We start from the raw sequence: 60,948 nt of genomic DNA, 5'->3' as shown, positions 1-60,948 counted from the left end.
AAGGCCGTAGTGGGTTAATAGCATCCTGGCAGTGAGATATTTGAAACAGAAACAGAACTAAACCATATGAAACAAATAAAAAACATGAGTCTAGAGCGAGCACGTATAGAACAGCCAAAGACTCTGGACGCCGAAGCGTCAAGTAGTGAGCCCAAAGACCTAGCGGTAGGTCATGAACCAACGCCCCACCTCCGCAAGGAAGAGGAGCGGGTCGGCTCCGGGGGGAGAACATTAGAAAAAACATAAACCCCAAAACAGAAAAAAATGGAGATAGGAACCGAGCGACGCAACGGACCCAGTAAAACCCACATGGGTGACGGCGGAGACTAACGAGAGCGACAGCCTAGGGCATGAAACTGGGTTGACAAAAAGGCCGAACCACAAATGTCAAAGAATACCATAAAAGTAATAAACAAATAAACAAAAAGGCGACAGGGCATGACCCGAACAACCCCCTGTACCAAAGGGCAAAGGCCACACATACGTAAACAACATTATAATCTGTGCAGGCCGCGAGACAAAAGGTAGGGAGACAGAGGTCCTACCGGGAGAGGGGGATAGGCATACAATGCAGCGTAACACAGTGGAGAAACGGGGTGACGCGTGTCCACCTCAATGAGAGGCACTAAAGGGGTGATTCAGGGGGACTCCCCAGATAGGTAGCAGCCGAACACTCCCCAACCCAACCAAAACCTGTCCGTAGGGCAGCAGGGGTCGGCACACACAGTCCATAAGCGGACTCACAAGACGTCGGTCCGGGGAGAGATCCACGGAAGTCCTAGTGACCTCGATATGGCAGCCGACGATCAGTTCAGTCAACAAGGGTGTCCAGATGTTGTGTGTCGTCTCTACCGCGTTGCCTCTTCTTACGCTGCGGTCTTGGTGACCAGGCCTTGGCTGGATCCGACAAACTCGAGGGTGGGTGGAAGGAGTAATCCCACGCAGGGATGTCACAATGTGGGAGGCCCAAGGCCTCGGTGAAAGGCCGTACGTCGTCCGGCTGCCGGATGATATGTGTGGCAGATCCCCTCCGAACCAAAAGAGCGAACGGGAACCCCCACTGATAGGGGATGTTCGCCTCACGGAGAGCCCTAGTGACCGGCTGGAGCATCCTGCGGTTCTGTAGAGTCACGGGTGACAGATCCTGAAACACTGAAATAGGGCAGGAGTCCCAAGTAAAGGTAGGTCGAGAACGAAAGGCCCGCATAATGTCTTCTTTGAGGGGATAGTCCTGGAGGCGACAGATGACATCCCTCGGAGGCAGAGATCCAGAAGGTTTCTGCCGTAAAGCCCTATGCACCCTGTCAAAGCGAACAGGGGTTTCAGCATCCCTGGTGAGAACCTTATTGAATATGGCTGTAAGCGTGGTCGATAAATCTTCATGCGTGATCGTTTCCGGCAGACCTCTGATCCTAAGATTGTTGCGTCTGCTTCTGTTATCAAGGTCATCTAGTTTCCTCGTTAGTTGCTGAATAATAGACGACTGTTCCCGCAGTTGTGAGGTGAGGGAGTCGACCGTGGCAAAAACACGAGGTTGTTCCTCTTCCAGAACCGCTACGCGTTCGCCAACATGGCGTATGTCTGCCTGTATGGCCGTTAAGCTTGATCGGATTCCTTTAGTGGCCCGATCGACGATATCTGCTATATCTTGCTTGGTGGGGAGAGAGTCGATCTTTACTCGCCAGGAATCCACCTTAGGGTCGGGTGAGGACTGCTTGGGATCCGGGACGGACTCCTCGGCTACATCACTGTCCAAGCTAGCCGCGGAAGATGGCGGCCTAGCGCAGGAGTCCCGAGAGTCTTGGTCAGGCGGAGGGTGAAAGAACGTCCGCAACGAGGTAATTGACCCCTTTTCTTTAGATCCCGATGGTCTTGGGGTGCCAGGAACCTTGCCATGCTTTCCCATGATGGGTTAAGATGCTTAACCGAAGCTAAGTTTTGTCCGCGTGCGTCGGAGCTCTGATCCTAAGCGTCCATGCTGTTTGCTGGTCAGCCACGCCCCTCCAAATGCTAGTATTTTAACTCTTTCCATGCACCATATCTACCACCAGTCTTTGTCAAACTTTGTGGTAGTCATTTTTTTGCATTTGGTTTTCCACACACATTTTACTTCAGGTATGAATTAAAAAGTTCTCATATATATCACAAAACACCCCAATATGTGTTCAGCAACATCTCCTGAGTACAGTGATACCTCACATGAATGATTTTGCCTGGCCGTTTGGGGGCAAAAGGACCACATTTGGGGCATGCGCATTTTTCAATGTTGAACTTTGGCATTTGGGGATCCACTGCCCATGCCCTATTTGGTACATCTTTGAACCGGGCCATTTCAGTGTGCCAAACAAAACCATATATTTTTCAAAACTAGACACCACAGGGTATTTTAAATGCTGGTATTTTAACTCTTTGCATGCACACATTTTACCACCAGCATGTTTCCAAAGTTTGCAGTAGTATTTGTGTGTGTATTTTTCCCACACACACCTACTTTATGTATGAATTTACAGCTCCTGGTATATGCCGCTGTCACACGACACCCCATAATGTGTTCAGCAACATCTCCTGAGTGCAGTGATATCCCACATGCATGGGTGTGTCATTTTTATGGGAACTAAAAGGCCACATTTGGTACATGTGCATTTTTCTAATTGGAAATTAGGTGTGTGGCCATCCTTCCCCCGGTGTTAATTGGGACGTTGTTGAACCCGGCCAATTCAATTTACCCCATCAAATCATACCTTTTTTAAAAGTAGACACCCCACGGGCATTTAATATGCCAGTATTTTAACTCTTTCCATGCGAGAATTGTTTTAAGCTAATATGCTAATTTTAGGACTTGCTCACAAAAATATATTTTTTATATATATATTTTTTTTTTTGTCTTAAAAAAATTAACATTTTTTTTCAACTTGGAGGTTCCCCTGATAGTGACATCAGTGGGAAATGATTTTTACATTTTACTAGTTTTTTACTATTTTTTTTCTAATTATTATTAATTTTATTTTTTAATTTATTTTTACTAATCACACTGTGATTAGAAAGCTGGGTTCCATTGACTTGCATGGTGAATGCAGTACCTGTATTCAACCTGCAAGTGGAGCCAAAGTTCTCTAGATGGTCTGGACCATCTAGCGAACTTTTAAAATTTGTTGGTTCCTGTTACAGACCATCTTGCTTGATGGCGAAGATCATCGGCAGCTGCGGCTGTGACCGCTCTCCGGAGCGGTCACAGCCCATCGAAAGGTAAGTGTTTGGTGTCGCTGGATGCCTCCTGATCGAGGCATTCCAGCGACACCATTTAAGTTCCTGGCACGTCAATTGTCGTAAAGCACATGCTTTTCCGTGTCGTGCCAGGACCGGCAATTGTCGTTAAGGGGTTAAAAAAAAAAAATTATAAACAAAAAAAGCCTGTAGACTACAGGAACCCTCTAATAGACTGGCTATGTCTGCTCTTCAGTCTTTGCAAGATACCCATTCCCTTTTCTAAAAAGCTTTCCACATTTTTGGAAATTTACAAAAGGTACACCCACATTACCGTACATAAGAGCCACTTGGTTACAAACAATTATTTCAACTGTATTTAACAATTGATGCAGACTCCTTTAAAATCAGTTTATTAGCAAAGGTCAACCTGTTCTTCTAGACAGTTTAATTTATAATGAACACTTAAACACAACACCATGAATTAAGTTTATATCCAAGCTAAAATTGATTAGTGGGGGGCACCCTGGCCTTTTGTAGAGCACTTGCATTAACCAAATCAGAGCATAAAATAGGTCCTGCTACAGCGCAATCTTCCTGGCATCAAGGAAAAATAAAAGGTCATTCACATGACCTTGGAGACAATTCCTTTACTGAAAATCTTACAAACATGCAAAGGAAGAAAGGAACAGATGCTGGTGCTTTCCAAAAAGAGGTCTGTCTTGCAAAAGCTATCCCTTGTTATATAGCTGCAGGCTTGGGGAGGGAAGCCATAGAAAGGTAAAGCAGACCGCCTCATGACTACTCCTATGCATTTTTATATATGCTCTTTACCATGCAATACCTAAATATTACCACAATTTGTAACTGAGAAATAAGTTGAACATTTATTCATTGGTTTTAATATTACACAAATATACTTTACAGAGTAAGGGTGAAGTATAAGCACTGATAAAGAAGAGTGTGTAAACCAAGAACTTGGATGCTACCTTTCATTTAGAAAGCACGCACACATCACAGATTTATTATTTTAAAAGTCACACAAGATTACAATGGTAAAGTTCAGTTTCAGGATCTGAATCTTAACAAAAAAAAAAAACAGGACACAACATGCAGCAAAAAACACCCTGCTGCTAGTTTGATAAGCTGCTAAATTGTCTATTATAAAACAGAGCAGTGCAACTAGTTATTTGGAACGATTCTTACAGTGTTACAATGAGAACAGGTAAATCATTTCACTTTTCTTCACACCACTGATTCTCCTTGCGTACCTAAAATATATAAATAAAGTGTTATAAAGTAAAAAAGTCCCCATAACCCTCAGCAATAAAAATGTGGCAAAATAAATCCTCTACATAGCAAATAGCTGAGGCAGGGGTGTAGGGAAAGGGGTAAATACTTCCACAGCAACCACACAGAGGAATCGGTTATCATACACTTTAAATTAAGTTTCATGGCTGGAGTGTTCATTGAATGCTCAAAGAATATGCTTTTCATGGGTCCTTGAATGTTTTTTTGTAATAGAGATTATTGCTTACCTGCGCCTCCTCCTCTTCAGTGAAGTCATTTTTGATGTTGAATGTCTTTCTGATTTCTTCTGGAGTTTTGCCTTTAATCATGTTTGCTACCGTCTTGCACGTGACATCCAGCAATCCTTTGATATCCAAGTAATTTGCAGCCTGGAATAAAAAGATATTTGCATTATGAGAGAGGTTAATAGAAAGAGAAAAACCAGTGGCTTCATAGGACACCGTTATAACATAATAACATTGAACCAGATATGGTACTAGAATAGGATTGAAAGAGTTCTTACTAGAATAAGTTCAAACAGTGTTCCTTGGTCTACTTTGAGAAACTCTTGGTCCCAAACAGGAATATCATCTGTCCGTTTCTCTTTATTCTCATCATCCTCGGGAGGAGGTGGATCATCTTTGTGATGGGTACACCACTGAATAACCTAAAGCACATCATTTCCAACTTAGAACACAGTTTAAAAGGAGAAAACATTCAATAAAATAAAAAAAAAAATAAAAAAAGGGGTCAAGTATGAATGAGCTGCTCAACCTACTCTACTGAACAGCATTTTTATCTATATGGAACATTGAGCACAATTCCCACTATTGAATGTTCAAACCTGTCTGAGAGAACTGATAATTTTTTGCTTCACTCAAAAAGGAAAATGTATAACATTTTAGGGAATATCCAATTCATCCCTAAAAACGTTTGTTTATCTACCCCAGACATTTTGTCATGAAATGTCATAATTAAACCTAAAATCACATTTTCTCCAAACATACCAGGCATCATGTGCTCAACAGTTCTGGAGAGATGCAATTGGAGAGATTAGTAGCTAAACAACTTCTCCCCAATACAATTTGTGAATGGCATTTATAGAAGATACGATTGCAATTGAGGGGAGTCCAGGAGCCAAGAAGAAAGATTTTCTAAGCATTTTACATACTGTCGCACACAACACACCCTCAGTAAATAAGGAGTTTAGCCAAAAGCTAGGAGAGGTTACTTACTTTTTTGAGAATTGCGGCATTTACATTTGGAAGGGGAACAGGGTCATCATCACCTTCATCATCCATGCCAAGATCTGGGGGGGGAAAAAAAAAATCTCATAATGCCAGGCCTAAATACAGAAGGAATGTAAACAAAGTAGGCCATTACCAGGGATAATTTAATTGAGCACTACAAGACCTTTATGGAAAGATATATGTATGTGCGTGCACACACACACACACACACTATAAGGGATAAAATACATAAATAAATGACACCTTTATTTGCATTCCTTCCCCAAAATAGACAAAAGGTATATTGTGGTGAATTAGTATAGTTTAGAAAAAAGAAAAAAAAAAAAAAAAGGCTTCAGTCCATCAAGTTCAACATTTCACACATACCTATCTCTAAAGTTAATCCAAAAGAAAGCAAAAAATGTTTAGTCCTACTTGAGGCAATTACCAGTTGTGCCACAACAGGGGTAGAAAATCCTTCTTAGAAACTGTTGAGATATATATAATTTATTTAAAATATGTCCATAAAACCAAGGTTCTAGACATTTTAACATACCTTCTAACATTGTTTTGATGGTTACAGACTGCTTTGCAATTTCAACATCGACTTCAAAAATCTCACCATCAGAGCTCTGCAGTTTTATTGAAGGCATCTGCAAAATAAAACAATGTTAACTGCAACATACTCAAGAATGGTTGGAGACTCATGTCATCACTATGTCCAAGTTTGAAATTATCTGCCATCAGTGTTTTTCTCTCTAGCTGCAAAAACCTCAAACCTTATTCAGTATTCTTGTTTAACATCCAGAAGAGCTTCATGCTTATCCCGGGCATGTTTTCATTTTGTCAGTGTATGAACCTCTGCCACACCTGCTTGAAGCCTGCTCCACTTATCTACCACAATCTCAGTACAGAGGGGAAAAAAATAAATAAATAAATAAATAAAGCACTGCACTACAGCAGGGAACGCCTCTGCTAGAACTATTAACGCTGCCCATCTTACACTGCGTCTTGAATTACAGCCAAGCATGACGCAACACACATTCTCAGTGTGCTGGACAACAGCACTGCAGTCTACCTTTTAACTGGAAACACCTACTCTGTCAGAAAAACATGATACTGTAGACAATTCTCTTAATACAAGTAGTAAAGTAATACTTGCCCTACAAGCTACACATTAATAAAACATGGCCAAATGATGAGTGACTAGTTTCAGTAGAACATGAAACGTCCACAAGATAGTGGGATAGGCAAAATGTCACACGCTATACAGTTTTCAGATTTGGAGTTGTACTCCTTTAATACAACTCATAGTAATCTGGGCCTAAATACCTGCTACTAGCATTGAACACCAGTCACCATGATCAGCTTTGAAGCAGATACAGAATAGCAAGTCAGAAGTACAGTTGGTTATAAATAAATACAAATTTAAAAAAATTAATGGACAATCTGTCATACGGAACAGTTACTTATTAAATACAACAGTGAATAGCAACAAAAAGCTCCTACAAATGGTGCTAAAGCAGCCATACGCTAGCTTTACACTTATTCCCCCTATACAATACTAAAAGCCTAACAAATGCTAATGAGCATAGACCTTCAAATCCATGTATGTTCTGCACAAGTCTGCACTGAATCCTAGAGCAGTCAACACCCGCTGCACCAACTTTCCAAGAAATGGAGTCTTACAATTCTAGGCTAAAGCAATACTGCATAAACACACAAATGTATCTGGTCACTTCTGGGTCAGGTAGTAGGCAGCAGCGTACGTGTGTGCTATGTAGGTAAAGCTGTATTAACCACAAATGGAATCCCTTTCATAAAACAAACGGAATTTTCTTACCTTATGAGGTCATTTAACCGTTTTAAGCAGGGTTACCGAGCAACCAAAGGCAGACTGTTGACAGACATGTTTGGTGGGAGACCATCCAGTAGACTATTACTAGACATAAAACTACATAAAAACAAACTAGTCTACTTATCCGTTATTTTCCAACACAGTTTCTCACCGTAAAAACCTTTGCCCCAATCATCCTTAGGTCAGCTTTCTCATACTTTAAAATGTAGCAGTTTACCACCATTTAACACCTTGAAAAGCAGTATTCGTAACCTGTTATTTTGGACTATTTTTTTTTTTAAAAACAAGACCACACTTTAGGCAAAGGGGGCTTTCTGGCAAACTAGTTACCACGGCTATGTAAGACAACATGATGGGCAGTCCTCAACACTGCAATAATGGCGGGGCTTACACTTATTTAAAAATAGGCACATGAGATGGACTAAATGGGTCTCAACTGCAGTACTAATTTTCTACATTGGAAAAACAACAATCACTGAGAATGCACTAATTTGGACAGAAATTACATAAACACACGCACAAATTCCCTGCTAAAAAGGCTGGGGACATTTCCATATGTAACGTAGACAGAAAACACCCCGTTTGTACTTGTCACCCAAGGACAAGAGGGTAAACCAAGCTTTGCATTTTTATAGAGGGGCTTATAACGTGCTTCCCCGCTAAAGATTTTCCCTTTAACCCCACGTCAACACATCCCTTCCTTCTAAAAGCAGTGATTTTCTTGGCATGTAGCTTTTATTCAGATGTTTCATTAGCAGGTTACATTTGTGACACACAAAATCAGCTATTTAGACGACTATTAGAATTGTGCTGGCATGTGTTACTTCAATTTGCCATCTTATCGCTTGTCCTTTTATTGGCATGTAGCAATTCAAAGACACAGCAGAAAGAGTAATACCAGCCTCCCGACATGCGACAAGAACTGCATTTACTCAATAAGCCTGTGCTAAGGGAAAGCCTACAACACAAGGAGCCAAATTATATACACACACACATACACAATGCCCCCCCCCCCCCCCCCAAAAAAGCATTTATAGAGTATTGCAGTGATAACTTTTTTTGTTTTCATGGCTACTGGACTAATACAGCCATTTACACAAATTATAAGATCAAGGTTACAAAAAAAAAAAAACACAACACATTCTACCAAAACAAAAGCAGCCCCCAAGGATTATAAATTAAGCACCAGTAATAGATGAGATCTTATTTTACATTGCAGTCAGTAACATACAGTCGTAGAACTCAATATGTGAAAGCCTGGGCTATCTGGCTTCCTTCTCCATGGGAGCCTAGATACCGAGATCATGGCTTCCGGGCTCATAGAAGGTCCGTCCATGTCCGTTTACAGGTTATCCAACTACAAAAATCAACCGATACGAATAGACGTTTCACGTACGGCCAGATTTCGAAATCGATACGATCGTCTCTTAACGCTCCAAACGGGACGATAAACACTAGTACGCAGAGAGCTCGGGCCTTTTACGATAGTCCGAGGCCTAAGTGCCGCAGGTGGGTACATCGGGGAATAAAACCAACACAGCCACTAATTAAGCCAGGTTTGAGACGGTAACGGAAATCCAAACGTGGAAAATCAACCATAGCACACAACTCACCGTGCCTAAAAGGTTCGCGAAACGGAAAAACAGGCCTCAAGTTCTGCGGCTTCTACCGCTCAGAGTACTCCTCCCACCGCGGCGCTGCGTCACTTAAGAGGGGAGGGTGGATGGGGAAAGTTGGTAACGCTAAGAAGAGTGCTATACGTCGTAATGCTCTAGCCAATCGAAAAGAGCCTACGGTTATACCCTGCATTGATTGGCGCCGAGATTTGACCCAACCAAGCGAGAGCAAGGCTCACCGCCTGCTAACAATAGCCAATTAGGGAGTAATAACTGCTGCGCAGCGCTAGAGCAGCGGCTATCCCGCTTAGCAACAAGGAGTGGTAACGGCAAGAGGGATTCGCCACGGGATGAATGTGCATTGTCATTTTGTATTTGGCTCTCGCAGACTTGCAGTTACTTCCTGTATACAATGCAGTTGCCATGCTATTAAAACAAAAGTATGTGCCTGTCAACCGTCATGAGCTACTGAGACTAGTGAAGTAAATGCTTCCTGTTTTCGAAACAAGGATATATATATATATATAGATATAGCACCCATTTTTAGCACGTCTTTATTCAACTGTGATTTTCCGATAACTTATGAATTGTATCACCACATAATATATATATAAATATATATTTGTCTCAGGACAAGTATGGCTTTCCTTTAAAATTGTAGTTATATAGATTGTAGTTACATATAAACCATAATATATATATATATATATATATATATATATATATATATATACCGTATTTCCTCGATTATAAGACGACCCCCAAATCTAAATATTAATTTAGGTTGAAAAAGAAAAAGCCTGAATATAAGACGACCCTATAGGAAAAAAAGTTTTACCAGTAAATGTTAATTCATCTAAACTATTTTTGAGAAAAATATTTTGGTTTTATTTCCTTCTATTTTCCAACCTGCCCCCAGTTATGCACATCTGCCCCAGAAATGCCTTATACTCCCTATATGCCACTGTGCCCCATGATATGCCTTTTAACCCTCTAAATGCCACTGTGCCCCATGATATGCCTTTTAACCCTATATGCCACTGTGCCCCATGATATGCCTTTTGACCCCCTATGTGCCACTCTGCCTCCAGAAATGCCTTATACCCCTATATGCCACTCTGGCATTTAGAGGGTTAAAAGGCATATTATGGGGAAGAGTGGCATATAGGGAGGTTTAAGGCATTCAGGAGGCAGAGTGGCGTATAGAGGGTTAAAAAGGCATTTCTGGAGGCAGAGTGGCATTAAGGGGGTTAAAAGGCATTTCACAGAGCACTCTGCCTCCAGAAATGCCTTATGCCCCCCATTTATAACTCCCCCCCAAACTTACCGGTGCTTGTGATTTCCCTGTCATGTAGCCGGGGCAGCGTGTAGATCCCACGCACTTCCGCTGCAGCCGGAAAGAGGCGTGGCTAGCAGCGGGGGTTGTCTGCGTCCATCGTGCAGACCTTCCCCGACTGTCAGAGATCATTTTATGTCAGAGAGTGTTTTATTTGAGCGACAGTAAAGGGTCCCATATGTCAATTTAGCCCCATAATGTCACCTACCTGTGTAGAAGGGGGAGACCCCCGCTTATAACTCACAGCAGCAGCCGCTTTGAAGAAGGGGAAGACGCCCGCTTCTACAATACAGCAGTCTCAGTGTTACATAGTTACATAGGCTGAAAAAAGACATGCGTCCATCAAGTTCAGCCTTTCCTATATCTGTTAATTTGTTGCTGTTGATCCAAAAGAAGGCAAAAAACCCCAGTTTGGCTCTTTCCAATTTTGCACTAACCAGGGAAAAAATTCCTTCTTCACCCCAAAACGGCAGTCAGATTTCTCCTTGGATCAATAAGCTGTTTCCCCATAATTAAAGATTATATCCCCTGAATATTATGTTTTTACAAGTATTCATCCAGTTGCAGTTTAAACGTCTGTACAGACTCCAATAAAACTACCTCTGCAGGCAGAGAATTCCACATCCTTATTTTCTTTACGGTAAAAAACCCTTTCCTCTGCCTTAGACTAAATCTTCTTTCTTCCAGTCTAAACGCATGATCACATGTCCTATGCATAGTCCTGTTTATGAACAGATTTCCACACAATGGTTTGTATTGGCCCCGAATATATTTATATCATGTTATCATATCCCCTCTGAGGCGCCGTTTTTCTAAACTAAACAGATTTAAATTTGTTAACCTTTCTTCATAACTATAGTGCTCCATCCCTTTTATTAATTTTGTAGCCCACCTCTGCACCCTTTCTAGTGCTATGATATCCTTCTTTAGAATAGGTGCCCAAAATTGCACAGCATATTCTAGGTGCAGCCTTACCGTTGATTTATACAGAGACAAAATTATATTTTTATCCCGCGAATTGATGCCCCTTTTTATACACAACAATATCTTACTGGCCTTAGCAACTGCTGACTGACATTGCACATTGTTGCCTAGTTTGTTGTCTATAACAATTCCCAAATCCTTCTAATTTGTCGTGACCCCTAATTCACTACCGTTTAGGGTGTAGGTTGCTTATGCATTCCCTACCCCGAAGTGCATAACTTTACATTTATCTACATTGAATTTCATCTGCCATTTGTGTGCCCAGTCCCCCAGTCTCTCTTGATCCCTCTGCAGCACTGTAATATCCTGCTCGCACTGTATTACTTTACCTAATTTAGTGTCATCCGCAAACACCGAAATATGACTTTGAACGCCTATTGCCAGTTCATTTATAAATTTGTTGAATAAAATTGGTCCCAGAACAGAACCCTGAGGGACACCATTTATCACTTACGACCAGCTTGAAGATGTACCATTTATAACAACTCTCTGTTCTCTATCTCTAAACCAATGTTCTACCCAGGAACAAGAATTCGCATCTAGACCAATCTCCTTCAGTTTGAATACTAACCTATTGTGTGGAACCGTGTCAAACGCCTTAGCAAAATCCAAGTAGATTACATCCACTGCAACACCCTGATCGACACTTCTACTTACTTCTTCGTAGAATGCAATTAAATTAGTTTGACAGGACCTATGTTTCATAAAACCATGCTGATTTTTGCTAATAATACTGTTCTTCCCAATTAATTCTCGAATATTATCCCTAAACAGCCCTTGAAATACTTTCCCAGCACAGAAGTTAAGCTCACAGGTCTATAATTTCCGGTAACAGAGTTTGAACCCTTTTTGAATATAGGGACCACATCTGCCTTCCTCCAATCCTCTGGTACAATTCCTGAAAGAAAAGAATCCCGAAAGATTAGAAACAGAGGTTCACTAATTTCCTGACTCATCTCCTTAAGTATTTGTAGGTGAATACCGTGTATATTACACTGGTGAAAACCAGTGTATATTAGTGTATATTGTTTTTTTCAGCACAAGTAGAGCTTCCTGCGACTGATCACGTCGCTTTTTGGACCGGATGTTCCTGGACCCTGGGCGCCCTCTCGGCACCCCCGAGTTCACCGACGCTCCCTCGGGATCACCCCGAAAACGACGGTTGAATGCTGTATGGGGCTCGGTGGCCTAAGTGTGGCGCCGGACTGTCTGGGCAAGGCGGGGTTATGTGGACATGGTTTATGGCCTTTATCTTGTGTTGGACTGTATATAAGCCCGTGTGTTTCCCAAGTAAAGAGTCCCTGTTTTACTTCACTACAAGTCCTGTCTTGTTATTGAGGTAAGCCTCGGCGCTACCCTTACCAGGGCGGTAGGGCGCTGTATAGCTATACTTCGGTATACTACAGTGCCGCCGAGGTTCCTGAAAAGCTGTGTCTTCTGCTATGATCACTTATTGTCCTTTTCAGGACGATAGCCCCACTGTGTAGCTCAGCTTCGGTCAGCCACAGTGGTAAGGCAGCACCCTCTCTACACGCTGGTTTTGTCTGACGGTGAAGGAGTTAATCGCTGGCATCCCGGTGGCCATGGGGCAGAGGAAGCAACGTTCAGAGGGCGTACCCAGCCGGGGTACAGGTCGGTCCCGTCACAGTGGGGTGTGCCACTTTCTATGAAGTGGTTATGTGATTTTTCCTTTAAGTAGATCTCCCAACAGACCAGAGGTGTGCATAGCCCACATTCATTTTTTATTGAGTGAAAATATGGTTCAACCTGCCCAAAATGCACAATATGCAGTACTATTAATATGCAGAGTGTATAATAAAATTGTAAAATTAAAAATAAAAGTAATCACTTTTAAGTGACAGGTTTAGGCCACTTGAGGTGAGGTCAAAAGGTAAGTAATGCATCTGAGTATTGTGCACCACAGACAAAAAAAATATATTCTTGTTTTTTTTGGGTTCAGTGCTTTTCACAGATCAATCAGCTGTAGCTTTTGTTTCAGGAGTAATATTTATGTTTTTACTGGAATTTCTGGTCACTGTACCATCTGACCTCTGTAAGGCTTATTTATATTTTATACAACTGTCTTTGATCTTCCTCATACCAAGTATTTATGTTAAAGACAAAGGGAAATTCATTTAAAACACAAGAGCATGTAACACTTTACACACAATGTAAAATCTCTACTTCAGCTCCCTAAGGAAGTTATTGACAACCCACTCCTAAATTTCTACTAAAAAAGGCATGGAAGCAATTTAGACTTAAAGTGGGCCTAAACTGGCAGTGGTTGATTTTTCTTTTAAGGATAAGGTAACCCCACTTCTAAATGCCATTGCTTACATGTCGTTCCAAACCTGCAATACTTTATTCCAAAGTATTTTTATTAGTGTTTTCAGCAACATCACAGGCGCATGAAAAAAATTGTAATACAACATATCTTTCAGGGAGAGAAAAAATACTAGGCATAGTGAAATATGTATTGTCACCATTTTCTCAGTTAACAATTTGTCCCCTCCTTGTCCCCTCTCAAAGCTGCCCCGTTACGCAGATTATTATCGCTCTCTACTTCGTTCAAAGCCCAGTGAGCTGCGTATTCAAACTTTTCTTCTTGACTGCATTGTAGGTGACTTCCAGTCTGTTTTTGCTGCTATGAGGATGCTCATAACTAGTTTTTTTACCGCTTTTGCCGTTCCCTTTGGTAACATATGTAGAAGGGCTATTTTGGGGTATGGTAGCACTGGTGTTGTAAGCGTATTATAAGTTCAGATAAACACCTCGAGCCAGAATGGGCGAATCTTATGACAGCCCCACCAAACATGGAACATCATACGGCCAAATCCCTGGTGGCGACCATGTGCCGCATATAGAACAATTTCCTGTTCAGCTGTCAGTGAGATAAGCAATGTCACACTTCAGATAAAAAAACAAACAATGTAATACTCCTTTCATATAGGAGACCCACCAGAGACACCACATTCACTTCACATGGACAAATTAATATCTGTGGTAAACGATTTTAGGGTGCTAGCAAGCATATGGGCTCTTATAAAATGCGGACTCAAGGTGGCAAGCGGTTTGGTGTCCCAAATATTAAACGTGAGTCCATGAGATTTTTTAAAGCAACATAGCAGCTGGCAAATGTACGGGTACAGAAGATCATTTTCTTGTTCCACCCACAAGGGGGACGGGTCTGAAAGTGCCTCCTTAGGAGCTTGTGCGAGTCTGGCTACGTTATGGCAATATAGGATATTAGGTGCTCTCATGCCTCCTATACATTTTTCTGCAAAAATCTGGGTATGTAGTGTCAAAAAATTTTTGATAGGCCATTAAGTATTCTCTCAGAACTACAAATTGTATGGCTCTGAAAAAATACCTTAATCTTGGTAGGCCCATCTTTTTCAGTGAGGTGATTCAGCCCCACCAAAGTATCTCAAATTCATCCCATTTCTGAAAATCTTTAATAGTATTGCCCCATAATCTTTGTTTACGATATTTTACTAAGTTTTGTGTGTTTTTTGAGAGATACCTAAATCTAGAATAGCTACATACATTGATCTTTTATAGCCTCAACTTCACGGAGAGGCATCCCAATTACCATCGGTTGTGTTTTAGTATTATTTTGTAGTGTGATACTTAGCCATAATCAGTAACCAAGTATTGTAAAGGTTGCAGAGCTTCTATAGTGGTGGATATTGCTAAGAGAATGTCATCCTCAAAAAGTCAAATTTTAGGTTTGTTTTACCTCTTCTGATGTAGAATTAACTAAAAAAAATTGGTTATGGTAGTCAGTTCTACAAGTAAAATTGTATCACTAAGCAATGTGTCATTTAGCTGCCAGCCACCCCTCCCTCTAACCGACAACAGCACAGGTGAGCCTACTTGCACCAGTGCATGATCCAACCAGCTAATGTCCTGGACGGTAATCTTTTTTACAAAATAAAATCTATCCTGGAGTAACTGTTATATGCCACCAATAACAGCATCCTATCTTTTTCAGTAACATGTAAGATTCGCCAGACATCATACAAGTCGTATTGGTTTAACAGCGAATTGTGTACTAGGTCTGTTTCCTAATTGTTAGTTTGATGTGATTGTGAATTGCATATGTAGTGGATATTCGCTGATTCCAATATTGAATCAACCTAGCTGGTCTTTTTTGGGGGTGGTGGAACTGTAATTTCTTGCGTGATAGATATTCCCCAGCTTTGTAGCTTTTCCAAACCATCAGTCGGACAGCGTAAAGACTTTATGCTGCTGGTGATGTTAATTAGGAGCTTGGTAGGGAAGTAGTAAGGATTGGTTCGAAGCTCCTTCTTTTAGTCCATGTGAGAGCAGATAGGTCAGCAAAAAGAACAAGGGATTTAAGTTACTTAGGAACATTGGTCTTGTTTCTCATTGCCCCCATTATGCCCTCTTTTGTTCTGAAGTAACGAAGGCCTTCTATGATGTTTCTCGTGACAGTAGAAGGGAAGTATTTTGATTTCGGCAGGTGGTGAAATGAGTGTCACTGCTCCCATATCGTGGGGGAAAGTATGACAGGAGGCAACTTTTAAGGTCTGATGTTGTGGTTGCCTTATCCATCACTTGCACATAACTTTTTAAGAAACTCATCAGGTAGGTTGTTTCTGCAGCCTCTGTTGCATCTCACTCTTCATGTATTCTCAGACGGACTTCATAATTGGTTCTGTGGAGCAGGGCTCTGTGGAGGCCATACTATCGCTTCCAGGACTCCTTGTTCGTCTTAATGCTAACGATAGTTCTTAATGATTTTGGCTGTATGTTTGGGTTGTTGTCAAGGTGCAGCAAATTTGGGGCCAATCAGATGCCTCAGCATCGAGGAGACTTAATTCCAATCAAACCCCCAGCTCCATTTGCAGAAATGCAGCCCCAAATTTGCAAGGAACCACCACCACGCTTCACTGTTCACCAGGTTTCCTGAGTGCAAACACTCATTCTAGTACCGCTCTCCAGGTATACAGCAGCTAGATATTACAAATTTTGACTCGGCCGTCCAGAGCACCTGCTGCCAATTTTCTGCACCCATTTGTGTTTTAATGTTGCTTAAGCATAAAACAATATGCCTACTAAACCCCTGGCAAATGTACCTAGAACTGATGCTGTTCTGAAGGCAAAGGATGGCAACACAAAACACGGACCGTGTTTAGATTTTTCTTCTGTTCACAAAATCATTACCCACAGCATGAACTAGTAAAATAGAACGAGGGACAAACCTGCTTAAAGACCATCAGGATACAACTTATCCCACTTAAGGCCCCGCCAACAAATACGGAGCCGGTCAGATGGAAAACCAAGATTCCTGCCACAGACCTGAAATACAGTCCGATGAGCAGCTCAACACTTTCTATTTTGTTAAATGATAAAAATAAAAACTTGACAGTTCTATTTTGAAGGGTTTCTTACTTTACTGCATTTTTCTCACACCCGCCTGAAACATTTGCCCAATACTGCGCCGATATCAGAGCAATATAAACAGGGATTCTCTTGTATATATCTGTGGACTCCAGTACTGCCATGGGGTCACTGGGATTCCTGTAATAGTTATTTACTTTGTGCATTTTTATGGAATGTTTCATCCATTTTTTTTATAGCAGGCTAGAAACTTGATAGCCAACAGCTTACCAACACAGCCCAGCATGGTTTCTCACAGCTGCTACAAACCAAGGGCAGTAACCAGAGATAACAGTCCCTTCCAATGTGCTGCCAGCAGCTATCGCCATTGAATACTACAAGGCAATGCAGACTGGAAGATCAGGCATTCGAACAGCATTGGTGCCAACAGATAGCAGTTACACCAAATCGGCAGTCCATGAGCAAGGTCAGCCTGGCTACAGAAAACTCTAGACATAGAAACAAACCCTAAGGGTCATTTTGACACCTTTTTGTGGAGGTATTAGTACACACACAAGTATGTTACCAGGTTAAGTAGTAGGCTTTTATGCCTGTCCCTAAAAGGTTTAATTTGGTAGACATTTAACCCAATGTTTAGAAAGGAACCACTTGATTGATGAATTAAGAATATTAGCACATTTCCAAGTTCTAGAGTGTTTCTAAAGGTTACATTTAGTTAGAATTTAATATTGGTGCACAGTAGGTGGAACAATTTACCTGCAGACTCCTAACATGGAACAACCTTCTCAATGACAACCACAGACTCCATAATTCAGGTACACTAACCTGAATACAATATTGTGTTCTGTAAAATTATATTTGACAACCAAATCAGGGTTTGATTATAAATTATGTGCAAGCAACAAGCTGTTTCTCCATGAAAGCAAAAGCCAGAGACTAGTGCCCCTGTGCTCCTTTGAGAATGTTCTGAAACCTAAATGTATCCTATTTAATTTGGTGAACATGACGCAATTTCTTTACACGTGAAATTTTCTACCATTCACGAAATCATGAAAACAAAAACGGTAAATAGAGCACCTTTGCTACAGCCAACTTCTGCAGCAGCCTTAGAAATCTAAACCATTTAGAAATGACTGTTTTATTGGTTTTCTGGAATACAAACCACTTGTCATTGTTAGTTTCCAAAGTAAAAGTAAATTAAAAGTTTCACATTTAAGGACTTGGTTCACAAGTTTATTAAGAAAGAAAAAAAAAAAATACACCACAGCACTTTGCTGTAGTAATGTCTCACGGGAAAACAAGCTAGACTTGAACAGACGGAAGGAGAAGTAATGGGGCAAAACAAATGTGTAGATGAAAACCAAAACAATTTAAATTAAACTGTATTCCCTGAAATACACATTTCTGAAGTCACGAGGCAGCCTTGATACTTATTAAAAAGGTCCTTTAATCCCTTCACAACCAAGAAGACTACAAACGGCTGTTCGTCCCATGGTATTGAAGGATTTAATTTTCAGAATTTCTAACCTTATCTACAATCATGCTGAGTAAAGCTATCTCTAAATGGAAAGTTAATTTGTAGTCATGAAGTGTTAATGTTTACATTGTAAATTTTTATTTTGCCATCTCCAAGAAAGCAAAAGAAACTACAAGTAGTGCTATGCCAGAGTTCTGGGATTGTTTCCTTGAAAAATGTCACTTCAGCATGCAATGGACATGGTCTTTCTAGTGTGGTCTTGGACTGTTGAGACGAGAGGCTTTGATTTTTTTTGTATGGCACATATTTGGTCCATTTGAGAGCAGCATGTTTATAGGACACGTTAACGCTCTATCCCGACTCTGAAGTTACAGTAGCTGTTTCTGGCTCTGGTGAAAATTCTGCTTGTGGCAATACTGTACAACTGAAAAATTTGGTTTACAAGAAGTAGTCAGGGGTACGACGGGTAACATGTGGCTCTCCTCTGCGGGGTGCAGGATCAAACTGCAAGCTGAGAGATTAAAAAAAAACAACGTAGTTAGCAAAAAAACCCAAAAAAATTGCATAATACCAGACTGACCCAAACCCACCAACAGTTCATGACCTTAATGTCATACCCAGGGTGCTAACATGTGGCCTTTAATGGGCACATTTTCAGATCTAAGAACCATATATAGCCAGCTAGCATTGCTCAATAATCCATAATTTTAAGTATTTAAGGAGTGGCACTTGGTAGTACATCCAGAATTAAAACTTCCATAACAAAAAAACTCAATGTAAATGTGAACAGCTACATGCCGTAGCGCAAGACCTTACTTGTTAATACCAAGGTAAGAGGATTTCTTAAGCCATAATGCATTTGTGGGAAATCGGCCTTCTGCCAAATATTTTCCTAGATAGAATAGCTACTTGCGCAGGTTTTTAAAAAGGAACAATTTGCAGATTAACAGAAGGACGGCAAGATCTCAATCAGATACAACCGCGCTTGTGGCATTATGGAACAATAATGCCTAGAAGTAATATGATGCTACAGTCATAACTACTTATTGTGGTTATTTATAAAAAGCAAATAAGACTAATAAGGTTTATTTATTAAGACTCCAAAAGGATCTTAATAAATTCTGTATTCAGTTGGTTGGTAAGTCTATTCAACTATAGTGGTTGTTTGTATGACAAAATACGAAAGGGGGTAATAATCAAGAGTAAAAATAGGAGAACTCTTACAAAAAGACTTGTTACTTTTATTAAATGGTCCAAAGATACATGTAAATGCATGTATCAGAATAAAAAATGACAACTCTCCATTAAAAAAACTGTCACTGCTAATCTGCCAAGTATTAAGAGGCTGCATTTATGGTACTTTACGGAACTTAGTATTTTACTCTGCCAAGGCACTGAATTCTGTATACTTTATACTTACAAGGAATATTTTAGGGTATCATCAAGTTCCATTATAGCAGCCTGGTTTCCACAACGGTAACAATAGTTTGGAGCACTAAATATTGTGACTACATTCCGATCATGGCACCAATTGTATCCCTAGAAGAAAAGGTAGATTTAATATAAAAATCCAAAATGTAGACATCAATTTTTTTTTTTTAAGATATATTGTTCTCCCATCATAGACCTGCAATTATTTTACCTCCATCACCAGCTGATGAGCCCTAGAAACCAAAGTAAGGCCGTTGGCATGGTTGAATGTTTCAGAGATGTCCTGTCCAAAAGTGTATCCAGCGCCTCTTGGAGAAATGCCCCATCCGCCACGGTCATCTGGATCTGACCACAGTAAGTCACACATTGGACCCTAGAACAGGTACACATCTCAGCTTATTACAGTCCCAAATGCTTACAAGACTGAAGGTTTTGCTAACTTTCTAGTATACTTTTTTTAGAACATTGTTTGTAAAGCCAGTATTTACTGTTTCTTTTCAAAATTTAATACATTATATCGTGGAGACCTAGAGCAGACAGCTGCACATTAGGTATTTATATGCTTTTCCATCTCTGCCAGAGCCCGTGTAGAGTGTATAGAGTGTCTATAGTGTTAGCCGGTGCGCATGTATAAAAGTGTGGTGTTAGTTTGTATGGTGTTGTGTATGTTATATTATGGCATTAGCACGTGTGTATGTCGACATATAGTGTTCGTGTGTGCCAGTGTATGGTGTTAGCATGCCTGTACAAGAGTAGAATGTTAGCATGTCTTACAGTAAGGAGCATAAGACATTAGCATGCAATTGTTACTGTATGGTGTTCATGAGCATAACAAAAATACAAGCTTCTCCATCCTAGGATCAGTCAGCCAGACACTGACTAACAGTATGGAGTTAGTGACTTCATTAACACTGCCATAAAGTAACAGCTCAGCTATCACATGATCAGATGTTACTTAAAAATAAAAGATCCCTTATTACCTCATGTGGAACTTCTTGCAAACGATCTAGTGCACGTATATGATCCAGTGTATCAATTGAAGGTGAAAGACCTCCATGAAGACAGAAGATCTGTTGAGCAGAACAAAAAAAAAAAGTTTTCACTTGGTTAAAGACTGAGGAACTAGTTTGGAGGCACACCCTGTAGCCATTTTAACCCAATACTATAGTGAAGGAACAAGAACTTCATACTTAAAAAGGCACCTCAATGAGCACCCAACATCCACAGGGAGGTGCCAGAGAGATAACTAGGGTTTACAAATCCCGAAAGAGATCTGTGGTCATGTAATGTGCCATGATAGAATGTAAGCAATGCTCCCCTCTACCTGAACATAATAAGAGGTGTGTGTAATATAATATATATATATACATACACATACATATACACGCAAGCAATGAAATTTAGACTATACGCTCCATGTGCCATTCACGGTCTAGCGAGTGACTCCATCATAAGTTTGACTCATTGCGGAGGTAGGAAGACTTAAGAAATACATACCTGGCCATCCACCAAGGCAGTTAATGGAAGATAATCAAAGAGATCTGTGAAGTACTTCCAGACATTCGCATTTCCATATTTCCTCAAACATTCATCATAAAAACCATATACTTGTGTAATCTGTCTACTTTCATGGTTTCCACGGAGAATTGTTATACGTTCACGATAGCGGACCTGAAACATAAGAGAAGATCACAGCTATGAAAAAATACCCATGCGTGTAGAAAAGCCTACTACAACAATTCTTTATTACACACTACTATACTGTAGTCATAGGGAGGCATTAAAGTCACCTTAAGCCATAGTATTTTAAAGCCTTGTGTATGCCAAATAAAAGAGCAGGGCTCACTACCTGTTCCCCCTCAAATCTATTACCATGGTAGCCCAGACTTTTAAAAAGATACTGGAATGCACTGGTTGCTATGACATCAAGACAAGTAGGCAGAAAACAGCTTTTCTAAACAGCAGACAGCTAGCCAAGCTGCTTTGAGTACAATGAAGTATTTCCCTCATTCTCACCTGTTACCGAACATGCACTATTAACTATTTAAATGTTAAGACTGCACTGTGCCTTGCTGCTTGGAAGTGAATAGCGAAGCACAAGTATTAGCGTGTGTGTGTGTGTGTGTGTGTGTCTCTCTCTCTCTCTTAGGGGTAACGGGACAAAACAAAAAACCTTACCTTAAGTGCTACAAGTAGTGTAACAGTTTCCACTGAATAATATCCTCTGTCGACATAATCTCCCATGAACAAGTAGTTTGTATCTGGCGATTTCCCCCCAATTCTGAACAATTCCATCAGATCATGGAACTGGCCATGTACGTCACCACATACTGTTACAGGACACCGCACTTCCTGGACATTTGATTCTTTCGTCAAAATTTCTTTTGCCTAGAAGAAAGACCAAGGGTGATGCAAACCTTTAATTATGGTACACATGTAGACTGCAAAGACATTAAAGGACAGTAAAACTTCAAAATGCTGTTATAAAAGCTTTACATGTGCAAACATGAAAGCAGAAGTTATTTTCATTCCCCTACAAACAATAAAGATACAATCAAAATGTTAATCATGCAACTTGGTGGTGCCGGGTTTCAAAAATAATAAAAAATATGAAGGGCAAATCCCAAAGATGGGAACTACCGTATTGGCTCAATTATAGGCCGCACCCTAAAAGTTAGGTGCTTTTTTTAAAGGAAGTCCTGGCAAGGGAGATTGTTAAAGCACATCGAGCAGATGTGCCGGCAGCGGAGGTTGTTTACACGCATTGCCGCGGCCGGTGAATGTCTGCGCGATGTGCTTAGACAATCTCCTGTGGCGGCACTCCCCCCGTGGAAAGTGCTGGCAGGGGAGGCTGCCTCAGTGTATCGGAGAGTAGGATGCAGGTCCCCTGCAGCGCTGCGGGGATCTGTATCGTAACCATGCTGCCTGCCAGGAAGTGCATGTCCCTGGCGTCAGGCAATACAAACTGCGCATTCCTGCACTAAACCCCGAATATAGGCCGCATCCCCACTTAAACGGGGGGGGGGGGGGGGGGGGAGGTGCGGTAATTTGGCAACCTGTTCTAAAGTTTGAACACCAGGGTACTTTAACCTGGCCAGCTTTAGTTTGTTCACATGGGGATGGCACACTTCAAAATGGTTGTCCCACCAAAACAACATTATGACCCTAGCAGATCAGCTGCACCTTCTACCAACCTGGATCCACCCCCCCCCCTAAATATTCAAGTTTTGGGTGGGGTCCTCTTATAACGAAGCAAATACGGTACAATGCGCACCAGTCCTGTTTTTACGCAACTGACTGGTTGGCTTGAGGCAGCCAGTGTCAGGAACTGTTCCCATTTTAACCTCGTTTATCACATGGAAATCTGTTGGGATGAATGTCTGTCCTGTAAGCCAAGTAGCTGGGAGTGGAGAAATTAAATTGCAGAATCTCTCATTGTATTTTTGAGGAACAATTTTAGTGGCCGCTCTGTTATTGTAAGCATTAAACTACATGATGGTAGGAATTTTCCTCTAAACAGGTCAACACAAGAAGTGCAAGCTAGCAGAAAAGGCTAGAATCGTGTTCAAAGGTAATTTTGGGAGACTGAACCATGATTAGAGTACAGCAGGGCTCGACAAATCCCAGGCGCCAGGTCGCCATGGCGACAGAGAATTTTGTCCTGGCACCTAGGTTTTGTCAGCCTCTTACATCCAGAAAAAATTGTGGCTGTAAGAGGCTGAGTCACCACACGGGGGCGCTGCTGCTGACTGCCCAGGAGTCTGGGCAGACAGAACAGCCACACAAGCCCGCCCCCGAGCCCGAGATCACTCCCACGGAGTGATCCTGTAGGCTGAAAACACGGTTGCTGTTAAACCAGCAATCGTGTTTTCAGCTGCCACAGGCAGCTTCAGGGAAGGGGGTTGTGTGTTGATTGGGCCCCCACACAAGTGTGGGGACCTGACCCAACACCCCCCTGCTGCCTGATCGCTCCATGAGAGCGACAGTGCAGCGTTAACCCCTTCAATGCCGCGATCGCGGCATTTAGGGGTTAATTCCCGTTTTGTACGGGACTCTGCTGCTGGTGGTCTGCCTGGAAGCCCAGGCAGACCAGCAACAGCAAAAATGAGCCCCCACAAGCCCTTTGATGATTCCTGTAGGCATGGAAGCCTACAGTCGTCATCAAAGAGACTCCCCCCTGCAGTGGCTGGTCTATAGACCAGCAATTGCTTCCCAGCTGCCAGAGGCAGCTTCAGGGACAGAGGAGAGGGTTCTTTGGTCTCCACATGAGTGTGGACACCAGCCCCAACACCCCCCTGCTGCCTGATCGCTCCATGAGAGCGACAGTGCAGCGTTAACCCCTTCAATGCCACAATTGTGTATGACATTCGTGGCATTGCAGGGGTTAACATTTGTCCCCACAAGCTTGTGGGGACTAAATATCAGTCAATGCTGTGCTCCAATGGAACATCAGCATCGAAAGAGTTAAAAAAACAACAACAAAAAAAACAGCACTGACCTGAAAGTCCAGGGTGCTTCCAGGTCAAACGCTGTGATTTTAGTAAGTGGGCTGATGATGATCAGATCACTCCTGACCAACTGTTAGCTTAAAAAAATCCTGGCTCCTAACTTTTTTACCTGGCGCCTAGATTCACAACAAATTTGTCAAGCCCTGGAGTACAGAAGACTACCTTCAACAGATTGAGACTAACAGCCCATATGTGGGAATAGATGTGGAAATGGTCCAACGTTTTCTCAGACATTACAGGACATGCAGTAGTTTCAACAGGCAGAATATCTTCTGGCCTAGTAAACATGGCTAATGAATGTACAATGATGCCAACACAGTTTTAAGCTGCAAGGTTCCACAAGAAAATGCATTTCAGTAGACGGATATCTGTTCCAGGTACAGGTACATGCAGTGCACAGCAGCACTGGAGAAGAGGCCATGTTTCTGGAACATACATGTTACATATTTAAACATGAAATGCATTTTCCCAGGCAGTCGGTCAGCAAATCTTTGGAGCCCGCATGCACAGAACAACTGAGTGCACATTTTGTGGCTGAGCTCTGTAAAGATGCAATAGAACTGGGTTGAAGTGTCATTTGTATTTGAATTATATTTTCAATCTTTTTAACAACTATAGACTAACTACAGTAATGTGATGCTCTTCTTGCCCCCTTTACCCACTGTGGAATATAGAAACACAGGAAGTGATGGCAGATAAGAACTATTTGTCCAAACTATTTAAGTCAATGAAAAGAATGTATTGCATAAATACACCATCAGTGCTTAAAAGGCATACGTCAGCCATCGCATAGTCTTTAAAACGCAATTGGTCCCTTTAGATCCGTGGTAAACTCCACACAGACCATTTACCTATTTCCATAGAGCCACAGTCCGCCCTCCCAAGGTTTTTTTTTTTTTTTTAATTTATTGTAAACATTTCAAGGAATGCATATTAACCTGTTTACTACCCTATTGACAAACCTGTATATCCATAAAAGATGAGGCAAGATGCCCCTTATGACTTGTACGCAATGCCTTCCACATAGCGTTCTTGTTTTCTTGCCACGGTTTGGGAGATCATGTTGTCTGACAGCCTGGACTCATCAGCTGACTTTTGCTATAATGCTCAAGTGTGCATTCTCTTCTGATAGTATAAATACTAACCACCTACAGGAAGGTCACTGGGGAAGACAGACCCTGCTGGGATCACCGATTGCTCCCCCAGCAGGGCACTCATTAAGATTAGTGAATACAAGCATACGGAGCCATGCTTGCCCATTGGTGCATTGAGAGGTTCAGTGGAAACTGAAGTTTCCCCTCTTCCAAGAAATGGAAAGAAGACAGCTTGCCCAACACTAAAACTAAAAAAAAAACACAAAAAAAAAACACTAAAAACCAAAGCCTTCAATGCTCCCAAACCCAGAGCCTGTGGTGTTAAAAATACACAATAGGGTAACATGTCACATAAGTCTGTGGAACATAAAATGTGGGGTATTATTGTAATCATGAGATGTTGCATAACAAATTAGGTCATTCAGCTGTGGCAACTACCATGCAGCAGAAATCAGCTGCACAAGAGGGGGAAAAAAACAAAACTTAAAAACTCATAAAACGGTCTCTAAGGTTTTCATGATACAGCGTGAGCGGCAGATACAGGTTATAACTCCTAAACAAAAGCCTCACCCAATGAACTATAAGGGTTCACCTTACCACACTACCTTCTTTCCTATATCGGGATTACGATGCCTGCTCTGCTCACCATTTGTGAACTCTCAAAATACATGTACACCGGTTTCTACACCTGTATCTTAAATGTGGTATTGTACTGCATACAGCGGCTTTATTGATGAATGAGTACTCTGTGTATAACACACACATTATATTAGAATATATATATAATAAATGCATGCATGACACCACCATTTTACCCATGTCTGGTTACTTGACAATCAAATAGTTTCATTGCTAAATGGTACTGGTGGATGAACGTGCGTGTCATAATCAAGAATACCTAGTAATCATATTAACATTTCCTGATAACTGGGATCAAAGTAGTTAACGGCGTGACTACACGTGCAGTCGAGGGACGTTACAACGCGCCTGCGAATAAACGCATTCCTGCGGAGGGAGGGCGGAGGAAAATATAACCGCCATTTTAGGAGCCTCCGCCATGAACCACAAAGATAAATCCTTCTCCGCGACGTAGAATATCTGTGTCCGCCCAAATAACGACACGCTGATATAGCTTTCTGCGGGCTGTCACCTCCTGTAACGTTTACGTAACGCATTGACCTGACCGGCAACCAAACCAACCCTCTCCGGGCAGGGTAACAATGTATTACATCACGCCCCTACGCACCTCGATACCAATACTGGGGCGAACGGCATAACCGCATTGTGTAACGCGACAGTCAGCTGTAGAGCTTGCTTAACGTGTCATCTAGTTTTCATAACGAGCGAACATTTACTGCAAGGGTGAGGAATCTATCTGCCGATGGATAAAAACTCCTTGTAATCCCAACCTGGAAGCGAATTCGCCAGATTTGGTTTATTCCAAAACGGTGATTAAGGTACAGTAGGCCATAAACTGCACATCTAGAAACACAGGCCCGCACCTACAAGCCACTAGGATAGCGTCTTACTACCGTATTTCAAAGCAGCAAACACTGTTTGGGGAATGTACACTGATGTTGCCAAGTAGCTTAATAAAACCTTCTAAATACCCCATCAATTATGAGTCACATAATGGTCTATAGCCTGCTACATGTTTGTTTTTATTAGACGCAGAAAGACTAGCATATAAAAAGCTGGGGTGGGTGTTTCACAATAGGCCTTTATGCGGACTGCTGTAAAGCGATGAATTTAAGGTTAAAGGAAGTCATTGATGTGATATGATCGGCAATTGAAGACCTCAAGCGGCAGCTACCGAAATAGACAAGCCCCTCCATCTAGAGACAGCAAGGACACAATACACCTCGAAATGAGGCTTATGTCACGAACACTGAATGGGAAATACGCAAGGAATGGCAGCGTACGAATGTGGTGTACTCAAATGAATGAATGCCAACGGCGCCCAGAAAAAAAATGGCTTCTTACAAGAAACCTTTAAGAACTCCTCTTAAGAAAATGACTCCTCTTGGTCGCCGTACAGTTTTAATTTTACGCATACTTGGAGTTGCATTCACTATACTCTCTTCAGCTGGGGTGAGCAGCAATAGCCTTGGCTCTTGGCAACCCTTTAATGAATGTCTTACCTTAGGCCAGTTTGCGCATTATGGGAAACCGTAACCGAATGTACTAAAATAACCCATTCGCAAACAAGCCTGGAACGCTTTCCTCGAGCTCTGGGTCTCCACCTCCTAAACAACCTGTCATAACCCTCGCCCCGCTTACCTTTTCGCATAATGTCTTCACTTGGCTTTCCGTCAGCTGTTTGCAGTCGTTGAGTTGCTCGATCCATTGATCTAACTCCTTCGTAAATGCCTTCTCGTCCATGATGTGGGTTTACAGTAGCCGGCGACGAAGCACCGGAAGGGCCCTTTCAGGCCTTCTCTAGGCGACCAGGTAACGTATTAGAAGAAAACCCCCGCCGCGATGACAGAAAAAGGTCCTTATACTCAAACCGGCACACGAAACGGCTTCAGGTTTCGGCGAAAAGCAGGCTAAAGGCTGTGATATCCAGATAAGCAATAAATAAATATAAAACGCGGTATCCGCAGGGCCGGCAAAAATGAAAATGACTTCGGAAAATTCACAATCTTATCCGCAGCGGTCTCGGAAGCCCTGCTTGCTGTTTCCCAGCCTTTCCTACGCTCTGTAATGGCCGCCGTGACGTCACGCACCACTCCTTTATCACTCTTACCTCCTCCCTATGCCCGTCCCTTTCTCCCGCTCCAAACGTAATTTCCTATCTAAAACACCGGAAGTAACCTTTCGCCCTTTCTCGTTCAACTAAGTAGAGTTTGTTGGTATTGAGAATGTTTTTGCGGGTGTGGTTGCTGAAATCATTGCGCAAACACCACCGAGGAGTCTTTTGTGTCTTACCGGGACCTGCAGTGCATTTCGTATTAACGTTATTGATATTCATAATACAAAGCCATGGGTATGAAGAGTAATTATGAGGCAATATGATCTTATCGGTAGGTATATTTCCTAGGTCCCAATGTTGACCACTCAGAATTTTTCACTTGCTCCTAAGTACCTCTTAGGGTTGTGACATAACAGGCCACAGGCAAAGCATCCTGGACTGAATGTGGTTGTGGCATCAGTATTTAAGGGGCATTGCATCTATGAAGCACACTGAGGGTGAGACTGTCAGAAGTTTGCTCCGGGGTACAGTGACCGCATTTAGTCATTTTCCAAGACGCCTGCATGTCACTGACCAGCATGTGTAAATGGCTTTCCTGAAGAAAAGTGGAACATATAACCTCACGCAACGGCATCGCTTGCACATCCCACCTTCTGCAAGGCGGCACTTTACATGAGTTGGCCGGCAATATGTTAAATCTATACGTAAAAAAAGATTATAATAATACAAAAAAAAAAAAAACCCTTACATCCCATTGCCCTAGCAAAACATCTAAAATGTATAACCCCCTGCCCCCGTTAACAACCCCCAAACCTGTTAAGCCATAACTATGAAAAATATAGGGTACTATATGTAAGGGATGGATATGGCCTTCTAGAAGAAAAAAACAACTTAGGGTATTTTTGTAATTCAGGAGATGCAGCAACCACTGTGACAGTTTCTCTGCCGTAACACATACCCTGTGCAAAAAAAATCTAAACAACATAGAAGTGTTGGTGAAAAAAAAAAAATAATTCCTGCGGCCACCTTTGACAGTGATTGGTAGCCAAATAGCTGAATGAAGAGTGTCCAAATACCCCTGATAGCATAGTCTGGCTTGTCTGCGTTACAGAAATATATATTTTTGGTTTATTTGTTTAAAATTAGAGTTGCAATCCCATCATACCTAAGGTATGTTCCCTATACGTGCTGGGAAAATATGGAAATTCTTTATATTTTATTTATATATATATTGAAATCAGGACACCTGAATTGAGGAATTTGGAGGGGATTTTCCATCACTTTACCTAATTTTGTGATGATTCAGAGGGGAAAATATATAAAAAGTTAGTTGTTTTTTAAAAAATTTTTTTGCTAGTTTTTACTAAATTTCTCATCCAAAATTTTTAGCTAATTATCCAGCTATGGTATCAAAAGAAAGCCCTCTCTCTACTTGAACAAAACACTGTGTATATAGTTTACATGGGTACACTACACACAGGAAAGGGGAATAATCGCTGAATACCGCAAAAATTGCTCCAGGACTTGAGGTACCAAAACCCCCTGGAATTAAAGGGGTTAAACAGCACTTCACCTGTCAGCACCTTTGACTTGCAGTGCTGTTGAAGATTTTATTAATATATTTATTTGCATCTTTGAATTCTATGGTTTTACATATCAGGACATACCTTATTGTTCGATTATAAGACAACCCCCCAAAACCTGAATATTAATTTAGGAAAAAAAAGAAAAAGCCTGTCTCTTAGCCGTCTAGCCCCTCTGCAATTCCACCACGAACCCCGATTCCAGACTTATCTTCCTCTCCCATCGCTTTACTAACACATCTCCTCTGTCTGTCTCTTCACTGGCTGCCTGTGCACTTTAGAATTCATTTCTGAATCCTGACTCTTACATTCAAAGCCTTCATAGCCGTTCACCTGCTTACATCTCCTCACTCATCTCTAAAAACACTCCTAACCGGTCTCTCTACTAATCCAATGATCTCTTTATGTCCTCTGATTTCTAGCTTTCATGAATGCTTGCAAGATTGCTCAATGGCTGCCCCTTTCCTCAGGAATGCCTTTACTTGGCCTATGTACCTTTCTATCCGCCTTCAAAAAAACTTACACATTAACACCCTTCCTCCCATGGTCCTTTGCTCCCTCTAACTTGGAATCTCGTTTGAGCAAGGCCTTCCTCATCTGTTTTTTCTGTAAGTCAAATTCTTATATATTATTTACTTGTTATATCCTGTCTACCCATTGTACAGTGCTACGAAATATGATGGCGCTACATAAAACGATAAACAATAACTATTGTTGGCAGCATAGCTAATTATTTTTATTTTCTTTCTGGTAAACTGTTAGGAATATTTCAATTTTGATTATATATATATAAATATATCTATATATATATATATATAGGTTATCCTTTGATCAAAAAAATATATAGGTATATTCATTTGTATTTTCCACAGTTGCTGTGTTTAATGTTGTTATAGTAACTGGTTGCCTAGCTACACATCTCATTCTTCTGATATAGTGTATGTTATACTGGTTGTTCCTATAGTTTCTACTTGCTTTGTAAAGATGTCAAATATTTTTTTTAAATGTTTTAAGATAAACTACACACACAGAAAAAGGAAAATAGATGCATTTGTGGATCACCTTATTAACGCAATCCTTGTAGTTTTTCTGAAGGAAAGATAGATGTATCTTTATGACATCTTGCCAGACATTTACTTGTAAGAAACTGCTATAAGGAATTCTAATGCAAAATACTGAAAATACACCAAATGTCCTGTCTTTCTAATTTTCTTTTGTCAAAGCTACATAAGTACCATGAGCCAAACTAAGGTAGGGTATAAGGCTAGGTTTCCACTTGGGTATTTTTTGCAAAAGCGCCCATAATAACGCCAATTCAGCCACACGGCGTTTTATTAGTGAAAAAACGCTGCGGCCAGATGTTAGCTGTTCTTCAATAGGAAATCGCACAATGCCATATCCACTTGGCGTTTTTCTGTTTGGTGTTTTTTCAGTCCTATTTGGCGTTTTACTGCTTTTTTGGGCTCTGTGGCAGTTTTTCAAGATCGCAGCATGTTGACACTCTGGCGTTGTTTGCAAGGAAATCTTGGCGTTTTCTTCCAATAGAAGTCTATGGGAGAGAAAAACGCCATGTGGGTTTTGCCTTGGCGTTTTTTTTTTCCACAGTTACAAAAAAGGGGCAGGACCCAGGAAGAGGACGAGCTGCCATTTTCCCAGTACTGTGGTAAAACTTTTATCTGCTTGTACACTGTGTGCTGTCTCTGTAATTTATTAGCAGCATGGCACCCAGAATTATCTTTGATGTGTCCAAGCTTATTCAACAAGTGAGTATTCCTTGCAATTTGCACCATCATTTGGGGCCAATCTTCCTAGAGGAGCAGACATTCGGAATAAAGCATGCCTTACAAACCACAGAAAAGAGAAAAAAGGGTCCGCCGGGTCATGTTTAAGTAGAACTCTACCAAGGAAATGACATCAGGAGGGGGCAGATACTTGCCATTTATCCTAATCCCTTTTAGCTGGGTGAAAATTCTAACTTGTAAAGGCTGGCAAAACTGGGATCAGAGTGAGTTGAAGAAGTGGGGGGGGGGCTTTTTCCTCTTACAAAAAATGTAAAATCAATAATATTAAATATTTAAAGGGACCCTCTATTTCCAAGAGATCTCCCTATTGAGAGCACTGTAGGAAACATTTAAAAAAAAAATGCTGGTCAGCTTTGGTTGTGTGAGTGCTGTTAAGCATTTTGTTCCAACATAATGCATTTAGAGAAAATTAGTTTGCACAAAATGATGAGCACCTCATATTTGTCTGTAGTGCCAAGGACGTATTAAATGTTTCTTTATTTTTTCCATTACATATGTACAATTTATAATAGGTAACACACAGATAAATGTGTTTTTTAATACAAAATAAAGTATGTGTATCGTATGTATGGATATCTATACTCGTGTTAAAAAGAAAGTAAATCCTAATGGTAGTAATCATTTGTTCCTTAGTAGGTCTAAAAATTAGGTAAATACAAACTCAGATGAACAACAAAACATGACATATGACACCGTGTCATGATTTATTCAACAGAAATAAAGTCAAAATGGAGATGTCGTGTGAAAAGCACACTTTATGATTTAATAGCTTTAGAACAACCTTTAGCAGCAATAACATGAAGAAATTGTGTTTGCCCACTCTTTTTTACTTCAGTTCACTGAGGTTTGCGGGCATTTGTTTATGCACAGCTCTCTTAACATCCAATGTCGAGCCGGGCACGTCATTGGTCGTTACCTGACCTTTTTGTATGACGTGCTTGGCACGTTATTGCATTAAACTAGCCTCCTTGGCATTGTGTTAACACACATGTGAATGCTCCAGACCAGCAAACTGCCAAAACTTTGGCTTTTATAGATGTGGCCTTACTTGTTGATGATCAATTAATTAAGGGCATTTGATTAGCAGCACATGTCTTCTACTTAGCATCTTAACTCCTATGAAAGCAGTATGGTTGTACTTAGTTTATCACACATGGCTTCTCCATTTTGGCTTTATTTTTGTTGAAATATTTAATGTGTTGTTCTTCATCTGAAGTTGTAGTTACCTAATTTTTAGGCCTGCTAGGGAACAAATGATTGCAACTTATATAAAATCATACAATTCAAAAAGGGTGTACTCTTATTTTTCACACGACTAAATGTCTGTATACCATGCAATATGTTGTGCCCGACCATATGTCAAATGGCTTTATTACTCTTTGCTTTTTTGCAATGATACTATTATATCGTGTGATGTAGTCATCATTTGCCTTAATCAAGAAACCTGTGGATAAAGATATACACCGATCAGCAAAAACATTATGACTACCTGCCTAATATTGTGTAGGTCCCCCTTTTGCCTTCAAAATAGCCCTGACCCGTCAAGGCATGGGCACCTCTAAAGGTGTGCTGTGTTATTTGTCACCAAGACGGTAGCAGTAGAACATTTAAGTCCTATAAGTTGCGAGGTGGGATCTCCATGGATGCATCCTGGTGCCATGTGTTCTCCAGGTAAGGGACACACACGCACGTAGCCATCCACATGATGTAAAAGAAAACGTGGCTCATCAGACCAGGCCACCTTCTTCCATTGCTCCGTGGTCTGGTTTTTATCCTCACATGCCCATTGTAGGCGTTTTGGGCAGTTGATATGGATTAGGATGGCACCCTGACTGGTCACACACAATAAATTGTGATGCACTGTGTTTCCTGGCATCAATTCTATCAGAACCAGCAATCTGAGCTACAGTAGATTGTTTGTTCCATTTGATCACAAGGGCCAGCCTTCGTCCCCACGTGCATCAATGAGCCTTGGCCACCAATGACCCTGTTGCCGGTTCCTGGCTTTTCCTTGCTTGGACCACTTTTGATAGGTACTAACCACTGCAGACTGGGAATACCCTGCCATCACAATTTGGCCCTTGTGAAAGTCGCTCAGATCTTTACGCTTGCCCCTTTTTTACACATCAGCTTTGAGGACGAAATGTTCACTAGCTGCCTAATATATCCCACCCACTGGCAGGTGCCATGATAACAAGATTATTAGTGTTATTCACTTCATAATCATGGTCATAATGTTATGGCTTATTGGTGTATGTTTCCATAAGTAAAATGTAAACATACTGCAAAGCAAAATATTACGTTAGACTTTTATAGTTAGTGTCCGAGTCTCGGTCTTTGCTTTTACTTCTTAAGACAATGTTAAAATGTATTTCTGCCAACAAACGTGTCTCATCTATGCACACATGACTCATACAGTCATAACTGATACTGCCTCTTCTTTTACCTATCATAACTACTCACATCATATTTTATTCACCACCTAAGAAGCTGTAATTTAACATCTACTGTCTATAAATGTCAATACCCACTTGCTGAATAACAAAAAATACAAGTAGTCAAATAAGTTGTTCAATAAATAAAAAGTAACTTCACCATAATATTAAAGGATATTCAAGTAATATACCCAGAGGTACAAGCTGGAACTATCCATGAATGATATTTAGTTTGCTAGCTTTAACTGGATAAATACAGTCTTGTGTCTTGCATCTTAAAATAATACAGATAAAACACCTATTGATTTATCTCACAAGGAGATAAACCACCTACTTCCTCAAGTGGTTTTTGCCATCTCAGAGTCTCATGGTGAAAGTTTAGATTCTCAGGGTCACACAGTCTGGAGCTGACACCTTCCTATTCCCCCTACTGTTATTATATATGACTGCCAACTGGTGTTTTTGATACCAGTAAGTTATAGTTGAGATATCTAGGAAATGGGCACAGACTGACCAGATGTCAAAATGAAAAGAAACAAAAATGTGCACCTCCCAAATGTTGCCTTTTAGCCCTCAAACAAACCGACAAACATCTGTATGGGTGGTATCACTGTACTCAGGAGGTGTTGCTGAACACATATTGTGGTGCTGCTTGGCATTGACAAATACCAGGAGCTATACATTCATACCTGAAGTACGATGTGTGTTAAAAAACACACACAAAAAATGACTACTACACATTTTGACAAAGGCTGTTGATAGAATTAGTGCATGGGAAGTGTTAAAATACCACTATATCAAATATCCTAGGGTGTCTATCCCAAAAGACATCCGGAATAGTACATGGGACAGAATGACCGTATGTCAAAATTTCACATTGAAAAACTGAATGGCACATGCCTCAAATGTGGCCTTTTAGCCCCCAAATAACCTGACAAACACATGCATATCACTGTACTCAGGAGATGTTGCTGAACAATTATTGGAGTGTTGTTTTGAAGTGAGCTTTAAATTTATACCTGAAATACAATCTGTGCGAAAAAAACACAAAATAAATTACTAACACAAAGTTTGACAAAAGTAATAGTAAAATTAGTGCATGGAAAGTGCTAAAATACCAGCATTTGAAATACCTCGGGGTGTCTAGTTCTCAAAAAATATGTGGTTTGATGGGCTAAATTGAACTGACTGGCTTCAAAGATGTCCCAAATAGGACACAAGGACAGGATTACCAGATGGTTTTAAAATAGCAAAATGCTACTTGCATTTATTGCCTTAAAATTCAAATATAAAAACATTTCTTAACTCAGGACAAATCGTCAAACATATTTAGCAGATTCTTTCATTAGCTTTTATAGGTGAGTAAATTATTTTTCAAATAAAAGGGAGCAAAACTACCTTTTTTCAAATTTCACCATATTTTATAATTTTTTGGTAGGAAACTATATTATTATATTATAGATGAAAAAAATGGTAAAAAAGCCCTTTGTGAAAACACCCTGCGGCAGGCGACGGAAACCCCATGCACCAAGCAGGCCCACACTTGATTCCCCACCTTTCACAGAACATAAAGCACTGCTGTAAGCAAACATAATTTTGCCTCATTACTAATCTGTCAATTTATGGTTACAAGTGAAAATTTCAAGTAAGTACAAAAAAAAATAAAAATCCAGTGAGATTGTATATGCCACTTGATTATTGAAAAATCCATTCTTTTAATGTAAGAAAAACAATGTTAAGTGTTATTATGTTGTCATTTTAGTCTGGGACAAAGGAAATACATGTATTTCTTTATTGTGGATAATATAACATGTCATTAAAGTTCATGATAACAATTGACAATTATTGGAGCTCCTTAAGATGCGCAAGTGTAAACATATACAGATGGGTGCCTGTGAGTTCTTGGCATTTGCTTGAATAGCCAGAACGTATGACACTGTCTGACTGGGATGCTTCAAGTATACTCAGTCATTTTAGATAGCAAAATAGAGCGTCCAGAATTGTCTGAATATAAAGCTATGAATGACATGCTGTACCATCTACATAGACACATATTTCTTATACTGAATAAACAATTGCCGGGGTTATGTATCAAATGGTTCTCCAGTAAATGTATTTTTAGGGAAGAAAAGGGCAGTCTTTCACTGTTCAATTTCACTGCACTCAGTGGTGTATACAAAAATTTAGAAAATCCTGACCCCATTTTTCAGGGGGGATGGAGGAAGAGATTAGCATTTTATAAATACACATTAGCTGGATTGTACTGTATATTATGTCACACGATATGATGTAAATATGAAAAAATAGGTAATTGTATGTGTTTGTGCTATTGCCCCCTTTTAACTGTATTTTTTTTTCTAGATAACAGTAAGAAAGTACCTGGTCTTATATTTTCATGAAAAAGCCTGCGCGTTTTATAGCATAGAAAAACAGGGAACTGGAGAGCAAAATTGTGAAATGAAAGAAATAAAGTATAAATGGAGGTGTTGCAGGTACACATATTGCCTGCTCAGTGAACCCTCATCAAAACAAAATAAAATCACAGCTACATTGTGCTGTGTATTTGTGTTTGTATCTGTTTTTCATAGCAAATGCATGAACTGGGTAGGGCCCACACAGAAGACAGATCGAAACATGTCTCTTTACATGATTGAGGGACTGTCCATGACCCAAAAATAGCCACACACACAGCTTTTGGAGTTTACATGTGTTTACTTTCTGCTAATGGATGAATATTTGACCACAGTGTGGTAAGCAGTAAATCACATTGTGACACTACAACAGATAGTAAAATATACATTATATATATTAATGGGCATCTCATTGGCATTTTCGTCTGCCTACCACCCACTTACTAATGGCATTACAGGGAGAACCAACTAGTCACTGAAACAGTTTCTCTTTCTCGGTTTGTGGGAGGTCACAACTCCTTCCATGGGCTGAATTCGCTAGGAATAATGTTCCTCCTTGAGCTTCCAAAACTTCTCCCTACTGCAGTTATGGTTACTTACCCTCTTCCTTGCCATCTTCATTCAACAAAACCCCAGTTCCTGCTGTAGACCATTATGTGACCTAATTACCTACTGTATGGCATATGGTTGACTTATCCAAAATCTCTGCAACATACGAGACAGGCTAATCGTCACCATAGGCTTGCTCTTTCATACGTCAGAGGTGACCGAGTGCGGTTGTCAACTAAGAACATCAAGCTCAAAGTTCCCTCTTTGAATATATTCTATATTTATATTGGCCCCTCTTGTGTCCTTTAACGGATAAACCCTGTGGCGGATGAACTGCTTTTTCCTCCCTCCCTCTGGATACCTTGTGTGTTTCCTGTTTCTTTACTTAAACCCCTCAAAGAGAATTCTTAGGGTTCACAAACTGTTTTTAGGTGGCACATTATTTAAGGCCCTAACCTTCTGAAAAACTGATTTCAAACTCAGTTGTCTGGTAAATTCATTGCAACTTAGCAGTTTTATTTCCTGTACTCCAGCCTCCCCTTACATCCTGAGTTCTGCACTAGTACCATATCCCTACTCATTGTGTCTGGATCCTCTAAATCTTCTGTGCATTAACCCTTGGTAATTTGGCTGGCTGATTCCTGTTGCTGACCATGGCTTGCCTCCTGACCACGCTATTTACTAGTGGTTTCCTTTTGCTTATCCCACCTTGCTCCATAATCACGCTACTTGGTACCCATTTTCTGTTACTGACCATGGCTTGCCTCCTGACTCAACTATAATGAAGGCCTGTGTAGAACGAGTAAGGCCACGCCTACCAATGCTCTGCTCCTGCACTGTACCATGTTGCCAACACAAACCATTAAACTACAAAACCAAGGGGAGGGAGTGCAGGAGGGAACATGCTTGTTAGAATTGTTTTAAAAAGATTAACACCTGCCCAACTATGGGCAACAGCACTCATAGGGTCTGCCAGTCCTGCCTCAGTCATGCAGCCCTCTTCTTCTCCCCGAGGTCACACCTCTCTGATCACATCTGACGCTAGCTACTACAGTTGTAGCTACTTGTTCACAGCAGCTGTCATGCCAGAAATTGCTTGGCAACTGGAAGGCTGGCAACTAGCCAACAGAAAAGCCTCTTTATAGAGTTGTGCAAAACATAGTTCACAGACAAGATGCCCCCTAGCCCATGCCACTGTCCTAATTGTTATATAATAAACTGATATGGAACCCCAGGCCTGCCTAGGTAACCTCTACAACATACTACAATTACCATGATGGACTGGATCCTCATGGCAGCACACAAGACTTGTATACTCATGCAGCACGACAGCACTAGATTTGTGCAGTATGGGGCACTGTCTACCAGCAGCCCACCGGGCTAATCTACATACTGTATTGCTGAGATGAGAAAGCCGTGCAGCATACATGGTGCAGCAAGCCTTCAGTAAGGAAGAATAAGTGTAAGGAATAGGCACAGCTAAGACCACACATCACACTCAGAGATCAATGTCATAGAGAAACGTACTTAACTGTGATACTTAAAACCCCCAGTGCGGAACCCAGTTCTTCGGTATGGATTTTAAACCATTTCCTGGGCAATTTCTAGTAATCCCCTTAACTCTCTATGTTTATTGAGTACCCCTTACAAAATGAACATCCATAAAAAACTTCTATAAATATAATGAAGGGAAATGTAGCTTATAAATGGTATAAACAAACATTTAGTGCAAGTGGATTTAGCACAAGATTTGTAACACTATTTGCTTTATATTTAATTTTTTTTTTGTATTATAAATCCCACCTCCAGGGTTTCTTAATTGGATATGTTGTCTGACACATGAAGAAGGCAGTAGTTGTCAAAATTCCACAAACACCTTTCCCAAAATAGAACAAGAATCTAAAGCTTTTGCTTACTAGTATCTATTTTCAGCAAGTGATGAAGCTGCTGTGCTAAATCTGAACCTAATTGAGAATAAGATTACCCAAAAGAGAAGCTAACCAGCTGCAGCCAATAGGAGACATTTCTCTGCATGTGAATGCTTGAGGATCCAATCAATGCACATCGCCAAAGCAAGTGAACTGGCCTGATGAATAATATTTTCTTTTACATCATGTGGATGGCTGGGTGCACGCGGGTCGCTTACCTTGCCCCACCTCGCAATTTACAGGATCTACTTCTAAGGTCTTGGTGCCAGATACCACAGCACACCTTCAGAGGTCTAGTGGAGTCCATGGTTTTGGCAGCAAAAGGGGGACCAACACAATATTAGGCAGGTGGCCATAATGTTATGGCTGATCAGTGTATATGTGTATATGTTAAACTATTCATAGATAACTACTTAAAGACAAACCATGCATCTCATAGCATGATACAGTGATACAAATAAAAAACTTAAAGAACAACATTTTCCAATGATTTCACCATAAATGCCAAACCAAATAATAACTGTAAGGGAAACTAAACAATTTTCTTAAAACCCCCGACTGCGACAGTACCCAACATATTGCAGGAAGTAAGGTGTTAAATGCCATAATTGTGCTAAAGGAATAAACTTTAGGTAGAAAATACATACCGGTATTAGATAATCTATGCAAATCTTTTTGCAACATTTAACTGGCTTAAAATGATTGGAGTTGTTCACAGAAGTTCAAACTACATCTTATGGATTTTGTGTTTTGGGTTAATGAGACAGGAGTGTGTGATTGTGATTACACCTTTGTATAAAGCAGAATCTAAATGTGATAATTTTGCCACTTTTGCCTGTAGTTGCATTAGTATTGTTTTAATAGCTTTGTTTTTAGAAGTTTGGTTTCAAAAGGAGTAATTTAAAAATACACCCATCCTATAAAATATCAGTGATAATAATAAAAAGCATGTAACTGCATGATTACTCTTAAACACACTGAAAACTAGATTTTGGCGCCAGCCAAGTATTCCTGTAAAAAAAAAAACCCTTCGTATTCCACGAATATTCTCCTGTTCCCGTGTTCTTTTCAGGTGAATATTCATGTACGTTCTTCATCTTCGTGTTTTTTTTTTTAGTTTTTTGCAACTCCCTTTCAATACTGCTGGAGATCGATGCTGGGTTTTTTCTTTCTTCCATTTGTGGATTTCATGGAGGCTGTGACAACACTTAGCAGTCTGGGTTTATGTTGTTTTGAAGCCCTTTATTTGGCCCTTAAGTGAATTACCAAATAAAAGTTTTTTTCTTTAAAAAAGCACCAAAAAAACATGCTGCCACTCTGCACCCCCCCCGAGATATGCTGTCACTGTCCTCCCTCCCCGAGATATGCTACCACTGTCCGTCCGTCCCCCCCCCGAGATATGCTGCCACTGCCCCCCCCCCGAGATATGCTGCCACTGTCCTCCTCCCTCCCCGAGATATGCTGCCACTGTCCTCCTCTGCCCCCCGACTTACCGGAGCTGACTCCCGGGTGTCTTGCGAGGCCGGCGGGGGACATCTACGCAATACGCGTATACAACTTCCGGTAAGTCAGGCGGGGGGCCAGAGGTAAAACGCATCGTGCGGTTAGACAACCGCACGATGCGCTTAGACAACCTCCCGTGCCGGCACCCCCCCCGTGGGAAGTGCTGGCAGGGGAGGCTGTCTGAGCGTATCGGGGAGTAGGATGCAGGTCCCCTGCACCGCTGCGGGGGATCTGTATCCTAACCCCGCTGCCTGCCCGGCGCCCGGGACTGCATGTCCCGGGCGTCGGGCGCTAGACCCCGAATATAGGCCGCACCCCCACTTTAAAGACTTAAAGTGGGGGAAAAAAGTGCGGCCTATATCCGAGCCAATACGGTATTTTTTACTGCTTGGATTTTTCATTCATCATCTGTCTTCTGATTATGATATTTTTAACCTTAATACGTTAGAATGACTATGCCAGTTTTCTGTACACTTTGTACAGTATGTACATAACCAAGATTTGCCTTGAATCACAGTGTATTACCTTATTACCTCGCCCAGTGTTTAATTACAAAGGAATGTAAGTACAATACGTTCGTAACACTTATGCAATATTAAATGAGTTAGCATTCATTCACAAACAGTAACGCTTTGGCAACTCCTACCTGTGGTTAACCCTACTACACAACTTTAAATGCAATCTGAAGCGCTGTAGCACTACAGTAACTCACAAACTTTACTTGACATGGACTTCGCCAAATTGCACTTACCCTCTCCCCTTGATTGTATCTTTATGTCCACCCACTCACTACTACTACTTAGGATGTTTTTATGGGCAGAGAACTCCTTTCCTAAAATAGTTATAACTGTTGTACCTCAATCAAAATGTCTGCAGACCGCAGTTCTTATTATATGACAGCACTTACTTCCTCCATTATACTATAAGCTTTAAAGTCCATCTGGTAAATAAATACAAATATATATAGAGAGACAGAATGTAAAGTTTGGATACCTGGATACAGTATTACAAGAGGCCTTGTATTGATTTCCTCCCCCTGGAATTTTATTTTAAATGGTCAAAGCAGGACATTCTCAGGGGGTGCACTTAGAAGTGTGACTAAAGAGCAGCACCTTGTCTCTACTTCTTACATGCCTTTGTGACGTGTAGATTTTTCTCAAAAGAATAAAGTATTTTCTTAGAGAAATGAATATATAAACACATTTCTGTTATAACACATTGTGCAGTTAATAACTGTAGAACCCTCTGATAGACTCACGTCCCCAGACGTGAGCTTCTTAAAAAAGAGGAAAATAAGTTGTAACCAAAAGAGGGACTGTCCATCTAAAACATTTAGGTGATACATATGGCAAAATGTGTCAAGATTTCCTGAGGCAAGCATTAAAATAGTTTCCATAAGTGTTACTTAAACTGCATGAATAATATGGGATTTCTGCAAATCTGGTTATTTTTTTGCTGTACACAAGTTAGAACTAGTAGTTTTTGTGCAGATATCTATCTAACAAGACATCTATAGAACCCAGCTTGAGAGATTCATTTAGCAGATGCTCAGGTATGTGCAGCAGTGTTCAACAGTTTGCATAACTCCCAACATATGGCCAGAAGGTAAACATTTTTAAAGGTGGTAATGGGGTAGGGCTTGACTGAGACTTTTTATGTAACTTGCCTAATAGTTTTTTGTATAACTAATTCATTTGTTTCTTTTACTATCCACATTAAGGAAGCTCCTATTCTTTCTTCAAAATATTTTTAAAATCCACCATTTCTATCTTACTCTACAACCACAACTCTAACACATGTGTTAATCAAATCCAATCTAGGCTACTGTAACTCCTTGTTCCAGGTATCTCCTTTCCTGATGTATTCATACCTACTGTATCCTGATCAAACTTTCTGTGGACTACTGTACTTATATACAGTATCTCACAAAAGTGAGTACACTTTACATTTTTGTAAATATTTTATTATATCTTTTCATGTGACAACACAGAAGAAATGACACTCTGCTACAATGTAAGGAAGTGAGTGTACAGCCTGTATAACAGTGTAAATTTGCTGTCCCCTCAAAATAACTCAACACACAGCTAGGGCTGAAACAACTAATCGATAAAATCGATAATAATCGATAATGAAAATCGTTGTCAACGATTTTCATTATCGATTAGTCGAATCGATTTTTATCGATTATAAAAAGAGGTTTTTTTCAGAGCAAATGCTCTGAAAAACTCCTCTCCTTATATAATCCGACCTCAAACAGAGATCGGATTATAACACTAGAATCCAGATCCCCCGCAACGCTGCAGGGGACCTGGATTCCCCTCACTGTCGGCCGGTCTCTCACTTCCGTCTCTCTCCCCCCTCCCATATGCCCCTCTGACTCCTCCCTCCTCCCATACATCACTCTGCCTCTCTCCCGACTCCCTGGTGCTTTGTGAACCTCCGTTGCTGACAGGCACTTTCACTGCAGCTTCATAGAAGCCTCAGCGTAAGTGAATGGCAGTAACGGAGGCTCTCTGTGCGCATCGCGCAGACCCCCACCGGCTGACAGAGAATCATCCTCTCTGTCAGCCGGTTGGGGTCTGAATCGCACAGACAGCCTCCGTTACTGCCCTTCACTTACGCTGAGGCTTCTATGAAGCTGCAGTGAAAGTGCCTGTCAGCAACGGAGTCGGGAGAGAGGCAGAGCGGTGTATGGGAGGGGGGAGGAGTCAGAGGGGTGTATGGGAGCCACCCTCCCATACTCCACTCTGGCTCCTCCCCCTCCCATACGTCACTCTGCCTCTCTACCCTGCTCCCTGGTGTCTTCTGAACCTCCGTTGCTGACAGGAGGCAGAGTGGAGTATGGGAGGGGGGATGAGGCAGAGTGGAGTATGGGAGGGGGGAGGAGGCAAAGTGGTGTATGGGAGGGGGGAGGAGGCAAAGTGGTGTATGGGAGGGGGAGGAGGCAACATGGTGTATGAGAGGGGGAGGAGCCAACGTGGTGTATGGGAGGGGGAGGAGCCAAAGTGGTGTATGGGAGGGGGGAGGAGGCAGAGTGGTGTATGGGAGGGGGGAGGAGGCAGAGTGGAGTATGGGAGGGGGAGGAGCCAGAGTGGTGTATGGGAGGGGGAGGAGCCAGAGTGGTGTATGGGTGAGTTATAGTGGTGTATGGGGGGTATTATGAATTTCAGGGCATATAGGGGGTATAAGGCATATCGATATTAGGCATATCAGGGGGGCATAAAACATATCTGGGGGTAAAAGGTATATCAGGGGGCTCAGTTGCATATCACTGGCATATAAGGAGTATAAGGCATATCAGAGGGCGCAGTGGAATCTCTGGCATATAGGAGGTATAAGGCATATATGGGGGCAGAGTGGCAAGCTGGGGGTCAGATGTGCATAACTGGGGGCAGTTTGGTAAATAAAAGAAAATATAAACAAGGCTTTTTTCTCATAGTTTTTATTAAATATGAAAAATAGTTAACATATGAATTAATATTTACTAATAACTTTGTATTAAAACCTAGTTTGAGAAACACCGTGTTTGGGTTCTTGTAGCTTTTATTATTATGTCAGTAAAATAAGAAGGTGAATAGAGAGAGAGAGAGGGCATTGCAATAAAGAGATTTAAGTGTAAATTGTAAGTTTTTTTTATTACATTATTACATTTTAAATTTAAAAAAATTGCATTTTTTTATCCGATTAATCGAAAAAAATTAAAATAATCGTTAGTTGCAGCCCTACACACAGCCATTAATGTCTAAACCAAAAGTGAGTACACTCCTAAGTGGAAATGTTCAAATTGGGCCCAAAGTGTCAATATTTCGTGTGGCCACCATTATTTTCCAGCACTGCCTTAACCCTCTTGGGCATGGAGTTCACAAGAGCTTCACAGGTTACCACTGGAGTCCTCCTCCACTCCTCCATGACGACATCACGGAGCTGGGGGATGTTAGAGACCTTGCGCCCCCACCTTCCATTTGAGGATGCCTCACAGATGCTCAATAAGGTTTAGTTCTGGAGACTTGCTTGGCCAGTCCATCACCTTTACCCTTAGCTTCTTTAGCAAGGCAGTGGTCATCTTGGAGGTATTTTTGGGGTCTTTATCGTGTTGGAATACTGCCCATGCGGCCCAGTCTCCGAAGGGAGGAGATCATGCTCTGCTTCAATATGTCACAGTACATGTTGGCATTCATGGTTCCCTCAATGAACTGTAGCTCCCCAGTGCCCGCAGCACTCATGTAGGCCCAGACCATGACATTCCCACCACCATGCTTGACTGTAGGCAAGACACACTTGTCTTTGTCCTCCTCACCTGGTTGCCGCCACTAAATAGGTTTATCGTGGTCTCATCGGACCACAGGACATGGTTCCAGTAATCCATGTCCTTAGTCTGCTTGTCTTCAGCGGGCTTTCTTGTGCATCTTCTTTAGAAAAGGCTTCCTTCTGGAACGACAGCCATGCAGACCAATTTGATGCAGTGTGCGGCGTATGGTCTGAGCACTGACAGGCTGACTCCCCACCCCTTCAACCTGTGCAGCAATGCTGGCAGCACTCATACTTCTATTTCCCAAAGACAACCTCTGGATATGATGCAGAGCACATGCACACAACTTCTTTGGTCGACCAAACCGCTGTATGGTCTTGCCCAGCATGCTGCAGCTCAGTTTCAGGGTCTTGGCAATCTTCCTATAGCCTAGGCCATCTTTATGTAGAGCAACAATTCTTTTTTTCAGATCCTCAGTTCTTTGCCATGAGGTGCAATGTTGAAGTTCCAGTGACCAGTATGAGAGAGTGTGAGAGCGATAACACCAAATTTAACACACCTGCTCCCAATTCACACCTGAGACCTTGTAACACTAACAAGTCACATGACAACGGGGAGGGGAAATGGCTAATTGGGCCCAGTTTGGACATTTCCACTTAGGGGTGTGCTCACTTTTGTTGCCAAGGTTTAGACATTAATGGCTGTGTGCAGGCCCGGACTGGCCATCGGGCACACCGGGCGTTTGCCCGGTGGGCCGGGCCACGGCAGGGCCGCATTGACTTAGGGGCTGATGGAGCTGCAGCTCCAGGCCCCTATCCTACCTACGGCCGCATTAACGCAGGGCATAAGGGGCACCTGCCCTTTAAGCCCGCCGCAACTGCGACCGGGTCCGCCACTCTAAGGGGCCGGGAAGTCCCCACCAAGGCCGGCCTTACGGGTCTGCGGCCGCACAGGGTTTAAATTAAAACATCGGGTTTTTTTTAACTTTATTTAACATCCTCCATGTTAAATAAAGTTTTTTTTAACTTTATTTAACATGGAGGATGTTAAATAAAGTTGAAAAAAACCCCCGATGTTTTAATTTAAACCCTGTGCGGCCGCAAACCCCTAAGGCCGGCCCTGGTGGGGGCTTCCCGGCCCCTTAGAGCAGGACCGGCCTTTGGGGTGTGCGACCACACTGGGCGTCACACTCTAGGGGGCGGTCCGCAGCGGGTGCCGCTCATCAGCGGGTGCCAACTTGCGGCACCCGGCACCCCTCCAGAGACGGACAGTAATGTCCGCCGCTGGAGGAGCAGGCTCGCAAGGGAGCGGTATCGGAGGTCTTTAACAGACCTCCGGTTCCCTTGAGTGATTTTAAGCCGGGTTCAACCCGGCTTAAAATCACTCAAGGGAGCCGGAGGTCTGCTAAAGACCTCCGATACCGCTCCCTTGTGATCCGCGCGGCAACAGCTGCTGTGCGCCGGGGTTTGTTGTTAGATCCCGGCGCACAACACTGAAGCCGCGCCCACCGCTGTCCGTACCCTCTGAACCGGAAGAAGACAGAGAAGACAGAAGAACTGAAGAAGAAGAACGAAGAGGAGGAAAAGGAGCTGTAAGGAGAAAAGAGGAAAGGTAGGAAAATATTCAGTGAGAGTGGATTAGTATATATGTGTGGATTGGTATATATGTGTGGATTGGTATATATGTGTGGATTGGTATATACGTGTGGATTGCTATATACGTGTGGATTGGTATATACGTGTGGATTGTTATATACGTGTGGATTGGTATATACGTGTGGATTGGTATATACGTGTGGATTGGTATATGTGTGTGGATTGGTATATACGTGTGGATTGGTACGTATTGGTGGAAAGGTAAGTGAACTTCAAAGAGGGAGAGGGTAGATAGTTAGGAGGGGGTAGATAGGGAGAAGGGCGTGAGACGGGGGAAAGGGGGCAGATAGGGGGAAAGGGGGTAGATAGGGGAGAAGGGAGTGAGAAGGGGTAGATGGGGCAGAAGGGAGTGAGAAGGGGTAGATAGGGCAATCATACTCCTATCATGCCAAGTCTGCGAGTACATCCTGGAATCTGGGTATGCCTGGGCATGATAGGAATGTGATTGCTGTTAACAATCATATATATATACATATAATATTGTTTTTTAATTGTTTTGTCCTATTTTGGTGTGTTACTTACTTTAAATAAAAGGGTTTTTTTTATGGTGTGGGGAGGTCATATTCGGTTTCGGACAGGTAAATGCTGCATTTTCGGTTTCAGTCCAGAATTCGTTTCGGTGCATCCCTACTACTAAGCCAGACAATGAAGTTGTAGGCCTACACCACAACAATGTTTGGCGTAGTATATAGTGATTGGGGTTATGCTGCACTATTGTCAATGTCTGGCTCAATGTATAGTGATAGGGATTACGCTGTACCACTGTCAATGTGTGCCTCAGTATATAGTGATAGGTGTTATGCTGTACCACCGTCATTGTCTGCCTCAGTATATAGTGGTAGGTGTTATGCTGTACCACCGTCAATTTCTGCCTCAGTATATAGTGATAAGTATTATGCTGTACCACCGTCAATGTCTGCCTCAGTATATAATGATAACAGTGAGAAGAGGCAGAGGTGGTAGATAGTGATACAGGGGGATAGATAGTGAGAAAGGGGAGTTTTGTTACAAGTTTTTATTCCTTTCTTTTTTTGGGATGGGGGGGCACCAGAGGAGTAGTCCGCACAGGGCGCCAGAACACCTAAGGCCGGCTCTGCCTTAGAGTGGCGGACCCGGTTGCAGTTGCGGCGGGCTTAAGGGGCTCTGCCTTAATGCGGCCATATAGGCCCAGTCAGTCCGGTCCTGACTGGGCCTATTTTAAGGTAGGAGCCTGGAGCTGCAGCTCCATTAGCCCCTAAGTCAATCCTGCCCTGCCACAGGCGCGGTCGCAGTTGCTGCTTGCTCTGGCAACAAGGTAAATAGGGTGAGGGAAGGGGCTGCAGTGAGAAGGGGCAGAGGGGGGTTAGGTAGTGAGAAAGGGGGAGAGGGGATAGATAGAGGCGGTACATATTGAGAAGTGGGGAAGGGGGTTACATAGTGAAAAGGGGGAACATAGTGAGAAGGGGCAGATAAGATGATGAGAGGGGGTAGTGTGAATGCGTATGAGAATGAATGAATAAATGTGTGGATGAATTGTGTGAATGCGTATGACAATTAATGAATTCATGTGTGGATGAATTGCTTGAATGATTTGTGAGACTGCATTAATGAATGTGTTAATGGTTTGTGTGAATGATTAAATGCAAAGATGGTACATGAAGGGTGGGCTTTAACAATAAATAAATAAATATGGGCTGCTCAGGCTTAAATGCCCGGGCCTATTTTTTGTCCCAGTCCGGGCCTGGCTGTGTGTTGAGTTATTTTGATGGGAAAACCAAATTTACTTATGTAATGGTGTTTCTCGTGCTACCCCAAGCCTCAAGTATTAAGCCAGTATCACAACCTCATGCTGACGAGTCCCATTAAGGACGAAAAAGCTGTCCATGAGTGGTGATCTGGCTACTGCACCTCTTTTTGTCTTGTACAGTGGGCAATTACTTTTAAGGGATCCATGTATAAAGTGGATATAAAGGCAAAAGGTGATGAGATTCCTGAGGGAAAAACAAGCCTTCTGGCTTGTCTGGTGTCTGTAGAGGAGTGTTTAATAATACTTCTACATACCCCCTTAATTTTAAGTGGAAGGGTTTTCCATCACCTTTTTTTCTCGTGCTACCTCAAGTATAAAGCCAGTATCAGCCAGAGTGTTTAATAATGCTTCTACTAGCCCTATATATACGTGTGCTGAAGCCAGTTTTACTTGTCAGCAGCAGCAGTTACAGACTGATGGGAGCTGGAGTGTGAGACTGTTAGTTTAGTAGAGGCTGAAAACGATGCTCATTTCTCATGTACAAAAGTAATAGTTCATTTTAGTGCAGAAAATGTACTGGTGTGGGATGGACTGAAGAAACTGTATTGTACTAATGTACTGTACTATATGTATTTAAATTATATAACAATTGCAGGGACTACAGCAGATGCCCCCCATTTATTTTAGGGTAAACAAAATATTTGTGACAAATCTAGGCATTTGACTGTGCTTGTACAATGTGTTTTTGTTGTTTAATAAATACTGTTCTGTTCCTGAGTAGCATTTAATTGATTATATCTTATATATATCATTCTTCATCTTCACTGATAAATATTGGTGACAAAACCAGGCATTTTACTGGCTTGCGCACAGTGTGACTATCTTTCAGTTGTTTAAAATGTAAAACCTGTTCCTGAGTAGTTCGTTTTCATGAGCACATCCACTGCAACGTGAAGGCAAGCCAGCAAATGAGGGAGGAGCAGGAGAATGCAGGTCTATGTCAGGACTTAGTCACCAACTGGAACTCTACCTAGATTCAGACTAACAACTCTGAAATCGTCAAAGCCTATCTTGAGGAATTGTTACCTCGCCGGCGGATCCGTGGTGTCCTCGTGCGGGGGAACCGAGACGCAGCTCGTGCCGGCAGTTCCCGGCTCGTCCCGCTCGCGGGAAACGCGGTGAGGTCCGTCCTGCTGCGGGACGCGCGCCGAGACGTCATGAGAGTCATGAATATTCATTAGGGAGATTAAAGGGACCTTTTATCTTTTTTCCTCCTCCCCCTTAATTAGGTGGGTAGGAGGATCTAGGGATGGAGGGATATTTTAACCCTCAGTTTAGAGCTATACCTTGCCTGTGATAGAGCCTTTATTGCCTACACTAGCGTTTCTGTATCTTATTTGCCTTTTTGTTGCCTGAACTCTGCTTGAACCTGACCACCCGATGTTTGCCGCCTGCCTTTACCTGAACTCAGTTTGTACCTGACTATCCGTTGTTTGCTGCCTGCCCTGACCTCTGCTCGTGACCCCGACTATCCGTGTCTGCTGCCAGTCCTGATCTCTGCTCGTGACCCCGACTATCCGATTGTCTGCTCCTATACCATCTGTTCCTGCATTACTCGTCATCACCGCTTGGGGCGCCTTTCCTTGTACTGCCGTTAGTGACAGGAATTAACATAACCACCTAGTACTGACCTTCTATATTATTGAGACCAGAAAGCTGTTGTCTGACCAGGTCTCTCTTTAGTGGCCAAGCAGTTGCTTTCATGCCCACAAGTGTCCAAAGTGAGAGGTTTTCCTCTGTGACAGGCAACATACTCAACCGTCAGAAAACACAGTTCTCCACATACCTGGTGGAGCAGATTTTTTTTTTTTTTTTTTTTGAAGCCCGAGGTGTCGTGCTTCTCTTGGGTGTGCTCCGTGAATCTTGTGAAAGACGCAGCGAAGCTCAGGTCCGTCGATAGACTGTCGCTCGGCAATCCCCCATGGAATATGCCGGAGCTTTTTCCTCCCCACCCCGGCCGAAGCCTGCAGGAGGGTCGGATCTTCGTGGTTCCCTCCGAAAAGGAGAACCTCTATAGGGAAAAAGGTGGGTAGCCAAAAGACTTCTCCCACCTCTCCCAACAGGCGACTGGAAACCAGTCCTCACTGCGATACAGTGGTCCAAAAACGTCAAAACTGAAATCGTATCCAAAGAAAAACCATTTGACAGGCCGTGATCAAAAAAAACTGTGATCCATCCTAATTAATAGGCACAAGTGCACCAACGGAAAGTGCAAATAGCGATAATAAACAAGTGTCCAAAGTGAGAGGTTTTCCTCTGTGACAGGCAACATACTCAACCGTCAGAAAACACAGTTCTCCACATACCTGGTGGAGCAGATGGCTTTCTGCAAAGTCATTCTTCCCAAATTAGCATACCCAGCACTCAATATTCAAAGTGAGTGTGGTTTTAGTGCTGCGGCTCTGTCTGCTTCCTTACTCTGAGGGATCATATTTTTTTTAATGTTTATAATACTGTGGCAATTCAGTCATGTTCCAAGGGGCTGCATGTGGCTATCATCTGTAAGTGCCTCCTTGTAACGAATCTCGTCCATAAAGTCGGCTTCCTCTGCTACCTCGACCGATGAACCTCTCGCTTAATATCGGCCAATGTCAATATATAGGACACTAAAGCCTTCCCATTAAAAAATATCAGCCAAGACTAGATGCTTGAGGGTAAAAACTCAGTTTATTGTAAAACACTGGTATTTAAAGGGGGTCATTTACATACAAAAGTATGTACAATAATTTACACAGAATGGTCACAGAAACACACATAATTCTCCTCAGTATTTGCACCTCAGCCCAGTAAGGGGTCACTATTGTAGTCTGTGGGGAAGATGGTGAACATGGGTGGTTCCCTAATTTTAAAACAACTTTAAATCAGTTCTTGGTGCAAATACTGACCATAGAAGTTTCTGTTCTGTCCTAACCAGGTGGAGAGTAAAACACCACAGTAAAACCCCCTCCAAAACTACAGGTACCCCAAATCTGTGTTTGAGCTCCATTGTCTTTAGAGTCTCTAGCAATTTGGGAAACATGGCACTCTGTACCAGGGTGAAGAAATAGTCTCAACTGACCCCTTGTACTCATCTCTCAAAAAAGTGAACCCCTTCTAAGGCCAGGTCCCATATTCTGTAGGGAGAAGGCATGCCCCTAGGATACAGAGGCTTCCGTGACAGTGATCGATTCTTATTTGTTTCTAGTACGGGATGCGAGATCAGTCTTGTGGATAAGTGTCTGTCTGCCAGTGCATGTCCTGCCCTGTGCCCTGCCCCTCAAAGCTCTTCCTTACTCTGGGTGATTCCTTTTTTTAAATATGGGGCGGGGGGATAAGTCTTCTGTTTGAATGTGTTTGTCTTCCAGTGCCTGCCCTGCCCTATGCTTAAATGCCCTTTCCTTTTCTTGACCTTTTTTCTAATATGGAACGGATTCAGTCTATCTGCCAGTGCCTGCCTTGTGCCCTGCTGCTGCAGTTCAATCGCCTTTCTTACTCTAATATTCCTTACTCTTTTTTTAATTTTGGTGGAAATTCAGTGTCCTGTACCGTGGGACTGCACTCCCAATGCCCTGCTACTACTGCCATATCACCTCCCTTGCTCTGATGGATCAATTAATCAAACTGGTCCAATTGTTGGAGGAATTAATACCCATAGCATGCTGCTAAAACAAGCGTGGATATCTTCTTTGACATGGTGCTGTTGTAGATGAAAGGTGAGACCAGGGACCTGCCCCTGTGGGAACGCTCCTCTGAATGTCATTTCTGAATAAAAAAAGCCCCATATTTCATTGAGTCGAACGGCCGGGAACGAAGCTTGTTGACCGATGATGAGCATGTCCAATATGCATTCTTTGTTTAAAGGGCTGTCTGGGACACTGGAGTGTTGTTTTAGGAACGTGCAAAATTAGCAATAGGGGAATCAAATGCCTGAAACATATTACCTCTATGAGAACTAAAAGAATTGGAATGAATGCCTGAATGTTATTTAAATGTTGCTTTTAATATTTAAAGCTTGTCTGCACACATTAGTTAAGGATCATTGGTTAAAATCGTTCTTTTAAATAACCTTGAAAGTCCCCAAAGGGTAATCCTCCTGCCTCGCACTTTGTAAATTCTTTTGAATTAAAATTTGTGAATATAGGTCTACTAGTTAATTTGTCCAACATTTTGGTTTCAGAAATCTCATTTGTCTGTCTAGGTTGCCATGGAAACAAGAAATAAGCCCGTAGAAGTTGAAATTAAAATGGTGAGATTGTCCTCCTCTTAGTGTTAAAAACAAATGGATGAAGATTTTTGTATTGCACGCATTTGTTTTCTTTCGTCCAGTCTTGCATTCGTTCATTATAGGGGTAAATTTCCGAAACTGTAAAATTCAGCAGGAACTGCATTCAACCATGCAAGTCAATGGAACCAATACTAGCATTTGTAATACCCAAAGGGGTATCTATTTTTTTTATTTAATGGTTGGATGGGGTAAATTAAATTGACTGCGGTCAAAGATGTCTCAAATAGGGCTGACTGATCAGATGTCAAAATGAAAAAAGTGTGTCTCCCAAATGTGGCCTTTTGGCCCCCAAACAACCAGACTAAGCCATGCATGAGTGGCATCATTGTACTCGGCAGATGTTGTGGAACACATATTGGGGTGTTGTTTGACAGTGACATATGCTTAGGGCTGTAAATGCATACATGTACATGAATCAGGAAGTTGCAAATAAAAAAATAATCACTGCTTAGACCAATACTGTAAACAAGAATACACCACACAACATGTCTCATTGCAAAACTCTGTAAAAACATCTGTATAAAACAGGTCTATTCACTATGGAGTCAAGTGGTCATTCAGGTAAATAAATACCTTGACTGGCCAGACTCAACTCCAGTCCTGTGTTCTTACATGCTACCACTCACAAGACAACTCGCAGATTCAGCAATATGCAATTTGTTTGCAGGCGCTTTCAAAATTTTGTTAGTTACATTTGAAGGCCTCACATGAAACTCACAAAATTACATCCCCTTGTAAAATTAACATTAAATATAACAAATGAAATGGGGATCGCCAGGGTCCCCTATTAACCAAAGGGCATTGATGATTGACCCCCCCTGATCCCCCAAACCATGTGCAGTGGAAGGTGAAGGTATATGCCCTTTTATACCCCCCTCTATTTTTATGTTAAAAGGACACTTTTGCACTGTTATGCATATGATAGCTGAGTGGTCACTTTAAATTAAACTGTGTGGTCCACATTGCAAAAAGAATCCCTCCTCAGGCATTTGGACAAACACATCTCCTGATGCCCCCAAACACAAGGATGGAGAAACATCAAGAAATCAAGCTTTGGCAAAAACCACGTCATCAGTTAAAAGAAAAAAGAAAGATTCCAATGTGTAAGAAATTATATTTATTTAAATATATTTATTATATATACATGCAGATATACTGCTCATCAGTTTTCAACAAAAATTAGAATTTATTATATATGCATAAATTCATGATTTTTATATATATATTCTCTTCACATACATAAATCCATAATCTCTACAGATATTTATTCTCTTTGTATAAAGAAAAGAGATTCTCAAAATAGAATAATGTTTGAGATTTGTTCTCTTTTTCTTCTATTCGTGCCGAGTTTGAGTATCTACCGACACAGTAGCTAAAATACTTACTATCAACGGCTGTTCTGGACTGCACGTCTTTTATTGCTGTATAGTATGAAAATATGTATTTTATAGATTTTTTTAAAAAATAAATAAAAAATGTATAAAGTAAACACAGCAGCATTACAGTAGGTAGATATTAGAATACTATTTGTTTGCTCTGTTTACATTTCTAACAGCCACCATGTCAATTAGGCCAAAAAGTGGTAAATCCTCTAGGCAAAAGAGAGTTGTGTAAACAACATTTGCTGTTGACATTGTTTGCTCCTAGTGGAAGGTTGTCGTGTCTACTGGAAAAAAAACAAACAATATATAGTTTTTCATGGGTAAAGTGAAAACTTTACTGCAGTTAAACAAAAGGATGCAGAAATTATTAAAAATGTCTTGGTCACATGGGGGGCCTTGACCAAACTGCTGGCACTCAATGAGTTAAATGAGGGAGAAGCCTAATTTTTTAACTCTATTAACTAACTAAGGCATGCTCCAATTTTCATGAAGCAAAATACATAGGAGCCCATGCAAAATGAACACCGATATACAATAACAATATATTTTTGGGGGACTAGACAGCTGTTTTTCAGCCCCCTATGTTATAAGCCCATACCTTAAAAAAAGCATCATTATTTAGGGTAAGAATGTGGGGGGAAGACATCACTGGCTAAACCTCTTGGTATGTGCATTATTATTATCTATTGATTTAAATAGCGCCACTAAATTCTGTGCTGTACAACGGGCATATACTGGAACATCAGTAAATTGTTGCAGTTTAACGGTGGGGTAATATACTAATTAGTGTGCTGTTTCGGAAATAAGTCATTTGTGGAAGGAACTGATGGTGTAAAGGCTACGCACATTTTCTATAGACTGTATTTGTTGCATGTATTTGAGAGCACCATCTAGTGTGCATTCTGGTTAGGTTTGCAAAGTTGCATCTAAAAAAACCACAAGACTTCTGGAACAATGTTCTTTAGATGAGACCAAAGTAGACCTGTTTGGCCATAACGCACAGCGCCAGGTTTGGCAAAAAACAAATCACAGCATATCAACACAAACGGCTCATACAAACTGTCAAGCATTGTGCTGGAGGGGTCACGATTTTGGTTTGTTTTACAGCCACAGAATCTGGGAAGCTTGAGTCAACCATGAAATCCTCTGTATACAAAAGTATTCTAGAGTAAAATGTGAGGCCATTTGACAGATAAAGTTTGGTCAAAATTGGGTCATGAAACAGGACAATGATCCCAAGCAGGGGCGGGCTGGGCTGGGGGGCAATTGCCCCCCAGGCTGCCCGAAATCTAATCTAATCGGCCGCTGGGTGCTGATGCCGCTGGCCGGCGCTACTTTAATACTTTTTTTTAAATTTAATATGGCAAGCCGGATCGGCTATTAAATGAAAAAAAAAAAGTATTAAAGCAGCGCCGGCCGGCGGCATCAGCACCCAGCGGCCGTATGCGTATGTGATGGGAGCACCGTGAGGGGTGAAAGGTGAGTGCGAGGGGGCGGAGCTTTCACCCCTCACGCTGCTCCCATCACTATGCGGCCATCAGACTGCTGGAAAACTGATCTAAACGGCCGATGCGTGCTGATGCCTCCGGCCGGAGCTACTTTAATACTTTTTTTTCCATTTAATAGCCTCAGGCTTGCCATATTCAATTTTTTTTAAAAAGTATTTAAGTAGCTCCGGCCGGCGGCATCAGCACCCAGTGGCCGTTTAGATCAGTTTTCCAGCAATCTGATGGCCGCATAGTGATGGGAGCAGCGTGAGGGGTGAAAGCTCCGCCCCCTCGCACTCAGACTGCTGGAGCACCGTATGTCGTGTCACTGACATCCTGTATACATAGAAAACAGTCTGTTGCTACCAGGGGATGGTCTAGACGAAAACCCCTAAAAGAAGGTTAGTAAACCAATTTATTTTTGTACAAGCTATATAATATTTTTTTTGTATTCGTTAAAAACAAAAAATAGGTATGTGTGTGTGTATGTAAGTTTGTCCCCAGTGTCACTTCTGTCCCCAATCAGGCCCCCATGTCATTGCTGTCCCCATTCAGCTCCCCAGTGTCACCTCTGTCCCCCTTCGACCCCCATGTCATTGCTGTCTCCATTCAGCTCCCCAGTGTCACCTCTGTTCCCAATCAGCCCCTCCCAGTGTCATCTCTGTCCCCAATCAGACCCTCCAGGCCCGGACTGGGACAAAAAATAGGCCCGGGCATTTAAGCCCGAGCAGCCCATATTTATTTATTTATTTATTGTTAAAGCCCACCCTTCATGTACCATCTTTGCATTTACTCATTCACACAAATCATTAACACATTCATTAATGCAGTCTCACAAATCATTCAAGCAATTCATCCACACATGAGTTCATTAATTGTCATACGCATTCACACAATTCATCCACACATTTATTCATTTGTTCATTCTCATACGCATTCACACTACCCCCTCTCCCCATCTTATCTGCCCCTTCTCACTATGTTCCCCCTTTTCACTATGTACCCCCTCTTACTATCTATCCCCTCTCCCCATTTCTCACTATCTAACCCCCCTCTGCCCCTTCTCACTGCACCCCCCTCCCTCACCCTACTTACCTTGTTGCTGGAGCAAGCAGCAACTGCGGCCGGGCCCGCGGCAGGACCGGACCGACTGGGCCTATGCGGCCTCTAAGGCCGCATTAACGCAGGGCATAAGGGGCACCTGCCCCTTAAGCCCGCCGCAACTGCGACCGGGTCCGCCACTGTAAGGGGCCGGGAAGCCCCCACCAGGGCCGGCCTTAGGGGTCTGCGGCCGCACAGGGCTTACATTAAAACATCGGGGTTTTTTTTTTTTACTTTATTTAACATCCTCCATGTTTTAATTTAAACCCTGTACGGCCGCACACCCGTATGGCCGGCCCTGGTGGGGGCTTCCAGACCCCTTAGAGTGGCGGACCCGGTCGCAGTTGCGGCGGGCTTAAGGGGCAGGTGCCCCTTATGCCCTGCGTTAATGCGGCCGTAGAGGCCGCATAGGCCCAGTCAGTTCGGTCCTGACTGGGCCTATTTTAAGGTAGGGGCCTGGAGCTGCAGCTCCATCAGCCCCTAAGTCAATCCGGCCCGGTTTGCCCGATGGCCAGTCCGGGCCTGGTCACCTCTTTCCCCCTTCAGCTCCTCCCAGTGTCACCTCTGTCCCCAATCAGCTCCTCCCAGTGCCACCTCTGTCCCCAATCAGCTCCTCCCAGTGTCACCTCTGTCCCCCTTCAGCCCCCGTATCATTGTTTTCCGCATTCAGCTCTTCAGTGTCACCTCTGTCCCCCTTCAACCCCCGTGTCATTGCTGTCCCCATTCAGCTCTTCAGTGTCAGCTCTGTCCCCAATCAGCCCACTTTAAGGTATGATCCTGGTAGGATACTCATATTAGCCTTTACAATTTTCCTGCTGCTGTTTACTATACTTCCCATAATCCTCAGCCAGTATCATGGGGGGCATTTAACTGGCTGAGCATCAGGGGGACATTAGGTTTTGCTTTACCATCCTTTGTTGCTATTAAATTTACTTATGTTGAACCACATTTGAATCTTATTTGTATTTTTATAATGAATATGCGTTCAGGAAAAGATGGGCATATATGGTGGGCTGATTCGTGGCACAACGGGCCACTTCACTTGATTTGCCCCCCAGGCCTTAGGCTGCCAGCCCTCCCCTGATCCCAAGCATACCAGCAAATCTACAATATGATAGCTGAAAAAGAAAAGAATCAAAGTGTTGCAATGGCCCAGTTAAAGTCCAGACCTCAACCTGATTGAAATGGTGTGACTGTGCATAAACAAATGCACGCAAACCTCAATGAACTGAAGCAACGTTGTAAAGAAGAGTGGGCCAAAATTCCTCCACAACAATGTGAGAGACTGATAAAGCCATACAGAAAAGGATTACTTCAAGTTACTGCTGCAAAGGTGGTTCAACAAGCCATTTAATAATAAAGTGCACTTCGTTTTTCACATATGGTGTCTCCATTTTGGCTTTATTTTTGTTGAATAAATCATGACACGGTGTAATATAGCATGTGTTGTTATTCATCTGAGGTTGCAAAACCATAAAATTCAAAGAGGGTGTACTTTGTTCTTCCCATGACTGCACTTAGTACCCACAGTGACCTCCTCTCAGTCTATACTCTTTAGGCTCAAAATAGGAACAGTAATGGATAGACTGTCAGAATACACACACCTATACACTACCCTTACAAATGCTTGCCCATAAACACATATATTCTCTTGTCCCTACAAAAAAAAACATCCTTATACTTGCTTACTTTTAGACGTACCTTAACATATACCTTCAAAACACGCTCTTTCTCCTTTCTCATAATTTCCCCATCGCATTATCTATCCTCTTTCTGCCTATATCTCCTCTTTCTCATTACCCTCCCTTACGCTCTATCGCTGCTCCACGTTCTACTTATCTTTCTTGTTTCCCTCTATCTTTCCCCTTTCTTTCTGTCTTTCTTTATCTCTATTTATTCCCTTTCTTTTTATCTTTGTTCACATTATCTCCCCACCCTTAGGCTAGGTTTCCACTTGGGTTTTTGTCCTGCGTTATTTTCTTGATGAAAAATGCCAAGAAAACTGCCACTGCCTTTCCTGCGTTTTTTCTGGCGTTTTAGCCTTTCTGTGGAAATTGCTTTTTTGACCTTAGGCAGTTTTGCCAGCCTTTACACCAGGGGTTCTCAAACTGCGGCCCTCCAGCTGCTGCAGGACTACATCTCCCATAATGCTCCTTCAGCTAAGGATGTAGTCCTGCAGCAGCTGGAGGGCCGCAGTTTGAGAACCCCTGCTTTACACGTTAGAATTGTCACCCAGCTAAAAGGGATTAGGATAAATGGCAAGCATCTGCCCCCGTCCTGATGTCATTTCCTTGGTAGAGTTCTACTTAAACACGCCCCGGCGGACCCTTTTGTCTCTGTGGTTTGTAAGGCATGCTTTATTCCGAATGTCTGCTCCTCTAGGAAGATTGGCCCCAAATGATGGTGCAAATTGTTTGCTGTTGCTTTTGGCACGCAGGATCCAGTTTATGTGTCGGGTATGTTTGTTTGTAATGGCATGTTTGTTCCAAATGATGTAAAATTCAATATGAACTTCGTAGGACACACAGATACTGGGTCCATCCTCTGCATTGTAACTGTGGAAAAAAACGCCAAGGCAAAACCCACATGGCTTTTTCATGGCGTTTTTTCTCTCCCATAGACTTCTATTGGAGAAAAACGCCAAGATTTCCTTGCAAAAAACGCCAGAGTGTCAACATGCTGCAATTTTGAAAAACTGCCACAGAGCCCAAAAAAGTAGAAAAACGCCAAAGAGGACTGAAAAAAACGCCAAACAGAAAAACGCCAAGTGGATATGGCATTGTGCGATTTCCTATTGAAGAACAGCTAACTGTCACTAACGGTGGTTCAGGCTGTAGATCCTCGCTGCAGTACAAGGAAAGGCGCCCCAAACGGTGATGACGAGTAATGCAGGAACAGATGGTATAGGAGCAGACAATCGGATAGTCGGGGTCACGAGCAGAGATCAGGACTGGCAGCAAACACGGATAGTCGGGGTCACGAGCAGAGGTCAGGGCAGGCAGCAAACAACGGATAGTCAGGTACAAACTGAGTTCAGGTAAAGGCAGGCAGCAAACAACGGGTGGTCAGGTTCAAGCAGAGTTCAGGCAACAATAAGTCAAATCAGGTACAGGACCGCTAGTGTAGGCAATAAAGGCTCTATCACAGGCAAGGTATAGCTCTAAACTGAGGGTTTAAATATCCCTCCATCCCTAGATCCTCCTACCCACCTAATTAAGGGGGAGGAGGAAAAAAGATAAAAGGTCCCTTTAATTCCCCTAATGAATATTCATGATGTCTCGGCGCGCGTCCCGTCTAGATCACTCGATCCACACGGGGGCGCGCGTCCCGCAGCAGGACAGACCTCGCCGCGTTTCCCGCGAGCGAGACGAGCCGGGAGCTGCCGGTGCGAGCTGCGTCTCGGCTCCCCCGCACGAGGACACCGCGGATCCGCTGGCGAGGTAACACTAACATCTGGCCGCAGCGTTTTTTCACAAAAAAAACGCTGTGTGGCTGAATTGGCGTTTTTATGGCCATTTTTAGCAAAAAAAACCCAAGTGGAAACCTAGCCTTACTCTTCATCTTTTCTTTCTCCCCCCTTTACTCTCCTCTATCTATATTTCTCCTCCTCTCTTTACCTCACCATATTTCCCCATCTCTCCCCTGTATAGCTCTCCTTTTTATCCATTCCCCTCTTTTTTCAATACCTCACATTTTTTTTTATCTCTCCACTCTTATTTGATTCCCCCTTTCTTGATATCGCCTACAGTGAAGGAAAAATTATTCGATCCCCTGCTGATTTTGTACGTTTGCCCACTGACAAAGACATGAACAGTGTGTAATTTTAATGGTAGGTTTATTTGAAAAGTGAGAGACAGATAAAAACAAAAAATAAAGAATAACGCATTTCAAATAAGTTATACATTGATTTGCATTTTAATTAGTGAAATAAGTATTTGATCCCCTACCAATCAAGAACATGTCTGACTCCCTGGTGTCTTTTATACAGGTAACGATCTGAGAATAGGACCACTCTCTTAAAGGTAGTGCTCCTAATCTCAGCTTGTTACCTGTATAAAAGACACCTGTCCACAGAAGCAATCAATCAGATTCCAAACTCTTCATCATGGCCAAAACCAAAGAGCTGTCCAAGGATGTCAGGGACAAGATTGTACACCTACACAAGGCTGGAATGGACTACAAGACCATCGCCAAGCAGCTTGGTGAGAAGGTGACAACAGTTGGTACGATTATTTGCAAATGGAAGAAACACAAACTAACTGTCAATCCCTTACAAAAAATTACTGCAGTTTTTTCTGAAGTAATACTGCAGTTTGTTTGTAGAAAACTGCAGTTTTTTGGACATGAAAAAACTGCAATACTGCACTTTTACTTCAATATTACTGCACATTTACTGCACTTTTTTTTATATTGCAAACCTACAGTTGTACTTCAATGTACTGCAGCCTTATTGCATTTGTACTTCCTTAGGAAAATAACTGCAGTAAAACTGCAGTACAGTGAAGTACAAATGCAGTAAAACTGCAGTAAATGTGCAGTAAAACGGCAGTAATACTGCAGTAAAAGTGCAGTATTGCAGTTTTTCATGTCCAAAATACTGCAGTATTACTTCAGAAAAAACTGCAGTAATTTTTCATAAGGGATCTCCCTCGGTCTGGGACTCCATGCAAGACAAATACCTGTTTTGTATTTTGCCATTATACAATGGAATGGCATGCACAGTC

General features: G+C 42.0%; 2 protein-coding genes across 2 annotated transcripts; both read right to left on the bottom strand.

The window, feature by feature from the left end:
• Positions 1-4,388: 4,388 nt before the first annotated feature.
• LOC149297862 (S-phase kinase-associated protein 1) lies at positions 4,389-6,376 on the bottom strand. The gene is made up of 5 exons (XM_089488101.1): positions 6,280-6,376; positions 5,730-5,803; positions 5,018-5,161; positions 4,743-4,883; positions 4,389-4,475 (listed from the first exon to the last, which is right to left on the bottom strand). Exons 1-5 carry the CDS (start codon positions 6,374-6,376, stop codon positions 4,440-4,442), a joined length of 492 nt encoding a protein of 163 aa, XP_089344227.1. The 3' UTR covers positions 4,389-4,439.
• A 12,423-nt stretch (positions 6,377-18,799) lies between these two features.
• LOC149297861 (serine/threonine-protein phosphatase 2A catalytic subunit alpha isoform-like) lies at positions 18,800-27,776 on the bottom strand. The gene is made up of 7 exons (XM_089488001.1): positions 27,675-27,776; positions 21,971-22,180; positions 21,290-21,463; positions 20,773-20,862; positions 20,004-20,165; positions 19,782-19,900; positions 18,800-18,872 (listed from the first exon to the last, which is right to left on the bottom strand). Exons 1-7 carry the CDS (start codon positions 27,774-27,776, stop codon positions 18,800-18,802), a joined length of 930 nt encoding a protein of 309 aa, XP_089344127.1.
• Between the last annotated feature and the right edge of the window lie 33,172 nt (positions 27,777-60,948).

Source organism: Sceloporus occidentalis, unplaced genomic scaffold, assembly GCF_023333645.1.
Source record: "Sceloporus occidentalis isolate IW3139 unplaced genomic scaffold, rSceOcc1.0.p SCAF_36, whole genome shotgun sequence".
Classification (NCBI taxonomy): Eukaryota; Metazoa; Chordata; class Lepidosauria; order Squamata; family Phrynosomatidae; genus Sceloporus; species Sceloporus occidentalis.
This window is presented reverse-complemented; position numbering and strand designations above follow the sequence as displayed.

Coding starts and splice junctions, on each gene's coding strand:
- LOC149297862 (XM_089488101.1), bottom strand. CDS start 6,376: ATGCCTTCAATAAAACTGCAGAGCTCTGATGGTGAGATTTTTGAAGTC. Junction 5,804..6,279: donor CATCAAAACAATGTTAGAAG/GTATGTTAAAAT, acceptor TTCCCCCCCCAG/ATCTTGGCATGGATGATGAA. Junction 4,476..4,742: donor CTGAAGAGGAGGAGGCGCAG/GTAAGCAATAAT, acceptor TATATATTTTAG/GTACGCAAGGAGAATCAGTG.
- LOC149297861 (XM_089488001.1), bottom strand. CDS start 27,776: ATGGACGAGAAGGCATTTACGAAGGAGTTAGATCAATGGATCGAGCAA. Junction 21,464..21,970: donor CACTACTTGTAGCACTTAAG/GTAAGGTTTTTT, acceptor CTTATGTTTCAG/GTCCGCTATCGTGAACGTAT. Junction 20,166..20,772: donor TGCAAGAAGTTCCACATGAG/GTAATAAGGGAT, acceptor TACCTGTTCTAG/GGTCCAATGTGTGACTTACT.